Here is a 62,500-nt window from a genome sequence, read left to right as displayed (position 1 = left end):
AGTTTTGTTAGTGTCCTCCTCTCACACACCTCCTCTATGGAGTCCAGGGAGCAGTCCAGGACAGAAGCGGCCCTCCTGACCAGCCTGTTCAGTCTCTTTCTGTCCCTCTCCGTGCTCCCTCCTCCCCAGCAGACCACTGCATAGAGGACTGCAGACGCCACCACAGAGTCATAGAAAGTCCTGAGCAGAGTCCTGCACACTCCAAAGGACCTCAGTCTGCTCAGCAGGTGGAGACGACTTTGGCCCTTCTTGTACAGGACGTCTGTGTTGTGAGACCAGTCCAGTTTGTTGTTGAGGTGAACACCAGGTATCTGAGGGTCTCCACCCTCTCAGTGTCCAGTCCCTGGATGTTCACCGGTGCAGTCTGGGATGTCTTCCTGCAGAAGTCAATCACCATCTCCTTTGTCTTGCTGGTGTTGAGCTGAAGATGGTTTAGCTCACACCAGTAAACGAAGCTGGAGACGACCTCCCGGTGCTCCTGTTCGTCCCCCTCTGACACACACCCTACGATGGCTGTGTCATCGGAGAACTTCTGGAGGTGACGGCGCCCAGAGTTGTAGCTGAATCCGAGGTGTACAGGGTGAAGAGGAAGGGGGAGAGTACTGTCCCCTGTGGGGTCCCTGTGCTGCAGACCACCATGTCAGACACACAGTCCTGGAGCCTCACGTACTGCGGTCTGTTGGTGAGATAGTCTGTTGTCCATGCAGCCAGGTGACAGTCCACTCCCGCTCTTTCCAGCTTCACCCTGAGCAGTGACGGCTGGATGGTGTTGAAGGCACTGGAGAAGTCAAAGAACATGACCCTCACAGTGCTGCCGGTGTTCTCCAGGTGAGTCAGGGATCTGTGAAGCAGGTAGATGACTGCATCATCCACTCCAGTGCTCGGTTGGTAGGCAAACTGCAGTGGATCCAGATGTGGGCTCACCAGGGGGCGGAGGTTTTTGAGGATGATCCTCTCCATGGTCTTCATCAGGTAACCCTAAGCACCCTAAGCCCTAACCCTAAGCACAGCGCCTGCAGCTGATTGGACGATTATCTTTAAAGGAGCGATCAAACAGACGAGGTCTGGTGCTGAGACAATGAAGATTATGAAGATTATGATGCTGCTGAATGTGAGAAAAGTGTCATGGAGGCGATCAGGTCTGTGATCAGAGACACATGGTTGGATATTGATCAGCTGATCTGAAGGAGTCAATAATCAATTAATGAGTGGAGACAGACGAGTGTCAGACTGAAGGTAAGATGATCAATAAGAGCATTGATCCCCATCACAGGACAAAGGAGGAAGACTGCAGACTGATGAAAACAACAGACTACAGAATGATGAAGACTATAGACTGATTCAATTCAATTCAATTTATTTGTATAGCCCAATATCACAACAGAGTCTCACAGTGCTTTACAAAGTTCACTGAAATAAACAAGAAGTGTAAGCGAACAAACAATCCAGCAGTCCAGCAGTCGATGAGGCCAATGGATCGGTCCGATGGATCGGTCCGAGGCATCACCTGCCCTTTATGACCCTCCTTCTTCGGGAAGGAAAAACTCAAAAAACCCAGTGGGAAAAGAGAAACCTCCGGGAGCACCACAGTGAAGGAGAGATCCAGCTCCCAAGGACGGACAGGCTGTAGCCTTGGACAGACGCACATCCATTGGCTGATGGAGAACCACATCAGCGGGACCGGGACCAGGACCCACAGGAACCAGAGAACCACATCAGCAGGGCCAGGACCAGGATCCACAGGATCCACAGGATCCACAGGAACCTGAGAGATGAGAAAGCACAGAAAGGCTCCGGGGAAGATAGCAAGTTAGAGGCAGACATTTGGCTGACATGAGACATAACGATGGAGAGGAAGAGGAGGATAGAGAATAGAGGAGCTCAGTGCATCATGGGAGTCCCCCGGCAGTCTGAGCCTGTAGCAGCATAACTAGGGGCTGGTCCAAGACCTGATCCAGCCCTGAACTATAGGCTTTATCACTAAGGAAGGTTTTTAGTCTACTCTTAAATGTAGAGAGGGTGTCTGCCCCCCGAACCCAGACTGGAAGGAGGTTCCACAGGAGAGGAGCCTGATAGCTGAAAGCTCTGGCTCCATCACTACTTTAGAGGACTTTAGGAACCACCAGTAGGCCTGCAGTCTGGGAGCACAGTGCTCTAGTGGGGTAGTACGGTACTATGAGCTCTTTAAGATATGATGGAGCCTGAACATTAAGAGCTTTGCAGGTGAGGAGAAGGATTTTAAACTCTATTCTAGATTTTACTGGAAGCCAATGAAGAGAAGCCAGTACAGGAGAAAGATGGTCTCTTCTTTTAGTTCTCGTCAGAAGACGAGCAGCAGCGTTCTGGACCAACTGGAGAGTCTTTAAGGACTTATTGGGGCAGCCTGATAATAATGAGTTACAATAATCCAACCTAGAAGTGACAAATGCATGGACCAATTTTTCTGCATCATCAGTGGATATGATGGGCCTGATTTTGGCAATATTACGTAGATGGAAAAGGGCAGTTCTAGAAATCTGTTTAATGTGGGAGTTAAAGGACAGATCCTGATCAAATAAGACTCCCAGATTCCTCACAGTGGAGCTGGAGGCCAGATTAATGCCGTCCAGAGCAGTTATGGTAGTAGAAAAGCTGTCTCTGAGGTGTCTGGGGCCAAGCAAAATAACTTCAGTTTTATCTGAATTTAGCAGCAGAAAGTTGCTGCTCATCCAGGACTTTATGTCCTTAAGGCAGACTTGAAGTTTACTCAACTGATTGGATTCATCGGGCTTTATTGATAAGTATAAATGGGTATCAGCTGCACAACAGTGGAAATTAATGGAGTGCTTCCTGATAATATTACCCAGAGGAAGCATGTATAAGATAAATAGTATCGGTCCAAGCACTGAACCTTGTGGAACTCCATGTCTAACCTTAGTGTGGACAGAGGATTCATTGTTAACGTGTACAAACTGAAATCGATCTAATAAATAGGACTTAAACCAGCTTAATGCAGTTCCTTTTATACCAATGAACTGTTCCAGTCTCTGTAACAGGATGTGATGGTCGATGGTGTCGAAAGCAGCACTCAGGTCTAACAAGACCAGGACAGAGAGAAGTCCTCTGTCTGATGCACTCAGGTCTAACCAGACCAGGACAGAGAGAAGTCCTCTGTCTGATGCCATAAGGAGGTCGTTTGTAACCTTCACCAGTGTCTCTGTGCTGTGGTTCGCTCTAAAACCTGACTGAAAATCCTCTAATAGACTATTAGAGTTTAAAAAATTACACAGCTGATTAGCTACGACTTTCTCCAGGATCTTGGAGAGAAAGGGAAGGTTGGATATAGGTCTATAGTTAGCTAACACACCTGAATCAAGAGTAGGCTTTTTCAGGAGAGGTTTAATTACTGCTACTTTATAGGACTGAGGTACATAGCCTGTTAGTAAAGACTGATTGATCATATCCAGTAAGGACGTGTTGATTAGGGGCAGGACCTCTTTAAGGAGTCCAGTAGGAACGGGGTCTAGGAGACATGTTGATGGTCTAGATGAGGAAATTATTGAGGTCAATTCAGAAAGATCAATAGGAGAAAAACAGTCCAAGTACACATCAGGTGTAACAGCTGTTTCTATGGTTCCTAAGTTTGAAGTAGATGAAAACAACAGACTACAGACTGATGAAGACTACAGACTGATGCAGAGTACAGACTGATGAAGACCACAGAATGATGAAGATTACAGACTGATGAAGACTACAGACTGATGAAGACTACAGACTGATGCAGAGTACAGACTGATGAAGACTACAGACTGATGAAGACTATAGAATGATGAAGATTACAGACTTCAGACTGATGAAGACTACAGAGTGATGAAGACTACAGACTGATGAAGACTATAGAATGATGAAGATTACAGACTTCAGACTGATGAAGACTACAGAGTAATGAAGACTATAGAATGATGAAGATTACAGACTTCAGACTGATGAAGACTACAGAGTGATGAAGACTACAGAATGTGTGATTATAATGTGTGTGTGTGTGTGTGTGTGTGTGTGATTATACCAGCAGCAGCATGAATGAGGACAAAAGGACTTCTGCTGCCTCCTCTTCAAATGCTAATAACACACGACTCATTAACATGTGGACAAACACACGACTCACTGACGTGTGGACAAACACACGACTCATTAACATGTGGACAAACACACGGCTCATTAACGTGTGGACAAACACACGGCTCACTGACGTGTAGACAAACACACGACTCATTAACTTGTGGACAAACACACGACTCACTGACGTGTGGACAAACACACGACTCATTAACATGTGGACAAACACACGGCTCACTGACGTGTAGACAAACACACGACTCATTAACTTGTGGACAAACACACGACTCACTAACATGTGGACAAACACACGGCTCACTGACGTGTGGACAAACACACGACTCACTGACGTGTAGACAAACACACGACTCACTGACGTGTGGACAAACACACGACTCATTAACATGTGGACAAACACACGGCTCACTGACGTGTGGACAAACACACGACTCATTAACATGTGGACAAACACACGGCTCACTGACGTGTAGACAAACACACGACTCATTAACTTGTGGACAAACACACGACTCACTAACATGTGGACAAACACACGGCTCACTGACGTGTGGACAAACACACGACTCACTGACGTGTAGACAAACACACGACTCATTAACTTGTGGACAAACACACGGCTCACTGACGTGTAGACAAACACACGACTCATTAACTTGTGGACAAACACACGACTCACTAACATGTGGACAAACACACGACTCACTGACGTGTGGACAAACACACGACTCATTAACATGTGGACAAACACACGGCTCACTGACGTGTAGACAAACACACGACTCATTAACTTGTGGACAAACACACGACTCACTAACATGTGGACAAACACACGGCTCACTGACGTGTGGACAAACACACGACTCACTGACGTGTAGACAAACACACGACTCATTAACTTGTGGACAAACACACGGCTCACTGACGTGTGGACAAACACACGACTCACTAACGTGTGGACAAACACACGGCTCATTAACGTGTGGACAAACACACGACTCACTGACGTGTGGACAAACACACGACTCATTAACTTGTGGACAAACACACGACTCACTGACGTGTGGACAAACACACGACTCACTAACGTGTGGACAAACACACGACTCACTAACTTGTGGACAAACACACGACTCACTAACGTGTGGACAAACACACGGCTCACTAACGTGTGGACAAACACACGACTCATTAACGTGTGGACAAACACACGACTCATTAACGTGTGGACAAACACACGACTCACTAACGTGTGGACAAACACACGACTCACTAACGTGTGGACAAACACACGACTCACTAACGTGTGGACAAACACACGACTCACTAACGTGTGGACAAACACACGACTCATTAACGTGTGGACAAACACACGACTCATTAACGTGTGGACAAACACACGACTCACTAACGTGTGGACAAACACACGACTCACTAACGTGTGGACAAACACACGACTCACTAACGTGTGGACAAACACACGACTCATTAACGTGTGGACAAACACACGACTCACTAACGTGTGGACAAACACACGACTCACTAACGTGTGGACAAACACACGACTCATTAACGTGTGGACAAACACACGACTCACTAACGTGTGGACAAACACACGGCTCACTGACGTGTGAACAAACACACGACTCACTAACATGTGGACAAACACACGCCTCCATCATGTATTCATAAAACAGCTTCATGTGTTCATCACATGATCTTAGTATGATCTGGTCTGTTTACATGTTTACAGTGTGAAGAACAAAGAGATGAACAAAACAACCTGATGAGAGAGAGAGAGAGAGAGAGAGAGAGAGAGAGAGAGTTTCTACATCACTACTGTCAGCCAATCACAGAGCTGCTATATGGGGGGGGGGGGGGGGGGGGGGGGGGCTAATGGTGGTGTTTGGGGTGTTGAATCGTTTTATAGACGAGAAGAAAAAAGTTTCTGTCAGATCAGAGAAAAGAGACGAAGAAACAGACTGAAGAAGAGGAGGAGAAACACACCGAGGAAGAAGAGAAAGACCAAGGAAGAGGAGGAGAAACACACCGAGGAAGAAGAGAAAGACCAAGGAAGAGGAGGAGAAACAGACAGAGGAAGAGGAGAAAGACCAAGGAAGAGGAGGAGAAACACACCGAGGAAGAAGAGAAAGACCAAGGAAGAGGAGGAGAAACAGACAGAGGAAGAGGAGAAAGACCAAGGAAGAGGAGGAGAAACAGACAGAGGAAGAGGAGAAAGACCAAGGAAGAGGAGGAGAAACAGACAGAGGAAGAGGAGAAAGAAAGCTGGATCAGAGGAGAGAGGTGTGGATGTGATCAGTGACTTTGGATCAATACCAGTGAGGAAGAGGAGGTGAAGGACGACAGAAGATGTTATCGGCACTGATGATGATGAAGATGAAGAGTCTCTAAGCTGTGAGTGTGAATGTTTCACTCGTGATCATGTGACGATGAAGATCAGTCAGGAGACACACCTGTGACACACACATTACACACACTTTAAACACACGTTACACACCTGTTACATACGTCACACACCAGTTATACATCTGGTCAGTCTGTAAGCGTGTCTGTTAGCATATCTGTTAGCGTGTCTGTCTTTTAGCAAATCTGTAAGTGTGACTTTCTGTTAGCATCTCTGTCTGTTAGCATATCTGTTAACATCTCTGTCTGTTAGCATATCTGTTAGCGTGTCTGTCTGTTAGCAAATCTGTAAGTGTGACTTTCTGTTAGCATCTCTGTCTGTTAGCATATCTGTTAGCGTGTCTGTCTGTTAGCATATCTATTAGCGTGTCTGTTAGCATATCTGTTAGCATGTCTGTCTGTTAGCGTGTCTGTCTGTTAGCATGTCTGTCTGTTAGCGTGTCTGTCTGTTAGCATATCTGTAAGTGTGTCTTCCTGTTAGTGTGTCTGTTAGCATATCTGTTAGCATGTCTGTCTGTTAGCGTGTCTGTTAGCGATGTACGTGACTGATGATATTTCCTCATTTGTTGTTTAGAATCAGTAGAAGAACCGCCGCCATGACGACGATAAACACTATCTGCTGTCAGTGTGCTGACACTGAAGCCCAGAGCGGACTGAGCCGACACCTGGGACAGGTAACACCAAGGTGAGGCCAGCACGTATTATAAAGCCTCCATCCAAACACCTGCAGGGATCCAGATGTTGAGCGCAGCCCAGGAGCTGTGCTCAGGGACTCCATCATGGACCATGTGACACCTGGCGGCTCTCCAGATGAGGCGCACCTGAAGGACTACAACTACCTGGCCCTGGTCCTTGGCATCCCACTCATCCTGGTCACCATCCTGGGGAACATCCTGGTGTGTCTGAGCGTGCTCACGGAGCGCTCCCTGAAAACTGCTACCAACTACTTCATCATCAGCCTGGCGGTGGCCGACCTGCTGCTGGCCGTGCTGGTGCTGCCGCTCTACGTCTACTCTGAGGTCAGTGAGGATGGTGGGGGGGTTTATGGAGACCAGTATGACTTACGTGTACATCTACTCTGCGTTAATAAGGACTGACGTGACTTTCCACCTGCGCAGTACTTTGGAGATTTTGTCTGTCTGTGTTTAGTTTCTGGGAGGTATCTGGACGTTGAGCACCTACACCTGTGATGCTCTGATGGCCATGGATGTGATGCTGTGCACCGCCTCCATCCTCAACCTTTGTGCCATCAGCGTGGACAGGTGAGCGCACCTGTCCAACATATCTGTGTCTGTGGGGGTCGAACCCGGACTTCAGTGTAAATCAGGTTCAGGACGACAGCCACTGCAGATAAATTCACACATAATTAGAAGAAAGGCAGCATCAGATATCCTCCTCATATCTTTAACTTAATATTTGTACTGCATGATTAACCCTTGACTAACCCTAATTACAGCGTGATGACCAGATCCAGCAAACAAAATAACAGATTAATTGGCAGCAGAGCTACAACAGATCTGACATCAGTTTGATCTGAGACTCTTCCTGAACATGTGACAAGCATGTGTCTTTTTTACAATGAAAATTACTAATGAATACACTTCTTAATGAAGCTTTTCAAAATAAAGTACAGGCATTATAACTGGCTATTATTATTATTATTATTATCATCATTAATCGATTATTTATCGATTAATTAATTTAGCATAATGGTTCGTCTGACATGCGGTCTGTTGGTCTCTGAGGGTTTCACAATAGATGGTCTGTCCCCCTAATTCTGACCCTTTATGAAGGAAAGATTGTCTCAGGTCTCAGTCATATTTATAGAGTTGCAGTCTTGCTGTCAACATCTCTACAACCCCGACCCCCCAACCCAAACCCCCACGTCTCCAGTCTGATCAGCTGGTCACTATGGGGTTTGTTTCCATGGTGATATCAACAGAAGGACTCAGTGTGGACAGAGAGCGTCTGATGTTACACAGTGCTCGTTGTCAGGACATGGTATCACCCTGACCCCTGACCCCCATAACCTAAACCCCAAACCCCCAACCCTATAACAAGGGTTACCCCCACAAACCTAAGCATGACCACAGTAGTCCTGGTGTGTTGTCCATCAGCCAATGGATGTGCGTCTGTCCAAGGCTACAGCCTGTCCGTCCTTGGGAGCTGGATCTCTCCTTCACTGTGGTGCTCCCGGAGGTTTCTCTTTTCCCACTGGGTTTTTTGAGTTTTTCCTTCCCGAAGAAGGAGGGTCATAAAGGGCAGGTGATGCCTCGGACTGATCCACCGGACTGATCCATTGGCCTCATCGACTGCTGGACTCTTTATTAGATTGTTTGCTCACTTACACTTGTTTATTTCAGTGAACTTTGTAAAGCACTGTGAGACACTCTGTTGTGATATTGGGCTATACAAAATAAATTGAATTGAATTGAATTGAATTGAATTGAATTGAATTGGACGAGTACAGGGGTGGTGACTTTGATGACTTTTTGATGAGTTTGAAATAAGGTTCCAGAGAAGACCAGAGAGTGAAGCCTTCATCCAATCAGGTGAAGCAGGGTCAGGACAGGAAACCATGATCCAGAATGGTCTGAGTGATGCCCCCTCACCTGTCCTGTTGGATTTCAGGTACATCGCCGTGGTGGTCCCTCTGAAGTACAACAGGAACCAGTTCAGCATCCGCCAGCTGGCTTTCATTGCTGCCACCTGGCTGCTGTCTCTTGGCGTGGCGAGTCCGGTCATCTTCGGCCTGAACCAGGTGCCGGGTCGCAACCCAAGCATGTGCAGACTGGAGGATGATGGCTTTGTGGTGTACTCATCCATCTGCTCATTCTTTGTGCCCTGCCCTGTCATGCTGCTCTTGTACTATGGGATGTTTCGAGGCCTGCGGCGGTGGAGCAGTCACAGTCGGTCTCAGGCAGGTCGAGCTGGTCGCCGGGCGCTCTCTTTACGCTTTGGCTCAGCTCTACGGCGAGCTAAAACCACCACGGTAGGGAGTCGAGGGAAGGTCATGTACGCCGTGCCGGCCAGCCTCAGTCCCACCTCTCCATCCACAATCTCCATGACAACACCCTCTCCGACCCCGGTGACAGAGGAGCAGCCGGACGTGGCGATGGCGGAGAGCAACCCGGTGACGACGCAAATTGACAGCATGTCAGACGGCGAGGCCACAGAGAGGAGGGAGGAAGGACAGACGAAGAGTAGCACCCCAAAGAGACGAAGACGAACCAATCAGAGCTGCCGAGTCAGCGGGAGGGAGCGCAAGGCCATGAGGGTGCTGCCAGTGGTTGTCGGTGAGTCTTCACTCAAACTTTATTAATAACCAACAGTAACATTAACGCAAAAAACAGGAAGTGATCCAGGAACCGGGTCTGTTGAGGACCTGGGCCCGTTTCCACCAGCTGGTCCTGGTCCTGGCTGCTGAGTCGGTCTTTGTTCAGATCAGCCTGTCAGTAACACCAACCAGACTTAAGCCTGGTCTTAATTTTGGTCTGAGCAATGGCGTCCATGTGAATGTTGCAATGGCCGTTGCCTAGCAGCGAGCGTTGCTAGGATACATTGTTACCAATCTCCTGCTGTCTGGCTGATTTTGTTGCTGACAATTTCTCATTTGCAGCTCTTCCTGCTGGTCAGAGCAGACCAGCAGATTTTAACGTTCTGCTTCCTTTCTTGGTGGCAGTCGGCTGCCGGTGACGCGCTGCCGGCGCTGCGCTGTGGTCCGACACAAACTGAAACATCTGAATCTCTGCTGTAGAGTCTGAATGTCTCCATCAGCTCCTCGACACAGGAGACGTCTTGACGGGCTGATTCTGTCCCTGATCGCTCTCCGTCTGTCGCAGCATCCTGTAGGAGACGCAACGTCGTCTGTGCTATTACCGTAGACACAGCCTGGATTCTGACTTCATGTCAGATTTGCACCCGCACTACGATGGCTTCAGCCCCACTGGCGTAACTATGAGGTCGGACTCACAGCGCAAAGCTACAACCAACTGAGCTTCAGACCAGCGTGAGTCCTGTTGGTGCAGCCAGCCGCTCGTTCACTTTAACGCAAAAACATTACTCATCATTTAGTCTGAAGTCATTTTACAGCTACAGTTCATCGGACTGAAAGAGATGACTGAATAAATCTGAATAAGGCTGAATGTGTTTGTAGATCTGGCGGTTGTAGATCTGGTGTTTATGGATCTGGCGTTTGTAGATCTGGCGGTTGTAGATCTGGTGTTCGTGGATCTGGTGGTTGTAGATCCGGTGTTTGTATATGTGGTGTTTGTGGATCTGGTGGTTGTAGATCTGGCGTTCGTAGATCTGGTGGTTGTAGATCTGGTATTTGTAGATATGGCGTTTGTAGATCTGGTGGTTGTAGATGTGGTGTTTGTAGATATGGCGTTTGTAGATATGGCGTTTGTAGATCTGGTGGTTGTAGATAAGACGTTTGTAGATCTGGTGGTTGTAGATAAGGCGTTTGTAGATCTGGTGGTTGTAGATGTGGTGTTTGTAGATTTGGCGTTTGTAGATCTGGTGGTTGTAGATCTGGTATTTGTAGATATGGCGTTTGTAGATCTGGTGGTTGTAGATCTGGTGGTTGTAGATAAGGCGTTTGTAGATCTGGTGGTTGTAGATGTGGTGTTTGTAGATTGCGTTTGTAGATCTGGTGGTTGTAGATCTGGTATTTGTAGATAAGGCGTTTGTAGATCTGGTGGTTGTAGATCTCTTGATGTTGACTGAGAACAGACTCTCTGTGTTTATTTCTTCTCTCAGCTGGATGTTTGTTCTCCACAAACTGTTTCTCATGTTTTAATTATGGTAAAAATAGAAACTGCTTCAGTCTCCGTGGAAACCACTTGAGTGAGTGAGCAGCACACCCCCCGCCGTCTGTACAATGGGACCTAAAGGACTCAGTAAGAGCTCAGTGTCCTCCGAAGCAGTTAAAGGAGATTAAATATGTCCTGATAAACAGCAGAGAGAGAGGTGATGATTAGCCATGATTAATTGATCATGATTAATTGATGACATTGTTGTTATAATGAAGAAATCACCAGCATTGTAACATCAAATTGTGATTAAAGATGTGACTGATTCGTTAAGGTTTTCTGTGAAATTAACATGTCAGAAGGACGGTCAGAGTCTGGGAGAGTTTGCTCAAACACTTGATGAAGGTCACTTAAATCAAAATCAACATAAACAGTATTATTACTCCAACACAGACTTACATGTCTCCTAGACCCCATTCTTACTGGGCTACTTAAGGAGGTCCTGCCCTTAATTAACATGTCCTTACTGGATATGATCAATCAGTCTTTACTAACAGGCTACGTACCTCAGTCCTTCAAAGTAGCAGTAATTAAACCTCTCCTGAAAAAGCCCACTCTGGATTCAGGTGTATCAGCCAACTATAGACCTTCATCCAACCTTCTCTTTCTCTCCAAGATCCTGGAGAAAGCAGCAGCCAACCAGCTGTGTGACTTTCTAAACTCTAATAGTCTATTAGAGGATCTTCAGTCAGGTTTTAGAGCGAACCATAGCACAGAGACACTGGTGAAGGTTACAGACCTCCTCCTTATGGCATCAGACAGAGGACTTCTCTCTGTCCTGGTCTGGTTAGACCTGAGTGCTGCTTTTGACACCATTGACCCTCACATCCTGTTACAGAGACTGGAACAGTTCACTGGCATAAAAGGAACCACATTAAGCTGCTTTAAGTCCTATTGATCAGATCGATCTCAGTTTGTACACGTTAACAATGAATCCTCTGTCCACACTAAGGTTAGACATGGAGTTCCACAAGGTTCAGTGCTTGGACCGATACTATTTATCTTATACATGCTTCCTCTGGGTAATATTATCAGGAAGCACTCCATTAATTTCCACTGTTGTGCAGCTGATACCCATTTATACTTATCAATAAAGCCCGATGAATCCAATCAGTTGAGTAAACTTCAAGTCTGCCTTAAGGACATAAAGTCCTGGATGAGCAGCAACTTTCTGCTGCTAAACTCAGACTAAACTGCAGTTATTCTGCTCGGCCCCAAACACCTTAGAGACACCTTTTCTAACAACACAACTGCTCTGGATGGCATCACTGTGGCCTCCAGCTCCACTGGGAGGAATCTGGGAGTCTTATTTGATCAGGATTTGTCCTTTAACTCCCACATTAAACAGATTTCTAGAACTGCCTTCTTCCATCTACTAATATTGTTAAAACCAGGTCCATCCTGTCTGGAGATGATGCAGAAACACTAGTCCACACATTAGTCACTTCCAGGTTGGACTATTGTAACTCATTATTATCAGGCTGCCCCAATAAGTCCTTAAAGACTCTCCAGCTGGTCCAGAACGCTGCTGCTCCTGTTCTGACCAGAACTAAGAGAAGAGACCATCTTTCTCCTGTACTGGCTTCTCTTCACTGGCTTCCAGTAAAATCTAGAATAAAGTTTAAAATCCTTCTCCTCACCTCCAAAGCTCTTAATGTTCAGGCTCCATCATATCTTAAAGAGCTCATAGTACTGTACTACCCCACTAGAGCACTGTGCTCCCAGACTGCAGGCCTACTGGTGGTTCCTAAAGTCCTCTAAAGTAGTGATGGAGCCAGAGCTTTCAGCTATCAGGCTCCTCTCCTGTGGAACCTCCTTCCAGTCTGGGTTCAGGGGGCAGACACCCTCTCTACATTTAAGAGTAGACTAAAAACCTTCCTTAGTGATGAAGCCTATAGTTCAGGACTGGATCAGGCCTTGGACCAGCCCCTAGTTATGCTGCTATAGGCTCAGACTGCCAGGGGACTCCCATGATGCACTGGGCTCCTCTCTCCTCCTCTTCCTCTCCATCCTGATGCTTCATGTCTCTTTAATGTCTGTTACTAACTTGCTATCTTCCCCGGAGCCTTTCTGTGCTTTTCTCATCTCTCTGGTTCCTGTGGATCCTGGTCCTGGTTCTCCTGCTGTGGTTCTCTGGTTCCTGTGGATCCTGGTCCTGGTTTGCCTGCTGTGGTTCTCTGGTTCCTGTGGATCCTGGTCCTGGTTCTCCTGCTGTGGATCGACAGCCACCAACACTTTTTACTGATATTAGTCCCGTTATTATTATTCACATATGAACTATTGTCATGTTTTTCAATGTTACCATATTGATCAGTATCAGTCACATTACTATTACTATTGACAGAAAGCCCCCCCCGAGCCTGTTCTGTTCAAGGTTTCTTCGCGTTAAAGGGGAGTTCTCCCGTTAAAGGGGAGTTCTTCCTCCACTGGGTCCTAATCTAATCTCTGATGCTGCTCTGTGGGGATTCTTGAATCCTTCCTGTTGAATTCTTGAATCTTTGGGTCTCTGAATTAAACAGTCTGAGAGAACACTGTTATGAACTGGTGCTGTATAAATAAAGATTGATTGATTGATTGACTGTATCATCTGCGTACAGACATATATTAGACGTACATTATATCAGTGCCTGAGGCAGCCTCAATCAATCGGTCAAACTAAATGCTCAGTGAGGATTCTAAACATGTCTGTCCATCTAAGTGGATCTGTCCTCTGTCTCCAGGTGTGTTTCTGGCCTGTTGGACGCCTTTCTTTGTCGTCCATGTCACTAAGGTATTGTGCCAGTCATGTGACATCAGCCCCACCCTCATGTCTGTGGTAACGTGGCTTGGCTACGTCAACAGTGCCGTCAACCCGATCATCTACACCGCCTTCAACGCTGAGTTCAGGAATGTTTTTCACAAGCTACTCTGCTGTCGGACGTCAAACTAAAAGCGAATTTCAGACTGTCCAGGATTTCATGATTTTTGATTCTTTAAAAAAACCCAAACATTAAACAATCGCCCTGTATACTGTCTGTCAGCAACAGGAAGACGGCGTTTAGATCTGGACTGAAACACTCAGACTGTCTCTTATTTTGAAGATTTTCTCCAAGTGCCAGTCTCTTATTTTGAAGATTGTCTCCATGTGTCAGTCTCTTATTTTGAAGGGCATGGCATGGTTAAGCAGAGCCGTAATCAGATTACAGCCCAGAGTAATAACTATTGTTTATATTGGAGTGTTTTGTGGTTTAAAGGTGCAGTTTGTACAGATCAGAGTCGACTTTACGGAAAAGTGTTGATGAATGGAAAAGAAAAAATTGAATATTGTGGTGACGTTTCTTCCGGTGGAAATGTTTGTGTTTTTATCTGTGACATGAAGCTGAAGCTTCGTCATAAACAGACAAAATAAACAGAAAAGAGGTTTTATTTGATGGAGCCAGGTGAGAATTTGTTCTTATTAAACATGTGTTGCCTCTAGTTCAGAAAGAGACGTTTAACTTCTTACTGGACAACTTTTATTTATCGTTCCAGGTAACTGTGGTAACGGTCAAATATTGAACAGTTATTGCAGCAAATTAGAGTCACAGGAAAACGTGAGAAATGCCCCAATTTCATTTTGCTACTGAACAAGTGTTAGTTGCCGTTGTTTTTTCCTGCAGGATCGTCTGAATCCTGATTCAACAGTTTCTGGCAGTTTTTAGACTCTCAGCTTCTGCTTCAGGACCAATGGAGGTCTTCATGTTTTTCCTGATGCTGCTCAGATGTGGTATTCAGAGTTAAATTCATCACCACGGTCCTTTTCTGGATATCAAAGTGCTGCAGTTCAACGTTCTATCAAGAGTTTTAGGACAGCAACGTTAAACTCACGCTTTAAGCTCTCCTCATCGTCATGGAGACGCAGCCTCAGCAGGAAACCAGGTGATGCCATTTCATGATGACACGTGTCTCCGGCCCACCTGTCAATGACTCACCTGCAGGTGAGGAACATTCTGTGTTTTCAGCCTGTCTGGAAACACGAGCAGATTCACCATGGGATGTTTTAACCTCCTCCATCAGAGTGGGGGGTGCACACCCTCCTCTTTGTGTGCTCAAACTGCCATGGAAACCACAGGGTTACCACGGTGACAATGAGCCCATACATCCTCTAGCTGTGACATGTATTAAACATGTGTTCAGAACTCCATCCAGAAAAGAGGATTTTATTGTCTGTGTGTTTAGTGACTTTAAAAAGGTCAAACGAGCAAGGGCACAAAAAGACCCTTCACATACATTTTACAAATAGAATTAAAAATAAAAACTGGGTTTTTAAACATCTTCATCATCTTCTTCATCATCAGCTGGTGGGCTCATGCCTGCTCTTTCTCCTCCTGCATCCAGGATGAATGTGGATGTGTGAAGAGGTGTTTTCATTGTGTGTTTGTATGTGTGTGTGTGTGTGTGTGTGTGGGGGGGGGGGGGGGGGGGGGGGGGGGGGGGGGTGAAGATGAGGAAGAGGACAGAGAGTGTGTGAGGTGTGAGTATTATCAGAGGATTCACACCTGAGTGTTTCCAGCAGGTAGAGTTCCTATTCTGATGCTGCTGCTGCTGATGATGATGATGATGATATTCCACTTCACTGACTCACCTCTTTATGGAGGAGGAAGAGGAGGAGGAGGAGCAGCTCAGAGCAGCTCTTCCTCTAATCTCTGGGCTGGTGTTTTGATTCCTGTGGTTCACACGCCCTGGAGAACTGACATCATCACCATCATCTTCATCTTCATCCCTGTCAGAGGTGAGTAGAGCTCAGTTCGACTGAGTCACTTCAGGCCTTCAAAAACTCCTCAGTGTTCTGGATTCAGTGCAGATTATGGAGGGTAGTACAAAATGAGGGTGGGGGGGGGGTAGCACAGATTAGGGGGATTAGATTTCCTCCCATTAAATGTTCCCTCATGTTGGACTCAGAGAAACCTGAGTCACTGCAGGGAAACTGCAGATGCTGTAATCAGTCAGCTGATCAATCAGCGGACTCATCAGTCAGCTGATCAATCAGCAGACTCATCAGTCCGCTGATCAATCAGCGGACTCATCAGTCAGCTGATCAACAGGAAGTAAATCAGCCTTCTTCATCAGCTGTTTCTGCAGTTCATCCAATAGTTTAAAGGAGCAGTCTGTAGGATTTACTGCCATCTAGTGCCCCTCCCCAATGATATACCAGAGTATTTTCACAGTGTAGTATTAGTACTTCAGTAAATACTGGTACCAGAGTATTTTCACAGTGTAGTATTAGTACTTCAGTAAATACTTCCTCTAACTAATAACACAGAGGCCTCCTGTTGGTCCGAAGTCCTGCAGCCTGTTGGCCTACTTATCCTGCTCATTAATGCTCTGTAAGCCCTCTGCTAATGCTCACACACACACACACACACACACACTAACACAGCGACAGGCTGTCTCTGTTCTCTCGGAGGGAAAAAGGTGAACAACAGGAGACTCTGCTGCTGAAAAAATGAACGCATGAAAACATGAACAACATGAGACAGAGGGCGAGAGACACCGACGGCCTGTAGACAACAAGAGCGAGAGAGAGAGAGAGAGAGAGAGAGGTGAGTTACTGTTCACCTGGATGTGTTCATGTGACTTAACCTTAAGTCATCCAGGTCATAGTTATTCCTTAGGAGTTTAACAAAACTTAACCTTAACTTTGACCAGACCAACCCTTAATATCAGTCACACTCCTGTTAGTGCTGCAGCTGCTGTTAGTATGTTGGTTACTGTTTGTGTTGTCTCTCTCTCTCTCTCTCTCTGTCTCTCCCTCTCTCCCTCTCTGTCTCTGTCTCTGTCTCTCTGTCTCTCTCTCTCTGTCTCTCTGTCTCTCCCTCTCTCCCTCTCTGTCTCTCTGTCTCTGTCTCTCTGTCTCTCTCTGTCTCTGTCTCTGTCTCTCTCTCTCTCTCTCTGTCTCTCCCTCTCTCCCTCTCTGTCTCTCTGTCTCTCTCTCTCTCTGTCTCTCTGTCTCTGTCTCTCTGTCTCTCTCTCTCTGTCTCTCTGTCTCTGTCTCTCTGTCTCTCTCTCTCTCTGTCTCTCTGTCTCCCCCTCTCTCTCTCTGTCCAACCTCCACCCAATACCCGTTGGGTCTCTCTCTAATTAAACAGTTTGGTTTAGACCTGCTCTTTATCAATCAATCAATCAATCTTTATGTATAGAGCACCAATTCATAACAGCGTTATCTCAAGACGCTTTCCATAAAGAGCAGCTCAGACCAAACTGTTTAATAAGAGAGAGACCAAACCTTAACTCTAACCAGATAAAACTTTAACATTAACCGAGACCAAACCCAAAGTTCAACTTTAACCAGACTAAACCTCAACTAGGACTTTAAGCTTCCCATGAAGAACACACTCTCACATCATTTAATGACGGTTTTGTTTTTCTGGACTCATTCTCAGTTAGTCATTTACCTGTAATCTACTCTGAGGTCCTCCACCTGTCTGTCTGCTGCTTCTGCTGTGATTGATTTACTTATTAGTTTATTGAATGTCCGTCTCTCAGAGCAGATGGATTTTCAGCACAAACGCTAACCCACTTTTCCTCCATTGCACGCCTGAATATGTCAGCCAGCACATGAAAAGAGTCTGAATATTTCAATAAGTGCTTCACTCTCATCCAAACATGTGAAGAAGAGCTCAGAAGGAAGAACTCTGGAGGAAGAGCTCCGGAGAAAGAGCTCAGAAGGAAGAGTTCAGGAGAAAGAGCTTCGGAGGAAAAACTCTGGAGGAACAGCTCCGGAGGAACAGCTCAGAGGGAAGAGTTCTGGAGGAAAAACTCTAGAGGAAGAGCTCTGGAGGAAGAGCTCAGAAGGAAGAGTTCTGGAGGAAGAGCTCCAGAAGAAGAGCTCAGGAGGAAGAGCTCAGGAGAAAGAGCTTCGGAGGAAAAACTCTAGAGGAAGAGCTCCGGAGGAACAGCTCAGAGGGAAGAGTTCTGGAGGAAAAACTCTAGAGGAAGAGCTCTGGAGGAAGAGCTCCGGAGGAAGAGCTCAGAAGGAAGAGTTCTGGAGGAAGAGCTCCAGAAGAAGAGCTCAGGAGAAAGAGCTTCGGGGGAAAAACTCTAGAGGAACAGCTCTGGAGGAAGAGCTCAGAGGGAAGAGTTCTGGAGGAAAAACTCTAGAGGAAGAGCTCTGGAGGAAGAGCTCTGGAGGAAGAGCTCAGAAGGAAGAGTTCTGGAGGAAGAGCTCAGGAGGAAGAGCTCAGGAGAAAGAGCTTCGGAGGAAAAACTCTAGAGGAAGAGCTCCGGAGGAACAGCTCAGAGGGAAGAGTTCTGGAGGAAAAACTCTAGAGGAAGAGCTCTGGAGGAAGAGCTCCGGAGGAAGAGCTCAGAAGGAAGAGTTCTGGAGGAAGAGCTCCAGAAGAAGAGCTCAGGAGAAAGAGCTTCGGAGGAAAAACTCTAGAGGAACACCTCCGGAGGAAGAGCTCAGAGGGAAGAGTTCTGGAGGAAAAACTCTAGAGGAAGAGCTCAGAAGGAAGAGTTCTGGAGGAAGAGCTCCAGAAGAAGAGCTCAGGAGGAAGAGCTCAGGAGAAAGAGCTTCGGAGGAAAAACTCTAGAGGAAGAGCTCCGGAGGAACAGCTCAGAGGGAAGAGTTCTGGAGGAAAAACTCTAGAGGAAGAGCTCTGGAGGAAGAGCTCCGGAGGAAGAGCTCAGAAGGAAGAGTTCTGGAGGAAGAGCTCAGGAGAAAGAGCTTTGGAGGAAAAACTCTAGAGGAACAGCTCCGGAGGAAGAGCTCAGAGGGAAGAGTTCTGGAGGAAAAACTCTAGAGGAACAGCTCTGGAGGAACAGCTCCGGAGGAAGAGCTCTGAAGAAAGAGCTCGGAATGAAGGGTTCTGGAGGAAGAGCCCCAGAGAAAGAGCTCAGAACGAAGAGTTCTGGAGGAAGAGCCCCAGAGAAAGAGCTCAGAACGAAGAGTTCTGGAGGAAGAGCCCCAGAGGAAGAGCTCAGAGGGAAGAGTTTTGGAGGAAAAACTCTAGAGGAAGAGCTCAGAATGAAGAGTTCTGGAGGAAGAGCTCAGAAGAAAGAGCCCCAGAGGAAGAGCTCAGAATGAAGAGTTCTGGAGGAAGAGCTCCAGAGAAAGAGCTCAGAATGAAGAGTTCTGGAGGAAGAGCTCCGGAGGAAGAGCTCCAGAGAAAGAGCTCAGAATGAAGAGTTCTGGAGGAAGAGCTCAGGAGGAAGAGCTCCAGAGGAAGAGCTCCAGAGGAAGAACTCTAGAGGAAGAGCTCAGGAGGAAGAGCTCAGAATGAAGAGTTCTGGAGGAAGAGGGTGATGAGCGTTAGTGAAGACTGAGCGAGTCTCTGATGCTCAGCTGAACATCATGAAACAATCAAATCAGAGCTTCAATCACTCATCAAGAGCTTTGGTCTCAAAACAGTCAGAGGTCAGAGGTCAGACGGAATTCAGAGTTCAGATGAAGGTCTGGGACTTTGTAGACTGACGGAGGACTTTGCGGACTGACGGAGGACTTTGTGGACTGACAGAGGTCTTTGTAGACTGACGGAGGACTTTGTAGACTGACGGAGGAGTTTGAGGGCTGACGGAGGACTTCGTGGACTGACAGAGGTCTTTATAGACTGACGGAGGACTTTGTGGACTGACGGAGGTCTTTGTAGACTGATGGAGGACTTTGTGGACTGACGGAGGAGTTTGAGGGCTGACGGAGGACTTTGTGGACTGACGGAGGTCTTTGTAGACTGATGGAGGACTTCGTGGACTGATGGAGGACTTCGTGGACTGACGGAGAACTTTGTGGACTGATGGTATGACTGTTCTTCAGGTGCAGCTGTGAAGGTGGATGAAGTTGGGAGAAGATGCTGAGATCCTGTTGGCTGCTGCTCTGGCAGGTGGCTCTCAGGTTATCGTGTCATGTGGTCACAGGTGAGAACCAGAGGGGGGAGGGTGTAGTTTAAACCCCTGATTAAACTAGTTCACTGGTAGTTTAAACTCCTAATGGGGTTAGTTTTACTCTTCCTCACTTTGAGCAGTTGAACATTTTTCCACCGAGTTGTTTCAGCTGGACCCACGTCGGAGTCGTTTCAAGTCGTTAACCTGATGCTCTGCGGCTCCTCTCACGTTGCAGCCGGTCTCTGCCTGGGGGGGTCGGACATTTTTGCGTCCGTCAGAGAGAACAGTCCAATTGGTCAGCTGGTATCTGAGCTCAGCATTACGACAGAGCCGGGCGCCAACACCGTCCGCCTGTGTCTGACCGGGGACAACGCCGACTGGTTCTACCTGGAGGGCCGAACCATTCGTCTGAACACCTCTGCCTCCAGAGTCCTGGACCGGGAGGTACATCTATAAAACAGGCCTCACCTGAGTTTAGACCCAGCTCACCTGTAGTTTAGACTCAGCTCACCTGTAGTTTAGAGGTTTAGACTCGGCTCACCTTTGTTTTTGTCTCAGGTTCAGGGCTCAGTGCTGATAGCAGAGCTGACCTGTTACGAGGATGATGTCATACAGGTAGGTCACCTGTCTCAGGTGAACAGGTAAGCACAGTGTCCTTGTGTTAACACACCTGTCTGTGTCTGCAGAGCCAGTCCAGGATCCTCGTGGAAATTCTGAATGAAAACGACAACAGGCCGAACTTCCTGGAGGAGACGGTCGGCCCGTTCTACGTCAGCGAGGTGAAACATGTCACCAAACGCTACGTCCATATGACACGGCAAACACGCGTTTCATGTCTCCAAACAGATTAACTTGTTAGTCTAATGTAGCAGGAACAAAGCTAGTCTGTGGATGTTGGGTCCAAACTGGAGGCGACTCAGTGTAACAGTAGCAGAAACAAGTAACTGTAGTGGTAAAGATTACAATAGTTACATTAACCGTTACGTTAACTGCTACATTAAACATTACGTTAACCGCTACATTAACCGTTACGTTAACCGCTACATTAAAGGTTACGTTAACCGCTTCATTAACTGTTACGCTAACCGCTACATGAAACGTTACGTTAACCGCTACATTAACGTTACGTTAACCGCTACTTTAACGTTACATTAACCTTTATGTTAACTGCTACATTAACCTTTACATTAACCGTTACATTAACCGTTACATTAACCGCTACATTAAAAGTTACATTAACCGCTACATTAACCGCTACATTAACCGTTACATTAACCGTTACATTAACCGTTACATTAAACGTTACATTAAACGCTATGTTAAACGCTACATTAACCGCTACATTAACCGCTACATTAACCGTTACATTAAGCGTTACATTAAACGCTACATTAAACGTTACATTAACCGCTACATTAACCGTTACATTAACCGCTACATTAACCGCTACATTAAACGTTACATTAAGCGTTACATTAAACGTTACGTTAAACGCTACATTAACCTTTACATTAAGCGCTACATTAACCGGTACATTAAGCGTTAAATTAACCACTACATTATCCGCTACATTAAACATTACATCAACCTTAACATTAAACATTACATTAAACTTTACATTAACCGCTACATTAAACTTTGCATTAAACTTTACATTAACCGTTACATTAAACTTTACATTAAACGCTAAATTAACCGCTACATTAAACGTTACGTTAAACGCTACATTGACCTTTACATTAACCATTACATTAACCGTTACATTAAGCGCTACATTAAACTTTACATTAACCGCTACATTAACCTTTACATTAAGTGTTACATTAACCGTTACATTAACCGCTACATTAATTGCTACATTAAGCGTTACATTAACCGCTACATTAACCGTTACATTAACCGCTACATTAACCGCTACATTAAACGTTACATTAACCTTTACATTAACCGTTACATTAACCGCTACATTAACCGTTACATTAACCTTTACATTAACCGCTACATTAAACGTTACATTAACCGCTACATTAACCGTTACATTAAACGCTAAATTAACCGTTACATTAAACGTTACGTTAAACACTACATTGACCTTTACATTAACCTTTACATTAACCGTTACATTAAGCGCTACATTAAACTTTACATTAACCGCTACATTAACCTTTACATTAAGTGTTACATTAACCGTTACATTAACGCTACATTAAGCGTTACATTAACCGCTACATTAACCGTTACATTAACCGCTACATTAAACGTTACATTAACCTTTACATTAACCGTTACATTAACCGTTACATTAACCGCTACATTAACCGCTACATTAAGCGTTACATTAACCGCTACATTAACCGTTACATTAACCGCTACATTAAGCGTTACATTAACCGCTACATTAACCGTTACATTAACCGCTACATTAACCGCTACATTAACCGCTACATTAAACATTACATTAACCTTCACATTAAACGTTACATTAACCTTTATATTAACCGCTACATTAAACTTTACATTAACCGCTACATTAACCGTTACATTAACCTTTACATTAAACGTTACATTAACCTTTACATTAAACGTTACATTAACCGCTACATTAACCGTTACATTAACCTTTACATTAAACGTTACATTAACCTTTACATTAAACGTTACATTAACCGCTACATTAACCTTTATATTAACCGCTACATTAAACTTTACATTAACCGCTACATTAACCGTTACATTAACCTTTACATTAAACGTTACATTAACCGTTACATTAACCGCTACATTAAACGTTACATTAACCATCGTATTAACAATCGCATTACCGTCCGTGACATCAGACCTCCTGACCACAGAAACGTGAGCCTGTATTTCACTCTGTCGTGACGTTTCCATGGAAACCCGCTGGTGTGATGAGTGATGATGTGTTTGTTTGTGCAGCTGACCGCCGTGAACTCTGTGGTTTTCACTGTGAAGGCCGCAGACGCAGACAGAGACACCATCAGTTACATCATCGACCAATCATCAGTAAGATGGAGCCCAGGCCTGTCAATCTGTCTGTCTGTCCATCTGTCCTCCTGTCAGTTTGTCCTCCTGTCTGTCTGTCCTTTTGTCCGTCTGTGCCCCTGTCAGTCTTTCCTCCTGTCAGTTTGTCCTCCTGTCTTCCTGTCCGTCTGTCCTCCTGTCAGTCTGTCCATCTGTCCATGCCCTCTATTTATCTCCAGGAATTCACCTTTGACCTGTGATTTGTCTCCTGTGATCTGTGACCTTTGACCTGCAGCGTGATGCGTGGTTCTTCCGGATCGATCTACCCAACAGCGGGAACGTAGTTCTGGACAAACCTCTGGACTACGAGAGCAGACGCCACCTGCAGCTCACCATCTGGGCCCAGGTGGGGCTCAGTCACACCTTTACTCAGCGAGGTCAGAGGTTAAACCTCAACGTCAGGCTGATGGTTTCAGCTCCATCATCATAAAATGTGGAGAAGCCAAACCAGACATCAAATAAAACAGAAATTAAAACACTTCAAAAGACTCAAATTCAAAAACCAAACAAAAAACTTTGTAATGGAAGGCAGTCGCTCAGCGCCCCCATGTGGCTGTCAGAAGAATGCAAACTTCCATGTGAGAGTTCTGTCTTGCCGATGACATCATCAGAATCATCCTGTTTCCTACCTAACTATAATCCTATATAAACTAATTTAATTACCAATGAAATGGTCCAACGTGAAGATATTACTTTTCCAATAACTTCACTGGAAATATATAAAACACAATTAGTTTGTCTCCTCTGTGACAGTCACATTAACTAGGTAATTCTCTAAGTTCTCTAAGTTCAAACTCCTTCAAACACATTTGTCTCACAAAAGGGTAAATGTTGGTTCATATTTGATCATTATGCAGCTGTAACAAAGAAAAATATATCAGAAATTCCTAACTGAAGACTGAATGAACTGGACCTGCAGAAAAATGCACTGAGGTCCAAACACCCGACACAACCTGCTTCAGTCTGCAGAGCAGCTTTGACAGGAAAAGGGTTAGAATCAGACATGAATCAGGACAGGAAAACTAGCAGGACCCAACTATTACACAAACCCTAGCCCCCAAACCAGACCCCTCAAACCCTAGCCCCCAAACCATAACTCCCAAACCATAACCTTCAAACCCTAGCCCCCAAACCATAACCCTTAAACCTTAGCCCCCAAACCATAACCCCCAAACCAGAACCTTCTAACCATAACTCTCTAACCATAACCCTCTAACCATAACCCTCTAACTCTACCTCAAAGAAAAACGAATTCTCTCTTGACATTTTGTTTTTAATGATGGGACATAGGAGGCGAATACTGTGGACAAATTTAACACTTCTGCTGATCTGACGGTGAATATCGAGGACGGAGATGACCAGTATCCCCATTTCCTGCCCTGCACACCTGTAGCTCCAGGAGTTCCTGTCTGCGCGAACCCCACCTACACTGCCAACATCACCCACAAACAACAGGTAAACACCTGAAACAACAGATGAACAGGTGTTAAACAGGTGGTGGGTGAGCAGATGATGGTAGAAGCTTCTAGGAACTCGTTTTGTGTTTCAGTCAGCAGACAGGTGTGTTTTGTTTCAGGATGCTCTTCTGGAGTTTTCTCCTGGTCCAATCAGAGCAGAAGATGGAGACAAAGGAATCAACACTCCTCTGGTGTTCACCATCTTGTCAGGTCAGACTTTAACCTGACATCACCTGTACCTGTGCCTGCACCTTCCAACCTGAACCTTAACATCAGATCTACAAAGTGATTCATCAGATTCAACCAAACCTAAAACACCTGGAGGGTGTAGACACAGGTGACCCTGTAAATAAGCTTGTACTGATGTTAGAGAACATTCAGCGTGTGTACAGGTGTGTTTGTGTGTCAGCAGGTGGTGATCAGGGCAGGTTTGTGATCAACAACAGGACAGGTGAGATCAGGTTAACCAGACCTGTGAATGGCCAGCGGTTGGCGAACTTCACGCTCAGCATCATGGTAACACCATTTCGTATTTGCCGTCTAATTTCTGACTCCAGTTCTGAGCAGATTCTGACCTACCAGTCCCTACAGGTGTGTCAGGAGGATGATCGGCTAAAGTACAGCGTGGCATCGGTTTTGGTCAGAGTCCTCAGTGAGAACATTTTCCCCCCGGCATTCAACAGAACCACCTTCAAAGGTTTCATCATCCAGAGTTCTAGCCCCGCCTCCATCGTCTCCACCTATGGGAACCAGGTGTTGCAGGTCCAGGCATCAGACCGCGACTTCCGTGATGTAAGAACAGCTGCTGAAATACCTGTCTTATGACCTGTTTCACACTTGATGACTCATCTCTGCTGTCCAATCACAGGGACTGAATCCAAACATCCACTATTACCTCCATCCTCCATCTGGACTGTACCAAGTAACGCAGGGGGGGGTTCTGATCGCCAGGACGGACCAACTGCGCGCCTTCGACAGGCACATCCTGCAGGTGGGGCGTCAGGCTACAATAATGTTGTATAATCACACCACTGTACTACAATGAGCTGAATTATAGTGACACACACACACTCACACACTCACACACACACACACACACACACAACGAGGTGACGGACAGAATCTGATCGTTGTTTCTGAGGCTGCAGGTCGTCGCCAGAGACGATGAATCAGGAGAAGAAGTTTCAGCTTCTGTCGACATCGAGGTTCTTCAGAGAGGACAAACAGGTGAGGACAGCAGCTTTTACCTGGGACACCTGAGACCACCAGAGTCTACCTGAGTTCACCAAAGACACCAGAGAATATCTGAGACACCAGAGACTACCTAAGACTACCTGAGACTACCCGAGACACCAGAGACTACCTGAGACTACCTGAGACCACACTCATTAAGCGGCTGCCGATTGTCAGGATGGTGTGTATCCAAAGCCTGATTACAGTGTGGATTAATCCACCACAGGAATTAGTCCCTGGCACACAGGTCATGTCCTCCTGTTGGGAAGCTGTTTTAGTCTTTTTCCAAATTAAACCATGTTTGTGTTCCATGTTGTGTTCACTGGCTTTGCGCTAACGTGGTGTTTTTCTATTTTCAGTCCCTCGTGGTGCATTCACTGAGCAGCCGTTATTTGGAGATGTGGACAGCAGACTGGCAGGAGGAATCGCAGCTTTGGTCCTGCTCCTGTTTCTGTCGTCTGTGCTGGTCCTGCTGCTGCGTATGGTTCAGAGGAGACGGCACCAAAGAAATGGCGAGGAGCAGGAAGCCGCCACCCCCGGAGGGCTTCCCAGCGTGGTACGACCCGAATTTCTGAGTCTCAAACACACAAACGAGATGTCTGAAACATAAAAATAGTTGGTCTGGAACAGCGTCAGTGATGGATCATTTATTGGAGTTAGTGATGAAGAGTCAGCTCCTCCTCTGTCTCACAGCTTTGCAGTGACGTTCAGCTGAGCGTTTCTCCAAAAGGCCTCACACAGACTTAGAACGAAGACGGACATTTAGAGCCACAGAGCAGACATGGTCCCTCCTCTGAAGGAGGAGAAGACCAAAGCCAGAGCTAACAGAGACACCACGCCACACTGACGATGCATTCACTGACTGCTTCTGCTGAAAACTATTGGATAAGCAGCTCAGTTTTAACGGATCGTTTCAGTCTGACTGAACTCAGCACGAGTTCATGACGGAGACCAGAGGTGGACCCGTCTGTAGAAGTCAAGAAGGTTCCAGATGTTCTCTCCTGATTCTCTGTTTCTGTCACCATTGTTTGCTGATGTTTCACATGGTGTTTAAAGCTGCTCCGCACTGCTGTGACAGGTGGGGTGGACTTCCTGTCATGTGCTTCTGTTTATAACCTCCGTCACTGACGTCTGTTTGTGGCATCCTGTGGTGTCCCGTGGCATCCCATGGTGTCCTGTGGTGTCCCGTGGCATCCTGTGGTGTTCCATGGCATCCCATGGCGTCCTGTGGTGTCCCGTAGCATCCTGTGGTGTTCCGTGGCATCCCATGGTGTCCTGTGGTGTCCCGTGGCATCCCATGGCGTCCTGTGGTGTCCCGTGGCATCCCATGGCGTCCTGTGGTGTCCCGTGTCATCCTGCGGTGTCCTGTGGTGTCCCGTGGCATCCTGCGGTGTCCTGTGGTGTCCCGTGGCGTCCTGTGGTGTTCCATGGCATCCCATGGCGTCCTGTGGTGTCCCGTGTCATCCCGTGGTGTCCTGTGGTGTCCCGTGGCATCCTGTGGTGTTCCATGGCACCCCATGGCGTCCTGTGGTGTCCTGTGGCATCCCATGGCGTCCTGTGGTGTCCCGTAGCCTCCTGTGGTGTCCCGTGGCATCCCATGGCGTCCTGTGGTGTCCCGTGGCATCCCATGACGTCCTGTGGTGTCCCATAGCATCCTGTGGTGTCCCGTGGTGTCCTGCGGTGTCTTGTAGTGGCTTGTGGTCTCCCGTAGACTGGTAGATTTAAAGCTGTGTGATTGTCTGATGCTGTTTGGAATAAAAGACTTCTTGTGACAGTGGTGTGTTGACGTTTGTGTTAGAATGGGCTCCGCCCTGCAGGTAAACCCACCTGCTGTCCACACGAGTGTCATGTGACTACAGACTGACTCTCTGGAGGGTCCTGGCAGTTCTTGGATCTGAGTGGATCTGATTTGAGTCTGACCGGGTCCAGGTGAGTCCTACTGAGGTCGAGTGAGTCACCGTGTCTCTCTCCAGCAGGTGGACCACAGTCGCCCGCTGTTCTCTGTGGACGAGTCCTCGTTCAGAACTTTGTCAGAGAGTTTCCACGGCCGACAGGGCGTCTACACCAGGAAACACTCTCTACCGCCGCCTCCTCCTCCTCCTCCGCCTCCTCCTCCATCTTCTTCATCATCACTCATCTTCACCAGCGATCCTGGAGGAAGATCCTCCCGTCACCCTCACCTGTTTCCTGTCTCACAAAAAAGCCAACGGACTCCTCCAATCCCAGAGGACAGCGACACCCTTCGATCACCTGACGTCAGACAGGGACGGTCCACTGGTGCGTCTCCTGGTGTTTGCCGTGATGACATCACAGCAATGAACAGAGAGACTCTTCGGAGAAACGCTGACACCAAAACGGACCAATCAGAGGACCCGTACCGGAGGATGGCTTCTGTGATGTGTTTCTCTGAAGGCGAGGCCAGTTCAGAGGACAGCAGCCAATCACAGAACAAAAACAAGGACATGTGACATGTCTGTGTAGCAGCCAATCACAGACCAGAAACATCAACATCGACCTCTACAGAGTCCCTGTGATTGGTCTCTGTGAAGACGGTTAGGCGACCTGATCAGTCAGGACCAATGAGAGTTAACTTTACCCAGTGCGTGCACACACACACACACGCACACTTCTGGTTTTTAGTACATTCATGTGGATTTTATCTGATCAGATCAGTCAGATGATCGACCTGATCACAGCTCTGAATGATGAAGATCATCTACAAACAGCTTTGACTCATGATGATGATCATTATTTCAGACATGAGACATGAACGTGGGGGTCGGGTGGGTCTTTCAGATGGATTGTCATGGTGACAAAAATAAACAGAATCTTTATCCAATATCACATCTCTGATTCATGAACAACTCAAAACACACCTGGACAGGTGAGCGGTCTGCTAAAAAACAGCCAATAAGACCGTGAAACACATCAGCACCCTCACAGCTTCTTCATATATCAATCAATCAATTCATCTTTATTTATATAGCGCCAATTCATAATCATAATCATCAATATATGACCATCAACACACATGTAACATGAACAGCCATGATCTGACTCACCTGTATGAAGACATCAGGCAGCCGAGCATTCCCTCTGGATTGTCCCACAGTTCATAACTCATAGTCAGGTCATGTTAACATGTTCAGGTCACGTGAACATGTTCAGGTCATGTTAACATGTTCAGGTCACGTGAACATGTTCAGGTCATGTTAACATGTTCAGGTCACGTGAACATGTTCAGGTCACGTGAACATGTTCAGGTCATGTTAACATGTTCAGGTCACGTGAACATGTTCAGGTCATGTTAACATGTTCAGGTCATGTTAACATGTTCAGGTCACGTGAACATGTTCAGGTCACGTTAACATGTTCAGGTCACGCGAATATCACGTTAGCAGTCACGTGTGAGGTTGTTTTTGGCCCATAGCTGCTCACAGTCAGTCTTGTAAAGGTACTGCAGCAGCTGTTTGTTCCTCTTCTTAAGTTCTCATTTTTCTCTATTGGGTTCTGTGAGGCTCCTGTTTGAACTGGAAATCTCTTCAGATCACAACACTTAACTGAACACTGACTGACTCCCTGCTTTCAGCACATGAACTTCACAATCAGATTGATTTACAAAAACTCCCCTTTTAGAAGAAAAACTCCCCTTTAACAGGTGGCTGGAACAATCCTTCATGACCCTATCACAATAAAAGACCATTTGACCTGAAAGGGGGTGTGGCCCGTGTGATGTATGGGCGGCTATGATTAGTCGGCTGTGGACCTTTGGCCCACGTTAACATTTACGTTTAGAGTCCTGAAGCAGCAAAGAGACAAATGTGCAACCAAATTTTATTATTTCTAATTTGGAACAACTGTTTAACTGAGGCCACAGGCTCAGACTTCCCATGATGCACTGGGCTCCTCTTCCTTCCCCTTCCTCTCCACTTCTGCGCTTCATGTCTCTTTAACATCTGTTACTAATCAGAGAGCAGATTCACACATATTAAATAAAAAAATAGGATTTGATCATGATGAATATGAGTTTTTAATGTAAAAATCAAACTTTTTAACTATGTATCTGAAAAAGTAAGTAAGTAAGTAGTAAAATAAACAGTTTTCAAAAGATCATGAAATAATTTACTGATGAACTCGTTCTCATCCAATTCCTGGGCTTTTATTTTGTCTCTCACAGGAAGTAGTTGTCTCGTTTCTCGGATCTGATCTGAGTTCCGCCTCAAAGCGTCTCTGAACTTTCTGAGAGCAGCTCGGCGGATCTCCGCCTCAGTTCTCCTCCTCTTTCCTCTCTTTACCTCTGTTTTTACTCTGTTTTCATCCGTTTTCATCTTTTTTTCTGTTTTTCTGTTTTTGAGTTTCGGGTTTTCGGGTTTGTTGACGTCATCGTGACGCTGCGGACAAAACGCCGCTGATAAACGATTCAAGACCGGAACCGGAACCGGAACCAGGTGAGTCCATCATTGAAATCACTAAACACACTCCTGGTAGTCCCCAGTACACACACACACACCACACACACACACACACACTCACTCACACACACTCACTCACTCACACACACACACTCACTCACACACACACACACACACACACACACACACACACACACTCACACTCATTCACTCACACACACTCACACACACTCACACACACACACACACTCACTCACACACACTCACTCACTCACACACACTCACACACACACACACACACACACACACACACACTCACACACACACACACACTCACTCACACACACTCACTCACTCACACACTCACACACACTCACACACACACACACACTCACTCACACACACTCACTCACTCACACACACTCACACACACACACACACTCACTCACACACACTCACTCACTCACACACACACACACACACACACACACACACACACACACACACTCACTCTCACACTCACACTTCCTCCTCTTCCTCTTCCTCCTCTAATGAATGAACCCCCTTGGTGATAAATCCAGGACCAGGTCCTTCTGGACCGTGACTCTGTTAACATGTATGTTATGAGAACTGGACGACACGCTGAACATGTGAACTACATGTGTCCATGTGATACCGAGAGCAGGGGCACCCCCAGAAACTTTTCACGGGGGGCCAGATAGGGCCAGCGAAAATCCTGGGGTGGCACACCAAAACCAAAAACAATAACGGAATTTCAAGAAGAAAAGCTGTTGTAAGTATTGAGGCTAGTCAAAATCAATGAGAGTTGAGGAATCATGTACTCATATACTTTCTAATTTTACAGTTAATGTTACTTAGATGTACATGGACTAATACAGTACAAGCCTGTTTTATTAAGCGTTGGTTTATTTATGAGTTAGGAAATTCATTGTTCTAATAGGGTAGTTGTATTATACAGCTTTACTATTAGGGAGTACATTCATGTAATGAACTAAACAGTTACAGGGAACAAGTCTACTCAAGTTTAAAAGCACCACACAGAGGCCTTTGATTGTTTTCAGTACAGCTTTATTCTGCTGTAAACATGTAAACAAAGCATTGTCTTTGACAGCAGACATTTGACCACAGCTCTGAGAGGATTCTAGCCATGTGAGCACTGTACCACTGTAAGACTGTAGTCTTTCTTGAAGCCTCGTCTTCTGCCCCCTTGAAGAGTACGAGGGAAAAACTTGAGATGCTGCTGATGTTGACTGGGAAATATCTGTGATGAAACATGAGGACAATAAGTTACTCTGAATTTAAAATAGCAGCAGCAAAACCAACAGTAATAACATGAGTAGCTGTCCATAGTAATCCCAGATTACAGGTGTATTATGGACCCACAGTCAGTTCTGTTCTGACTGTTCAAACTCTTCTACCAGTAAACATGAACAAGAAGCTTTCTGTTGTTGCACCAGGATTCATAACTCAGTGTTGACACCTTGTTACCACACGTTTATCCAGGTGAAGTTACTCTCTTGCCATTCATTTCCTCATGAGGGACCCTGTTCTCAGCTCACCTGTTGGTCCATCAGTAGGATGAACAGCTGTGTCCTGTCTGACCTGCTGCCTTACTTCTTCATGTTCTCAGCTCACCTGTTGGTCCAGCAGTAGGATGAACAGCTGTGTCCTGTCTGACCTGCTGTCTTACTTCATGTTCTCAGCTCACCTGTTGGTCCATCAGTAGGATGAACAGCTGTGTCCTGTCTGACCTGCTGCCTTACTTCTTCCCTGTTCTCAGCTCACCTGTTGGTCCAGCAGTAGGATGAACAGTCTGTCCCTGTCTGGTCATGGGTTTGCTCGGTGGTCTTATCTTGGCCTGCATCATCACACATATGGAAGAGATGTCCGTAGACTTTCTCTTCATTGTCTGAACATTGCCGCAGCATCACGGCACAGGTGCTGGTGATCCGACGCTAGCGGCCCTTAACACAAGCTAATGAGATGCTCAGTAACGGAGAGCAGCCAGCAGGAGGTTCAGCACAGACACAGTTTACCAAACACACACTATTTGTTCTAAAAGTAAGTACTGTTTGACGGACTTACCTGTTGGTAGTCTGGTTGTCTCAACAGCTGCCGTTGAAAATGACTTCCACTGACCGTCTCTGAGTTTGGGCAGCAGCTGCTGCAGTGCTGCCTTCACTTGCACTCGGACAACGTAGTTACAATTTCCGAAATTTTCAAATGTGAACTTGACCTATCAGAACTGGGGGGGGCCACTGGGGATTTTTCAGCCCCCCCTTGACGGCGCCCCTGACCGAGAGTGGACAGCAGGAATGACAGACAGCAGGATGAAACATGTAACATGTATGAGTGCTGTGAATAGCAGCGTCTTCCATGTGAACATGGGTTGAGATTTAGTGTCCTGGTGTGAGGTCTGATCATGTGATCATGTGATCATGTGACCATGACTCTGACTTCCACAAATGTTCAGGGAACCAAAACATGTTGAACCGACTTCTTCATGTTGGCGTCAAAGCACAGAGCTTCATCACAATGGCAGAGCTGCACGCACAGCAAACTGACTAAGCTACTAACCTACTGACTAACTAATCTACTAACTGACTAATCTACTAACGACTGACTAACCCACTAACTGACTAACTAACCTACTGACAAAACTAGAACTAACCATGTGTAACCCTCTCCCTGCCCCACAGCCCCCCCACCATGAGTGCCCCCCCCCGGCGGGTCCGGCTGAGGCCCTGGTTGGTGGCTCAGGTGAACAGCAGCAGGTATCCCGGCCTCCGCTGGCTCGGCCCGGACCGCCGACTCTTCCAGATCCCCTGGAAACACGCAACACGCCACACGCCAGCGTCGGACGACGACAACACCATCTTCAAGGTAAGACTGACCCTCCGCGACCTCTGACCTCAGCGACCTCCGACCTCTGAATTCTGACTCAGTGTATTTGTAGCCTCAGAAACACACCTGTGAGCCTGTCGGCCAATCACAGACCGGCTCTAACTGTCACCGTGGGGACAGGACAGGACCGTGGAGGGATGATTAATGTGTTCACATCAGCAGCCGTCTGATCTCACACCTGGATGCCACAGGGGGAAACGGCTCAGACCTCACCTGTGGAACCTGTCGGTTACATTCAGACTGACGCATCAAACCAGAGAAGAAGAAGCCGTGACTTTCTGTTCTCAGAGTTTCAGTTTCTGGATCACGACTCCAGATGAGCTGATTGGCTGCTGCTGATGTCACTTCCTCCTTGAGCATTTGTGAAACTTTAAACCACTGACAGAAAAGTTTTTTTCACTGTGACACTTCCTGTCACATGAGCATCAGGGTGATACTTAAAGGAACAGTACAGCATTTAGTGAAATCCTATTTTTCTGATCACATTGTTTCCATTCGACTCTCATGTCTTTACGACAGACTCAGAACTACAGCCAGTTAACTTGGCATACAAACCGGAAACGGGGGTGGCGCTATCTTAGATTAGTACATAAACTGAAATGGGGGGGCAGCTAGCTTAGCTCCCAGCTCCGTTAAAGCTTCCTGGCGAACATGTTGTGTTTGAGGTGTGAAGTGTAAAAACAAGACGTTGTAGTTTTAACGGGTTACAGGGTGTTTATTGTGTTTGGTTATGTTACATTACATTCATTTATCAGGAAAAACTCCCCTTTTACAGGTGGCTTGGACTGATCAGCCAATCACAGGGCCGACACACAGAGACAGACAACCACTCACACTCACATCTACAGGCAGTTTTGAGTTGCCAATTAACCTGCATGTGTTTGAACTGTGGGAGGAAGCTGGAGAACCAGAGAGAACCCACACAAACACGAGGAAAACACGAGAATCTACACAGGAAGGTTCCAGGTTCAAATCCAGATTTGACCACCGCACCACCGTTCTGCCCAGTGAGACACTGACTTGTTCTTTTTCTCCTGAAAGTGAAACAGAGTTCAGCTTCCTGTTTTTTGGGGGCGGGGGTACCGGAAACCATCCTTCCTGACACCCTATCACAATAAAAGACTTTTGGCCCACGTTATAAAACCGGCTGACATTTACGTTGGCGCCATGTGAAGTCAGTCAGTTCAAACATAAGTAACCCAACAAAAGAAGCTGATTGGTACGACTGGTATAACGTGTGAACGCGGTCAGAGTTCTTCCCCCTGATCGCAGCGGGAGTTTGAGCGGGAAAGAAAAGAAGTGACACTATAGAGAATTTGAAACTGTTCCTTTAAATGTGCAGCGAGTGTGTGTGTGTGTGTGTGTTGCAGGCGTGGGCTCTGGAGACAGGTAAATATCAGGAAGGTGTGGATGAACCCGACCCCGCCAAGTGGAAAGCAAACCTTCGCTGTGCTCTGAATAAAAGCAGAGAGTTCCAGCTGAAGTACGACGGCACCAAAGAGACGCCGGTCCAGCCGTACAAAATCTACGAAGTGTGCGAGCAACCCGGGAGCACAGGTGAGGCTCACCTGGTGCCATGTGACCAGGTGTGACGTGTGGACGGGCAGAGGTCACGTGACCTTTAGAGGTGGTGTCAGACATGGTTTAGAACAGTGTGGTGAAAGCGTGACCTTTGACCTGGACGTCCAGGTTTGATGGTTGACTGTTTCTGTTTCAGACGGTGCTGAGGAGGAGGAGGAGGACGAGGAGGTGAGGAAGAACATTCACACGTAGAACGTGTTCCCGTGTTGATCTGCTGACTGACACGACATCATGTGTTTTCTTCTCAGATGCCGAATCTGATGGATCTGAGCATCAGTGAGTAGGACGGGGGTCAATCAATCAATCAATCTTTATTTATAGAGCACCAACAGCATTATCTCCAGACGCTTTCCATAAAGAGCAGCTCAGACCAAACTGTTTAATAAGAGAGAGACCAAAGATTCAGGAATTCAACATGAAGGATTCAAGAATCCCCACAGAGCAGCTCAGAGGTTAGATTAGGACCCAGTGGAGGAAGAACTCCCCTTTAATGGGAAGAAACCTGGAACAGAACCAGGATCAGAGGGTGGGGTTAGGGTTGGGGGGGGGGGTTCTGTCAGGGTCCATGTTGGGTGGAGGTTGGACAGAGAGAGTGAAACACAGAGAGAGGGAGACAGAGAGAGAGAGAGAGAGAGAGAGAGAGAGAGAGACAGACAGAGAGAGACAGAGAGACAGAGAGAGAGAGAGAGAGAGAGAGAGACAGACAGAGAGAGACAGAGAGAGACAGAGAGAGAGACAACACAAACAGTAACCACCATACTAACAGTGACTACAGCACTAACAACAGGAGTGTGACTAAAAGATTAACAATGTGGTGATATGATAATAATGAACGGTGTGTGAATGAGTGATTGAGGACGTAAAAGTGCTTTGAGTAGTCAAAGTGACAAGAAAGGAGACATACAGACCACATACAGACCATACAGACCATACAGACCACATACAGACCACATACAGACCATACAGACCACATACAGACCATACAGACCACATACAGACCACATACAGACTAGATACAGACCATACAGACCATACAGACCACATACAGACCACATACAGACCATACAGACCACATACAGACCACATACAGACCACATACAGACCATACAGACCATACAGACCACATACAGACCATACAGACCAGATACAGACCATACAGACCATACAGACCACATACAGACTAGATACAGACCATACAGACCACATACAGACCATACAGACCATACAGACCAGATACAGATCATACAGACCAGATACAGACCATACAGACCACATGCAGACCATACAGACCACATACAGACCACATACAGACCATACAGACCACATACAGACCACATACAGACCATACAGACCATACAGACTAGATACAGACCATACAGACCACATACAGACCATACAGACCTTTCATCAGTCTTCATCAGCTCAGTGATGAAGACGTTGGTCTGTCTGGACACAAGCAGCAGGAGTAAAACATGGAGCTCTGGTCACATGATCAGCAGCATGTATGATAATCCACGTCATCATGTCATGTGATGATGTCACTTCTCATCAGACCCCAGGATCAGTGACCCCCCCTCCTTCAGCACTTTCCCGGCTCATTCAGAGGTGAATCGGTTCAGTTTGTCCACCAGTGGGACGTTTGGACATCCACATGTGATCCCGATACCTCTGCTGGCAGAAAGAGTCCTCCCCGTGACCTCGGACCTTCCTGTGACCTCGGACCTCCAGGCTCAGACGGCAATGGCAGATGGTGGGAGCTTCGTCCATCCTGCCGGACTCTCTGAAGGACTCCAGGACCTGAATTCTCTGCCACCCCCATCTGCCTCTGCCCCCCCAGGGGCAGCCCCAATGGAGACCAGCTGCTTGGGGGGCGTCCAGAGCCAGGGGGACCCTCAGAACCATCAACCCAGCGAATACGACCTGCTGAGCAGCGTCCCATGTGAGTACGAGCTGGGAGCTGCTGGCTGAACGTGTTTCTGCGTTTCAGATGACAAGAGGTCTGCAAGGGTCCACGAGATCCGAATATCAGGACTAACATCAGGACTAACAATCAATCAATCGGGGGGGGGGGGGTAGGTTGCAGTTCACCAGCAGCATTGATCCTGAAGGAGTTCTTGTGTGATTAACACAGTTTGATAAGAACCATATTGATCATTATATGGTTGCCGTAGGAACAGATAGCTGTCCTCTCTGCGTTTCCATAGCAACACATTTAATATGTTTGTCCCCTCCATGTTGCCACAGTAACAGATCTGGACCTGAAGTTCCAGTACCGGGGCCGGAAAAAGGGCTCTCTGACCGTCAGTAACCCTCAAGGCTGCCGGTTGTACTACGGACACCTGGAGCCAACCCCGGAGCAGGTGGACCTGTTTGGACCCGTTACCCTGCAGCAGGTTCTGTTCCCGGGGACGTCCGAGATCCAGAACCAAAAGCAGCGATTCTACACCGATGCCCTGCTGGACGTGATGGACCGCGGACTGATCCTGGAGATTTGGGAGCAGGATATCTACGCCATTCGCCTCTGTCAGTGCAAGGTGTTCTGGTCCGGACCGGGCATGCCCGAACAGGGTCCACCAAACCCCATGGAGAGGGAGAAGAAGATCAAAGTGTTCAGCCTCAACGACTTCCTCCAAGGTGACGACCGGCTGAGCTGTTGGAGAACTCTGAAGGCTTCTTTTCACACTTCTGATCCATGTTGAAATCACCATGTGTCCACAGGCCTGATCCTGTTCCAGAGGGGTGAAGCTCAGAACCCGCCCCCCTTTGAGATCTGCTTCTGCTTTGGGGAGGACTGGCCCGACACAAAACCCAAAGAGAAGAAGCTCATCATCGTCCAGGTCTGTTACGATGATATGATTTCACCTCAGCATCTCAGGCCAAAACAAACATGTTCTTCGCTCCCCCGTCCTCATCCTCTGTGGTTCTGACTGACAGCCTCTCTGAGTTTTGTGTGTCTGTGTTAGATTTACAGATTCAGAGATGATCATTATTATTTATGTCGTTTTTATGTGAAGGAGCAAAAATGTTCGTCAAGTTTGAGCTTTTTGTGGAAAAATAAAAAAGACCCCCCCATTCAACCAACAAGTCCCTGTTAGGTTAATGTTAAAACAGCTTGTTGTGGTTCTGTTTGGTTGGTTCTAACCTGAATTTCCGTTGTCCTCAGGTGGTTCCGGTGGTGGCCCGGATCCTGACAGAGATGTTTTCTGGAGAACTCAGTTGGTCCACAGACAGCATCCGCCTGCAGATCTCAAATCCGGACGTGAAGGACCAGACAGTGGAGCAGTTCAAAGAGCTGCAGAGGCTCCTGCAGAGCCACCACATCCAGGGCCCCTGGACCCCCAGCGGCCCCTGAACACTGGGGGGGTTCTAGGCGTTCAAAGGATACGTCACTGTTTTTCTGATGACTTTCAATAATTGCCGCTGCAGTATTCCGTCATGCCGCGGTTGTTGTTTTACGTCTTTCCTCTAACGTCTTTGTTCCTCTGCTGCCAACATTTTACTGGTGTTTCTGATCCAAAAGGTGAAATCAGACAATTCTGGTCCCGACAGTTATGGAATTTGTCCACTTTGAGATCCGACGTCTGTGATCTGAAGAGGCTGCAGCTCGTCTCAGTGTCCCCAGAATTTGAGCCAAGCAAGATGAAGCAGATCTTAGTGTCTATGCTCCCCACCTGTGGAACAGCTGAGGTCTGCTAGGACTGTCAGTGCATTTAAATCAGGTCTTAAAACGTTACTGTTTACCGTGGCTTTTCAATAATTGAGCTCCATAACTTTCTTTTCATTTGTAACTATTCATCCACATGCACCTAGTCTTTTAATGCATCTTCTCTTAAGCTTTAACTATTCATTTGCTTGTGCTTTTATTTCTTTAACATTCAATTTTAATGTTTGTTTTCTTTTTATTGTTTCATGTCCATGTAAAGCACTTTGAATTGTCTTGTGTCTGAATGGTGCTTTATAAATAAATTTGCTTTCGCCGCCTTCACCTCTCTGAGACACCAAACCTGAAGGACTCATCACTGCCCTCTGTGACAGAACCAGGAGAACCTCCAGTGTGACTGGAGCTGGTGGAAACCAATCAATCAATGAAACTGTAGTTTCTTCAGCCACTGGGGGCAGCGACGAGTTTGTTGCACACACAAAAACACTAGTTTACACTAATTGTACTGTACACTTACCAGTCAGCCAATCAAAGGTGTGATTTCTGCTTCACCTGAAATGTTTTCAATCCATCTGTTTCAGTTATACAAGAGACCACATGATACATGTGTGGTTAATTTCACACCTGCAGGTGCACGTTTGTCCAGGTAGGTTTATGATGGGACATGTTCAGGCTCTGTGGGTCAAATTTGTTACACAAGTCAGGCGTGAGGATTTTAACACTAAATGAGACTTCGCTGTTGGTTCAGTTGTTTTTTTATTGTTAACAACAAGGCTACATCACCGATGATGTCATGGTGTCAGTCTCTCCGTCTCATTACCCAGAGTTCACTCTGTCTCACTTTGTGGAAAAACAACTAAAATTCAACCAAAGTTAAAAAGGTCAAAGGTGACGCCAAATCCTCCAGCATTACGCCTCCTCAGGCAGCCGCTCAGCCAAGAGCATCGTGGGAAATCTTTTGGCTCTTTGTATGGCACGGACAAAAAACATCACGACCAAAGTCCCAAAAATAAATCTCTTAAAAACCGTTGACCAGGCACATCCTTCGATTGATTACTGATGAAGATCCAACCGGACTGATCACATCGTTCACTCAGTGAACTCCTCCTCGTCCTGACCCGACCACGCCCACCTGACACCTGCTGCAGGTGAGGTCAGGTGACGTCAGGGGTCGGGGCGGAGGCCTCAGTCTGTCCAATCAGTCCTCACTCCGTCCGGCCTTCAGAGTGATTCATCCTGTTTCACATTCAAAGTCCGTCCTCCATCTTCATCATCATCATCCTCATCTCGTCCCTTTGGATCCACGTCTGCAGTCGCAGCTTTTTGCCGTCACCTCTGAATGTTGGTCAACAAAAGATTTAACCTGGAGAACAAAAACACCACGAATTAGTGAGAGCTTTGGTTTTATGTTGAGAATGTAAAAGTAACAATAACCTGGTTTATGAATGATGTGAAAGAAAGAAAACAGACAGTTAATTAGAAACATTTCACCAAACTCACAACATCAAACTACAAAAATGTTTTCACTGGTGCTACAATTTCAATAAAAGTCTCGTCTTTTGATCAGTATCAGAGGAACACGTGTGAGCGGTTACCTGGTGTTGTGTGGGGGCTGCAGCTATCGGAACAGTCTGGTGAACTCTCTGATGGCCCAACACACCTGTTTACACTCCTCAGCGCTGCGGAGCAGAACAAAGACCAGCATGAATACAAACAGCTATTACCATGGTTACAGATATAGTTCAATGTCAGTTTCTCAATCAAACATTAAACTTGTTGAACTCCAGCAGGTGTCAGAGTTCAAACCTGTTTACTCATCCATGCTGAATTAGCTACAGATACTGTGAGAAATATTCCCCCCGTTGTAGTTTACTGTTCAGGTAAACTCAGGTGAGCTCAGGCGTCGTTTGATTCCAGAACAGACCTGAACTCGTTTTGATGACTCCAGTGTTTCTGTGTTCCACATTTCGAATGACATGTCTCAACCAAAATCTGTCAGTTGCTTCAGACAGCTATAAATGTCCCTGAATGCCTCATTTCATTCAACGCCTTGCTGGTGGCTCCACGTGCTCCTCAACGCCTTGCTGGTGGCTCCACGTGCTCCTCAACACCTGTGTGTCTGAGCTGGTCTCTGTGTTCTACTCACAGTCTAGAACGATCAGAGTGGAGTGCAGGTGTAGTGCGTGTTGCTGTAGCTGCAGGTGTAGTGCGTGTCGCTGTAGGTGCAGGTATAGTTGCAGGTATAGTTGCAGGTGTAGTGCGTGTCGCTGTAGGTGCAGGTATAGTTGCAGGTGTAGTGCGTGTCGCTGTAGGTGCAGGTATAGTGGCAGGTGTAGTGCGTGTCCCTGTAGGTGCAGGTATAGTTGCAGGTGTAGTGCGTGTCCCTGTAGGTGCAGGTATAGTTGCAGGTGTAGTGCGTGTCCCTGTAGGTGCAGGTATAGTTGCAGGTGTAGTGCGTGTCCCTGTAGGTGCAGGTATAGTGGCAGGTGTAGTGCGTGTCCCTGTAGGTGCAGGTATAGTTGCAGGTGTAGTGCGTGTCCCTGTAGGTGCAGGTATAGTTGCAGGTGTAGTGCGTGTGGCTGTAGTTGCAGGTGTAGTGCGTGTCCCTGTAGGTGCAGGTATAGTGGCAGGTGTAGTGCGTGTGGCTGTAGTTGGAGGTGTAGTGCGTGTGGCTGTAGGTGCAGGTATAGTTGCAGGTGTAGTGCGTGTGGCTGTAGGTGCAGGTATAGTTGCAGGTGTAGTGCGTGTGGCTGTAGTTGCAGGTGTAGTGCGTGTCGCTGTAGGTGCAGGTATAGTTGCAGGTGTAGTGCGTGTGGCTGTAGGTGCAGGTATAGTTGCAGGTGTAGTGCGTGTGGCTGTAGTTGCAGGTGTAGTGCGTGTCCCTGTAGGTGCAGGTATAGTTGCTGGTGTAGTGCGTGTGGCTGTAGGTGCAGGTATAGTTGCAGGTGTAGTGCGTGTGGCTGTAGTTGCAGGTGTAGTGCGTGTCGCTGTAGGTGCAGGTATAGTGCGTGTCGCTGTAGGTGCAGGCGTCTCACCGGGTGACCTGTTTGTGGAAGTCAGTCAGCTGTTTGTGAGTGACAGTCACGGCTCCTCCTGACGTCTCCTTCGGTAAGCCTTTCAGAGCGTTTTCTAACCAGCGACAGAACGTCTGAAGCAGAAGACAGAGTTTGACCATCAGCACCTGAGGGACGGGGTGTGACACACCTGACCGGCTGTTAGTGGTTCTACTCACAGGTCTGTCAAACACCATGACTTCCCACAGCACCTCGGCCACGTCCGGCAGCGTGTACGGGGGCAGGCAGAAACAACACGAGTGCATCAGCTGAGTGACGAGCTGCTGACCGTGCTGCTCCATGGCCTGACCAATCAGCTGCTTCCTCACCTCAAAGTCCTCCTCGTGCTGGAGAGACAGAGGACAGACATCATGTTCCTGATACACAGACAGAGGACAGACATGTTCCTGATACACAGACAGAGGACAGACATCATGTTCCTGATACACAGACAGAGGACAGACATGTTCCTGATACACAGACAGAGGACAGACATCATGCTCCTGATACACAGACAGAGGACAGACATGTTCCTGATACACAGACAGAGGACAGACATCATGTTCCTGATACACAGACAGAGGACAGACATCATGTTCCTGATACACAGACAGAGGACAGACATCATGTTCCTGATTCACAGACAGAGGACAGACATCATGTTCCTGATACACAGACAGAGGACAGACATCATGTTCCTGATACACAGACAGAGGACAGACATCATGCTCCTGATACACAGACAGAGGACAGACATGTTCCTGATACACAGACAGAGGACAGACATCATGTTCCTGATACAGACAGAGGACAGACATCATGCTCCTGATACACAGACAGAGGACAGACATCATGTTCCTGATACAGACAGAGGACAGACATCATGCTCCTGATACACAGACAGAGGACAGACATGTTCCTGATACACAGACAGAGGACAGACATCATGCTCCTGATACACAGACAGAGGACAGACATGTTCCTGATTCACAGACAGAGGACAGACATCATGTTCCTGATACACAGACAGAGGACAGACATCATGTTCCTGATACACAGACAGAGGACAGACATGTTCCTGATACACAGACAGAGGACAGACATCATGTTCCTGATACAGACAGAGGACAGACATCATGTTCCTGATACACAGACAGAGGACAGACAACATGTTCCTGATACACAGACAGAGGACAGACATCATGTTCCTGATACAGACAGAGGACAGACATCATGCTCCTGATACACAGACAGAGGACAGACAACATGTTCCTGATTCACAGACAGAGGACAGACATGTTCCTGATTCACAGACAGAGGACAGACATCATGCTCCTGATACACAGACAGAGGACAGACATCATGCTCCTGATACACAGACAGAGGACAGACATCATGTTCCTGATACACAGACAGAGGACAGACATCATGTTCCTGATACACAGACAGAGGACAGACATGTTCCTGATTCACAGACAGAGGACAGACATCATGCTCCTGATACACAGACAGAGGACAGACATGTTCCTGATTCACAGACAGAGGACAGACATCATGTTCCTGATACACAGACAGAGGACAGACATGTTCCTGATACACAGACAGAGGACAGACATCATGTTCCTGATACACAGACAGAGGACAGACATCATGTTCCTGATACAGACAGAGGACAGACATGCTCCTGATACACAGACAGAGGACAGACATGTTCCTGATACACAGACAGAGGACAGACATCATGTTCCTGATACACAGACAGAGGACAGACATCATGTTCCTGATACAGACAGAGGACAGACAACATGTTCCTGATACACAGACAGAGGACAGACATGTTCCTGATTCACAGACAGAGGACAGACATGTTCCTGATTCACAGACAGAGGACAGACATGTTCCTGATTCACAGACAGAGGACAGACATCATGTTCCTGATTCACAGACAGAGGACAGACATCATGTTCCTGATTCACAGACAGAGGACAGACATCATGTTCCTGATTCACAGACAGAGGACAGACATCATGTTCCTGATACACAGACAGAGGACAGACATCATGTTCCTGATACACAGACAGAGGACAGACATCATGTTCCTGATACACAGACAGAGGACAGACATCATGTTCCTGATACACAGACAGAGGACAGACATCATGTTCCTGATACACAGACAGAGGACAGACATCATGTTCCTGATACACAGACAGAGGACAGACATCATGTTCCTGATACACAGACAGAGGACAGACATCATGTTCCTGATACACAGAGGACAGACATCATGTTCCTGATACACAGACAGAGGACAGACATGTTCCTGATACACAGACAGAGGACAGACATCATGTTCCTGATACACAGACAGAGGACAGACATGTTCCTGATACACAGACAGAGGACAGACAACATGTTCCTGATACACAGACAGAGGACAGACATCATGTTCCTGATACACAGACAGAGACTCACATCATTGGCGACTCCGGTGTGGATGAGGTCTCGAACAAACTTCATTACGCTGCAGTTGGCGTCTCGGTGGTCCAATGAGGTGGCAGCGATGGCGCACTGGATGATGTGGACAATGATGCTGCTGCTCAGTAAAGTGACGGGACTCCTCTGGACAAACCTGAGGAGACAGAGAGACGCTTTGTGGAAGGGATAATGTCCAACCGGGTGTCCATCATCAGGATGTAATGGATGATGGGGGGCCAGACTGTTAATTCCTGATAATGGACGCCTGGAAGGCGGTCGTCCCTCTGACACCAGGATCACCTGCCACAGATAAACTACGACCGTTCTCTGTATTTTCATGTTTTCAACCAAAACACTCCGTTTCCCTGACAACTCCTGAGGGTGTAACCAATATCTGGAACAGTCATCACAATCCCATAATCCCGTCATCTTCCAGTAAATAGGACGAGCCTCAGACAGGACTCAGTAGCAGATGTTTCTAGTCCGCTCAGCTCCGCTGTTAGCCACAAAGCTAACGTCACAGCAGCCACAAAGCTAATGTTACAGTTTTATACGGTAGTCATGTGACCTGTCACAACGAAATGGATAGTCATGTCATCTGTTGGCTGCACTCTGAAGTAGCGACCTTAACAGCCAATCTGAAAACTAGTTCTAGTTATTATTTAGAATTCAGGTAGTTCAGTAGATGTACTCCGTCTGTTTAGGATATGAACCTGCAGACTCACCTGGTGGCCAGTCTGAACAGGTCGTCTACGGTGTCGGGATGGTTTCTCAGACCATTCTGTTGCTCCAGCAGCTGGAAGGTGGGCATACATAGAGCCTGTAGAAGGGAGGAAGGAGGACATCATCATCACCGCCATGTTGACAGGTTTACCTGGTCTACAGGTGTGCGTTTACCTGTAACATGTCAAGAAGTCCCTGTCTGCAGCCTTCCTCCATGCCGTACTCGTCCACCAAGATGCTGCCCAGGTACAGGAAGCAGGAGTGTGGATACACCTGGTACACACTCACCATCTGATGACGACACGCACCCAATCAGAAAATCAATGAACAGGTGTGTTAACATGACAACAGGTAGATGAAGTACTCATTCTTATTTCAGCACACCTGCTGGGTGTATGTTTGTGCTTTTAACACCTGAACTGTCAGAGGAGATGAGACCGATCAACTGATCAATAGGACTGATCACTCATCAATCAATACACATCTGAAAAATAAATTGTCAGTCCAGGTGTGTCTCACCTGAGTGACAAGTGGCTGCAGCAGGGAGGCGGAGCCTTTCCCGACACATCGTACAGCAAACCTGAGACAGCGACAGCATCGCTCCACGATCCTGTTATCAGCCTGATGAGTGTTCAGAGTCTCAGACAGCACCGGCCAGATCTACAGGGGAGTCACATGACACAGTTAAGACATATCAATACTTCAAACTGACCCACAGGTGGAATCATACAGGTAAAATATGTTAATAAAACATATTTCCTGAATTGCATCACACGATGCTGGTAAGATAAGACAATAGGACATCATATCAGCTAAAACTGAACATGACCTGATCTACAGGTAGAGCACATGATTAAGGGTATTTATCAATAAAATACTTTTTATGTGTAACTATTCCAATGAGTCTTCCAGGTAAATCTCAGGTGACACGAGGTGAGTTCAGGTGTGTTACCTCTTGGATAACTTTCTGACAGGGGTGAGTCTGTCCGTTCTCTACGATGGGGTTTGTGTGTCTGAAGGAAAAACAAAATGTATGAATGTGTCTGTCCAGACTTCCGACTTTAAATAAAGTTTGAATAATATTTGACAACAGGTAAGGCAACAGGGAGACTCACCTGAATATAACAGCCAGTCTGTCCAGCCACACGGTGGGATCAGCTGATTTACCGTTTGTAGATTCTTCAGCCAGAAGCTAAAAAAAACCAAACTGGTTTTAGTTTGAACATTTTTATTGAATTCCTGTCAAGTTTCCACAAACATTAAAAAACACAGACTCACCTTTTTTAGAGCCACGACCTGAACAGCACAGAGGTCACTGAGACACTCGGCGATCTTCTCCAGAGGAAGACGAGCCAGCACCAGAGCTGTACCTGTACAGGTAAACAGAACAGGTAAATAAACAGACTTCTGGATTAGAGCTGTACCTGTACAGGTAAATAAACAGACTTCTGGATCAGAACTGTACCTGCACAGGTAAATAAACAGACCTCTGGATCAGAACTGTCCCTGTACAGGTAAATAAACAGACCTCTGGATCAGAACTGTACCTGTACAGGTAAATAAACAGACCTCTGGATCAGAACTGTACCTGTACAGGTAAATAAACAGACCTCTGGATCAGAACTGTCCCTGTACAGGTAAATAAAATGACCTCACAGGTGGTGGCAGTGTGTGAGGCCACTGAGCTCTCAGAGTTGAACTGACTGAGCTGCTGACAAGCTGAATGAATGAAATCCAGGTGTACTGACTGATGATGTAACCCATAGGTGTCAAACTCTGGCCCGCGGGCCAAATATGGCCCGCAGAGTAATTATATTTGGCCCGCGAGGCAATACCAAATGACTACTAGAGCTGGCCCGCCGGTATTATACAGCGCATGTACCGCTAATATCCCAGAATGCTCTGCTCGTGTTTTGGCGCGTCAATCAATACAGGACCCATAAACACCCTCTCCTCTGTTGACAGTAGTCATAGCGACCTCATGCTGCTACTGGCACCGTGCTACCCATCCCAAAAATGTGTAGCTGGCGAGATAATTTCATGTGACTATTAACAAAGGCCCGTCGGTAAGCAGCACAATGCCACAATGCACTGAACAGCTGGCATGCTAGTTCAGACCCGTGCAGCAGCCCCTCCTCCCGTAGGTATAATGACACACCGATCAGCGGATCAATGCATCATCGTCAGCGCTGTTATAGCGACACTTCAACTTTTAGACTCTTCACTAAATGTTGAGCCTGTTTGGCCCGCGACTTAGACTGTGTTTTAAATTTTGGCCCTTTCTTTGATTGAGTTTGACACCCCTGATGTAACCCCACAGGTGCAGAGGTAGCCTACCTTTGAGCAGGCCGACGGCGGCCTCGGTGGACAGGGCGAAGGAGTCGAGGGAGCGGGCGATGTCCAGCAGACCCTGGAAGTGCTGGGCCATGTGGTCTCTGCACACTGAGCAGATGTTGTGGATCGCCTTCGCTGCTGCAGACGCCAGAGGTTTCTCTCTGAGACCTTTCATCAGGTAGTTCAACACCGGGTCTGACCGACAGGAAGGGCAGAGTCAGGCTTTTCAAAATGAGAGTCAGAGTGCTGATAGTAGACAGGTGACTGACACACACACACGCACACACACACACACACACACACAGACACACAGACACACACACACACACACACACAGACACAGACACAGACACAGACACAGACACAGACACAGACACAGACACAGACACACACACACACACACACACAGACACACAGACACACACACACACACACACAGACACACAGACACACAGACACACACACACACACACACACACACACACACACACACACACACACAGACACAGACACAGACACAGACACAGACACAGACACAGACACAGACACAGACACAGACACAGACACACACACACACACACACACAGACACAGACACAGACACAGACACAGACACAGACACAGACACACACACACACACACACACACACACACACACACACACACACACACACACACACACACAGAGACACACAGACACACACACACACACACCTGGGAACCATTAAAATGATGTTTTTAGTCAGTGAAAGCTGGAAGAAACACACAGGTCTGATTCACACCATTAAAGCCCCAGTGTGGACCAATCACGGTATCATACCGAGGAATCTTGGGTTTCTGTCCACGACCTCGCTCATCTCTCCGACCAGCTCAATGCTCGTGTAACGGACCGCCATGTGGACGCTCTCTGGAAGTAAAACTACCTGCTGCAGCACCTCCGACAGTGTCGGGTTGTTCTCTCTGAAAGACAATGCAGACCGAGGTTTCCCTGACATGATTTCATGAATGATTTTGTCGTGTCTAAGGAGAAGAACATATCAGAATGATAACTGATGACACGTCTCATGTTTGTGTTTCCTCACAGCTTCCCGATCAAGTGACTCTTCAGATACTCACGGATCGACACTTTTAGCGATCGCAGCCATGATGAAGAGAACGGCCTCCGTCACCTCCCAGGAGGGGTTCCCTTCTTTTAACGTAGAATATAACTGAGAACAAACAGAATGTCGTTAATGTAGAATATAGCAGAGCAAACAGGAGAACACTTCAGAAGAGAACCCGTTGACAGGTTCTCCAAACAGAAAAAGATCCTTCTGCTGTCACCTGAGAGAAACACTCCATGGATCCGACGAGAAAAATGACGTCTTTAACGAGGTCAGAGACTCTCATCCTGAACTCCCCAAAGTCGTCGGTGTCCTCTGGGATTCCCTCCTGTCGGGTAAAAACAACGTCAAACTGGTGCCAGTTGTTTCTGCCTCGTTTACACTGATGACTGTCAGTGGGTTTACATTCGAACCGGAAGTTAAACAAGCTGATGGTCCCTGAACATCGTTAAGCAGCATCTGATGAACCCACCAAGTTTCCATGGTTTCAGATCAAAGTATCCACCTAAAACCACACCAAGTCCTGCTTCAGGATTCATCAGCTGCGGTTCTTTGCAGACCAGATCAGGTGACTTACGTGGTCTGGATCGAGCTGACAGTGTCGGGCCAAACAGTGCAGAAGTCTCTGGATGTATGGTCTGAAGATGGCGTGAAGCGCTGCATCGTTCATTTTATACAGATGTTCTCCAAGACGGTACCAGAAGTTAAAGGAGATCTCCACCACCTGGATCAAAACCGAGACCAGAACACAGAGACACAGTGTTTTCATATTGTGTTCTGCAGTTACTGTTGGTAATAATGTACTGAGGGTGTTGTGTTATTGTTGTACCTCGTACTGAGGGTGACATGCTTATTGTTGTACCTCGTACTGAGGGTGTCATGCTTATTGTTGTACCTCGTACTGAGGGTGTTGTGTTATTGTTGTACCTCGTACTGAGGGTGTTGTGTTATTGTTGTACCTCGTACTGAGGGTGACATGCTTATTGTTGTTCCTCGTACTGAGGGTGTCATGCTTATTGTTGTACCTCGTACTGAGGGTGTTGTGTTATTGTTGTACCTCGTACTGAGGGTGTTGTGTTATTGTTGTTCCTCGTACTGAGGGTGTCATGCTTATTGTTGTACCTCGTACTGAGGGTGTTGTGTTATTGTTGTACCTCGTACTGAGGGTGTTGTGTTATTGTTGTACCTCGTACTGAGGGTGTTGTGTTATTGTTGTACCTCGTACTGAGGGTGTTGTGTTATTGTTGTACCTCGTACTGAGGGTGTCCTGCACAGATCAGCAGAAGCTCCAGTGTCCTCAGGTCTCCCATACCCTGACCTGGATTCCTGACTGTTGACTCTAAAAATGTCTCGCAGAGTTCGGTGAAGATCCTGCAGTAGTTCAGCACTCTGAGAACAAAAGTCAAACAGAGATGAGACTGATGACTCCGCTTCTACACTGAACACCCCAATCAGAGTCAGTTTCCTGTGGGTCCTCACTCACTTGTCAAGGTCTTCTCGGGCCACAGCCATGTGATAGGCCGTCTCCAGCGTCAGGACACCCTGGAAAAGCTGCAGAGCCAATGCCATATTGGTGTCCACGTTCTCTATGGCATAGAGAGCAGAACAGACGCAGTCTGACGCCGCCTCGTGTAGGTTGGTTGAGGTTTCATCCCTCTGCTGTGGAGGCAGGAGAACGTGATGGGGAACATCAGGAAACACCAGAACATTATGTATTTGTTATTTATGTCAGTCTGTTGTCATACTGAGGATCTTTCAGTGATTTCCATTTGAAATGATGCTGCAGCAGACGCCCCTGTAAACCTGTTAAACAAGTGTAAACCGTAAAATGTGACTCTTACCAGGACTTGGAAGAGGACCATGAGCAGCTGGTTACTGGCCATAAAGTTACTGTCGAGGACTCCCAAGTTGAACCAGCTGCCCAAACAGCGAAACACCTTGATGAACATCTTTTCATCGTTGCCTGTTTTCTCCACACACGTCGTCTAAAATCAAATCAGATCAAAACAGCATGACGCCACGTCATCTACAGAGAGGCACGATCAGAAACAGTCAGGATGGTGATCGAGAAATCGGACACCCAAAATAATCACATAAAACACAACAGCAGTTTTCACTAACTGGGGAATAAATACGGCCTTTTTAACTGTAATGTTCAGCGCAAATATAAATGTGATCAAACTTGTAACCTTTGTTCAGCAGCTATCGAGGAGAGCCAAAGGTCAGACTCGTGAGTGAGAGTTTAAAACATGTAGAAAAAGAGAAATACTAAAGATGAAAATAGCAAAGTCCTGCTGGATCAATTCTCTACATCAGCATTTCCAAAACCAGGTCCGGAGCTCCACTGCCCTGCAGGTTTTAGACGTTTCCTGCTCCAACACACCCACATCATCAGCTTGTCATCCATCTCTGCTGAAGCCTGACAGCGATCCACTCATTTGAACCGGGTGTTGGAGCTGGAAACATTTCAAACCTGCAGGGCAGTGAAGCTCCGGACCAGGACCAGGACCAGGACCAGGACCAGGAAACACTGATCTACACAAATCTGAATTTCGTTACATGAAAGGAGTCACAGAGATGTCACACTGTCCAACTAACAGTCCTCAGACTGTCCAGACTGAGCAGCACTGACAGAAGGGTTAGGGTTAGGGTGTGAGGGCAGCGAGAATAAGGAGCATCGATGTTTATACAGAAAATATATTTAAAGCTTTATATTCAAATATATAGAAAACATATCTAAATGTATATATAAGATATGTGTTTGAGTGTTACTGTTTCCTTACTGTGTATTTACATTATTTATGCTGTCTAATCCATCTATTCGTCCATCTATCTGTCCATCCATGCATCTGTCCATCTATCTATCTATCTATCTATCTATCTATCTGTCCATCTATCTATCCATCCGTCCATCTATCCGTCCATCCATCCGTCCATCTATCATCTGTCCATCCAGCCACCCACAGCTTTACATTTGAACACAGAGGTAACAGAGGCACAGCACAGACCAGCAGAGTGACCACAGTGCTGGAGTAATAAGCCAGGTCCTCGATGATTTCTGTCCTACGATTTGCTCCGATTCGTAGAGATCGACTGTGAACTTCCTCCGGCAGCACAGTGAGGATCTCTATGAGGAAGGGCATGGAGCTGATGTCATTGTTGTACCTGGGAGGCGGCGGAGACATGGACAGGTGAGTCAGAGCATCAGAGGAGAAGATAACCCTAACCTGGCTGTTAAAGACACGTCTGTCTGTCAAGTGAACTGAAATATTTGTGGAACCAAACAAAAATAGAACTGTTATCTGCCGACTGGTCTGGCAGCCATATTTGTAGTTTGTAGTCGTAGCATAGTCTGTCTACAGTCAACACGTCCAGTGTGTAAAATGGTTCTGATGTTTGTGTGAATTCTTACTTTTCTATGAGCGTGTGAACACATCCTTTCCACGAGGCCATCTGAAGAGCAAGATCTGCGATGGCTAAAGCCAGCTGGGACAGAAAAGACCAAAAATATTAGCACAGGATTCAGAATGAGGCCAATAGAGTGATTTAAGTTCTCTGTCAGCTGTCCGTGAAGAAACAACACACTTAATCTACTGCATACATAAAAACTACAGCAGCTGGAAACCTCCTTCCTGAAAAGTCACAGCTTAAAACTTTCTGTGTCTGTTGCAAACCTCAGCCATATTAAACCCGAGAGTTTCTTTACACTAATGACAGACGTTCAGAGATCACACAAGATCAACAGTAGAAGGTTTTAACTCCAACTCTGAATGACTGGAGACAGATGGTTTAACTGGGATTTCAGATTCTTTAACTTCAGACTGATCAGACACAACGAGAGTCTGAAGTTTGTTCAGTTCACATGAGGAACTGCTGCGAGTGTCGACACTCTTCAGGCTGTCAAACACGAGTCTGCTGTTACGACACAAAGAACAGTTACAGACTGACGGAGCCAAACACCAGTCTGCCAATCTAACACTGTTACAGTTACGTTACAGTTACATCAGCATGGCCCAGCTGATGCCTTCACTTGTATCTGGACCTTTTGGTTCTTCTAACAGATGAACGGGTTCTTTGACACTCGGCTGGATCAGGACCAGGAGGTTTTAGGGTGACCCCACCCATACGTGGTTAACCCCACCCCTCAGTGACAGAGTGTAGATGTGAACGTGCCCTCAGACATTAACGTGATCTGGTGGTTACACCTTCATGACAGAGAGCGCCTCGTATGTAGAACCGAGAGATCCAGACTGAGGTGAAGCCATCAGCCTCTGATCCAGATAACTCAGTTCTCCTCACCCGGTCTCAGACCTGGACTCAGGGTGGACCTGGTTCTGGCTTACAGGTGGTCGGGTTCAGACATGTTACCTGTGTGACGATGATGGGTGACAGGTCTTTGAGGTTCTGGATGTGGGTCAGCAGCGAGTCTCGCAGTGCATTGTGGGTCTCAGGTGGAAGCTCGTAGAACGACGTTTGGATCTTCATCTTCATCGTCTGAGCAGCAAAGTAGCACGACTCCACGTCCTGTTTGAGCTGCAGCAGCTGGTCGGAGATCTCCCACGCATACATCTGCAGGACAGGAAGTGATGTCATGACACGCCTGCTTACACCTGAGCAGCCCCTCAATCGCCGCAGGAAACCACGTGACCAACCAGCTTCATCCTGTCATGCAGCGCTTCCTCTTCAATCAATCGATCGTTATCTGAACAGCACCGATTCATAACAAACGGCATCCATCTATCTGACCTCAGACACCTGGCCCCGCCCACAACAGGTTCACCTGTTCACAGGTAGATGCTGTTTCTAACAGCAGCTCAGCCTGCAGGGGACCAGCCATCTGTGGTTTAGTTCAGACCTGGTGATCAGGGGGTCCAGGTCTGACCAGGAGTCCTGATCTACAGCTGATCACATAGAAACACACGGCAGTGTGAACGGGCCGGTCCCGGTCCCGGTCCGGGCTTATGCCACACTACGAAATGCAGGACTCAGCTCGCTCCGTCCACCACAGTGTCAACGTGAGGACGCCTGTCTGAATATTCTTCATCAATGTCGCCATCACCATCATCTTCATCACAATAACAGTGGTAACGTGAGTCACGCTTCAAACATCTCTTCTCCCTCTGATGTGGTCTGAGCCGGCCCAGTCCGGTCCAGGCTAAACCTGCCCGTTAACCACAGGACACTAACTTTACCTCTGGGACTAGTTCAAGTTGGGCAGGGACCAAAGTTGACTACAGCAGCTCCCCGACCCACGATGCTAACATGCTAACAGAGCTAGCTATGCAGCAGTCCGGGCCTACGGAAATCCTCTGAGACCGAAACCCCGGATCTCCGTCTGAATCGGACCGTTTCAGCCAACAAGGAGAAAAACGCCGCGCCTGAGCCGGAGTTCGGAGCTGCCGGCGGGCCGCTGCTGAAGTTAAACTACAGCTAACGCTTCGTGTTTATATCCATTCATTTAGCTAGCTTAGCTATGATGCTAACGGCTTCCTGAAGCTGCTCTGAGACTGCGCACTTCCCCTCACCTGTCCGAACTGAACCAGTCCAACCTGAACCCGGTCCAAACAGACCACATGGAGACCACCTCAGATCCCTCCGTCCTCCGCACCGCCGCTCCCGCTCCGGTCCCCGGCCTCTCCCATTTTCTTACCGATCTTTGGAGCTCTCCGAGCCACACCGAGGCTCGCTCCTTCCCGGCCGGGTCCGGGTCGTGGTACAGGGCCTGGACGGCCTGGTAAACCAGGGCCAGGTTCGGTTTGCCCCCCTCCATAGCTCGGATCAGACGTAGGGATGCGTTAAGGCAGAAAGTCGACCAACACGGCGGATCTGAAAGAGTCCTAAACGGTCTGTGTGTCGACCGCCATCTCGCACTGGCTTCCCGCGTGCAACCACGATCCTCACCCGGCAGGAAACTCGGGCAGGAACATTAGTTCCGCCCTGCAACGATGGTGGGACTACAGACAAATTCCATTCAAAAATTCCAAAACTTTATCCTATTATTTATAGTCAAATACGAGAACTCTATTAAAAAACCTTGAAGTTTATCCTACTGTTTATGGACAAATACACAGACCTCCATATAAAAGTGTCACTTCTCTGAATGGGATCTGGCAGGTTTCTTTCAGAGCACTGGAGGGATAACTGACTAAAATCTTTGTGTGTGACAGTGTAGAGGACAAATAAATGAACAACAAGCAGTCAGTATCATGACACAGGTTATATCATAAAATACAGTATTTTATGAACTTTTATTGTGCGTACACTTCTTACGTTGTCTTGCAGTTTATTGAACATTGTTTAACAGTTGATCTGACAGGTGCATGCTGGTCCTTTACCTGTCCACATGTAGACACATAATGTGTCTGTAACTCTGCCTAAAAACTATAAGAAAAATGCACTGAAAACATGACTCATTATTCTGCACCTGCTAGTTTTAGAAGTCAAATCAGCTACATGTAAAGAGAAACAGAGACTATGAAAGGTCTTCGAGCTCCAAGCTGCAGTGAATCACCTCCAAACTGAGGCCGTATCATACCCATGCTCCACGAAACCACAGCCTGGTTATGATACAGCCCCAGCTCTGAAGATGGAATCAGTTATTGTTGGTTTTCTATCAAAACTTCATCCAGCTGCTTCAGCATCAGTGCTGTCTCTTCTCAGAGTTCCCGTTGAAAGCAAACACAAACACAAAGACTGTTTCCAGTCGAGGAATTCTGCTGACGAGATGATTGGAAATTAATTCACAAACACACCTTTCTATTTGTTGCTGTGACTCCTCCTTCAGCTCTGCTTCCCTGAAGATGAAGTGACGGACGGACAGAGGAGAGGAGGGTTTTTAAAAAAGCAGCAGAGATTTACGTCTTGATCCTAGTCCTCAGATTAGGGTAATCCTTCGTCATTTCAGACCACTTTAGACCAGTTTAGTGGGAGTTGTGGTCTCTAATCTGATTTTGTGACAATGTTGAGGATTTGGAGGATTGAGGATGACGACCTGCGCAAGTAAAACTGAAATATCTGGATTAGAAGTCGCACGCACTGAAAACTCAAAGGTTCTTATTGGATTTTTATGTGCAGACCAGCTGCTGCTGAGTTTCATCGCCAACAGACCGTTCACATGGAACCAGGAATGCTAAATATTGCCGTGTTAAACTCTTGTTCAAGGTGAACCGGTCCTTTACAGTCGATCACACAAACATCAGATTTGAGGAGTGAATCTGAAACAGACTGAAGTCACAATCACACGTCTCTGCATCTTCACATGTATTTATTCTGTTTCTGTTACAGACTGTGGTCAGTCTTCTTTTAAAGTTAATCTCAACATAAATGTGTTAAATATGATTAACCAGTCAGTTGTGGTTTCATTGGTTAATTAAAGGTTTCCCTCTGTAGTTTCATTGGTTAATGACATGGTGGTTAAAGGGTTAAAGGGTTAATAGTTTAACTGTATTATGAAGACTGGATTAATGAGAGATAATTAACCAGCAGCTGATTACTGAATCATTTGAACTGTTTGCATGAGACAAATGAACAGATCCAGTTAATGAAACATCAACAGCAGATTTCTACTCGTCTGCTGCTTCCTTTCATTTTTCATTTTCAACCACACAAAACGTATTCTGGGTGAAACACAGTAGAAAAAGAAGTCACGTATAAAAAGGATGATTGACTTCTTTACTGTTCTCAGACAGAGAAGCTTCATAAGGTGGAATCACTTTATTACTTTACACCTTTACTAGTAATGACTGTATGTTAGTGCTTGTTAACAGAGATGAACTGTTTTATTCTCTGTCAGGTTCCCATAGTCGAAGACAAACAGGCTCAAATACAAGCTGTGATTATTAACCGCCTGCGATTATTAACCCTGACTGTGATTATTAACCGACTGCGATTATTAACCCTGACTGTGATTATTAACCCTGACTGTGATCATTAACCCTGACTGTGATTATTAACCCTGACTGTGATTATTAACCCTGACTGTGATCATTAACCGCCTGCGATTATTAACCCTGACTGTGATTATTAACCCTGACTGTGATTATTAACCGACTGCGATTATTAACCCTGACTGTGATTATTAACCCTGACTGTGATTATTAACCCTGACTGTGATTATTAACCCTGACTGTGATCATTAACCGCCTGCGATTATTAACCCTGACTGTGATTATTAACCCTGACTGTGATTATTAACCGACTGCGATTATTAACCCTGACTGTGATTATTAACCCTGACTGTGATTATTAACCCTGACTGTGATTATTAACCCTGACTGTGATTATTAACCGCCTGCGATTATTAACCCTGACTGTGATCATTAACCCTGACTGTGATCATTAACCGCCTGCGATTATTAACCCTTACTGTGATTATTAACCCTGACTGTGATTATTAACCCTGACTGTGATCATTAACCGCCTGCGATTATTAACCCTTACTGTGATTATTAACCCTGACTGATTATTAACCCTGACTGTGATTATTAACCCTGACTGTGATTATTAACCGTCTGCGATTATTAACCCTGACTGTGATTATTAACCCTGACTGTGATTATTAACTCTGACTGTGATTATTAACCGACTGTGATTATTAACCCTGACTGTGATTATTAACCCTGACTGCGATTATTAACCCTGACTGTGATTATTAACCCTGACTGTGATTATTAACTCTGACTGTGATTATTAACCGACTGTGATTATTAACCCTGACTGTGATTATTAACCGCCTGCGATTATTAACCCTGACTGTGATTATTAACCGACTGTGATTATTAACTCTGACTGTGATTATTAACCGACTGTGATTATTAACCCTGCCTGTGATTATTAACCAACTGTGATTATTAACCCTGACTGTGATTCTTAACCCCGACTGTGTTTTTTGACCCTAACTGTGTGTTTTTTTTAAACTAACTGTGTGTTTTTGACCCGAACATGTTTTTAGACTCAAACAGCATAAACTCCGTGTTATCAGGGCTCCAGTCAATCGAAGCCTGATTGGACGCTGATTCTTCCTGTAAGCAGATTAAAGTGTTGTGTGCAGAAACATCTTCAGACTGAAGGTAAATGTGGTGATCTTAATCCTAAAATGAGACTTTAGAAACAGCAAAGCAGCTGTTCAGAGGAAATCTTTGGTGTAATAGGTTTAGGAGAGTATATAAAGAGGCTGAAGTCATCAGGTGTGGTAGAGAGCTCAGGGTCACCATGGGGAAACACTTCCACCTATATGAAAACATCTCTAAGGTGAGTCCCTTTGAGGGGCCCCAGTACTACCTGGCCCCCCACTGGGCTTTTCACCTGCAGACCGTCTTCATGGGCTTCGTCCTGTTCGCCGGGACTCCTTTAAACCTTCTTGTTCTCCTCGTGACGCTCAAGTACAAGAAGCTCCGCGTCCCACTCAACTACATCCTGGTCAACATTTCCTTAGCAGGATTCATCTTCGTCACCTTCTCTGTCAGCCAAGTGTTCGTCGCCACCATGAAGGGTTACTTCTTCCTGGGTCACACCATGTGTGCCCTGGAATCTGCCATGGGATCTATAGCAGGTAGAGATTTATTCCCGACAGGTTGATATCACCTGATTTATTCAACCAACAGCTAGACATCGTCATATCTGATTTCACAGGTAGATTATTACTATCGCTGGGGAAACTACCGACTGTCTCATGTTTCTTTGCCGTCTGTTGTTTTTAGGACTGGTGACATCCTGGTCGTTGGCGGTCTTGTCTTTCGAGAGATACCTGGTCATCTGTAAACCATTTGGAGCCTTCAAGTTTGGCAGTAACCACGCTCTGGCTGCCGTCGCCTTCACCTGGTTCATGGGGATCAGCTGTGCCATCCCACCTTTCTTTGGCTGGAGCAGGTAGGTAACGCACCCATGGGTCATCATAATCTGTTTCAAACATCAGCAGGAGAACATGTCGTCATTGGTTTCCAGGTACATCCCTGAAGGTCTGGGCTGCTCCTGTGGACCCGACTGGTACACTCACAGCGAGGAGTTCAACTGCAGCAGCTACACCAACTTCCTGATGGTGACCTGCTTCATCGCTCCACTCAGCATCATCATCTTCTCCTACTCTCAGCTACTGGGTGCTCTGAGAGCTGTGAGTGTAACACCTGATCAATCCACCATACAATCAATCAATCAATCAATCAGTCAATCAATCAATCAATCAATCAACCAATCAATCAATCAGCCAAACAATCAACCAACCAACAATTGATTCAATTCATGAATCAATCATATGGGCCGTTCTTAGTACAGCTTTCATGGCTCTCTCCCCATAAAAAACCATCAGCGTAGAGCATGATACCATGGATCAAGTTAGGGTTAGAGGTTAGAATTAGGGGTTAGGGTTAGAGGTTAGAGGTTAGGGTTAGGGGTTTAGGATTAGAGGTTAGGGGGTTAGGATTATAATAATAATTAAAGATTGAGTGATTAATGTTGATGCTTTTAATGATGATGTTCTAGTTTGAGGTTCTGGTTTGAAGCTCTGGTTCAGTGTTCTGGTCTGGTTGAAGTTGTCCCTCTTGTTCTTGTTTCTTTTGTGTTCAGGTTGCAGCCCAGCAGACGGAGTCGATCTCCACCCAGAAGGCGGAGAAGGAAGTATCGAGGATGATCATCGTCATGGTGGGATCCTTCGTCACCTGCTACGGCCCGTACGCTCTGGCAGCGCTTTACTTCGCCTACTCCTCAGATGAAAACAAAGATTATCGGCTTGTCACAATCCCTGCATTTTTCTCCAAGAGCTCGTGTGTTTACAACCCACTCATTTACGCCTTTATGAACAAACAGGTGAGCAAAACCGGAAAACTAAAAACTAGCACAAGACTTTTCATTTGCGACAATGTTTTCATAATGGAAAAGATAATAAAACCAAATAAAAAGTAACCTGTGAAAATAAGACATTTTTAAAAAATGTCATTGATGTGTAAAAATGAAACAATGTGAAGACAGACGAGCAGACAAATGAACTGGTGAGTACAGTGTTACTGTGATCTCCTGTTTTTCTGTATCTGTTGACCGGGAGCTGAGGGATGTGTTTGAGTGCTGCCGTTAATAATAATAATCTTAACTGAACTCATCTACAGTCCACATTCGATAATCGGCAATTTTCCATGTTGCCATCAGGAGCAACGAATCAGTTCAGGATTCATGTCGACGAAAGATACTTCTCCACGTTTTCCTGCGGTTAGCTTCTCCTCTGAAGATAAAGCCAGACAGTGAACAGAGAACAGGTAGCTGTTCTGATAATGAGAACTGGATGAACTGAGGACAGTCATTCATCTGTTGTATGGACACTGTGTCCTTTCCACTGACCATATGATGACCATATGATAGATGACAGCTGTAACCACGGCGACAGCTGAAGCCACAGAATGCTTAAAGGACATAAAAATGAACAATGATTGAGACTGAAAATTCAGTGACTGACTAAAACTAAAGAACATTTGACTTACAATAACATTTTCATCAAAGAACTTAATCAGAACGGTGCCAAAACGTGTGAGAGGCTCCAAGCTCTGCTTCTGGTCCATCACTAAGTACAAGCTACGCACACAGTATCACGATAGAACTCCTTATGGTACTGAAACTGTCCGTCTTCTAAAATCAGCACTGAAGCTAAAGCTGCTTTTGATATCAGAAAGAAGGATGTTATTTAGTCAGCCACCAGGCCTGTGCTTCACCGTGAACAACAACAGCTTCATTCACTTCACCAGTGTTTCATCCCTGTGATCTGTATGAACAGTTTGCTGCCTCAGCACACCACTTTAACTCGAGTTATCGATGCGGTAAAACCTGAATCTCCCGCCTCTCTGCACCTCTACTCAAAATGGACATGAAGGATTTGAACACATAAATGTCTCATCCTGTCAGATGAACTTCAGCTTTGAGTTTCAAAGATGTTTAGAGGTTTGTCAGAAACAATGAAATCAGACCTGATTACTGTTGTTTGTCTCCTCAGTTTAATGCCTGCATCATGGAGACGGTCTTTGGCAGGAAAATGGAAGAATCGTCTGAAGTTTCTTCAAAGACAGAGGTGTCTTCAGTGTCCACAGCTTCTTAACGTAAAAATCAAGGCATTTGACTCCTTTACAGTGTGCAGCTCAGTTTGGAGGCTAAATGTTCTCTGTGGTGTGAAACACACTGATGATTTATAACAAATATGTAAACACAGCAAACTAATGCTTACTTCCTGTAGACCATCTTTGTTTAGACAAAAGGCAACTAAATGTAATAAAAAATGAAATAATTTGTTTTCAGTGACTGTGAAGAAATTCTGAGTAATGATCCTGCTCTCATGTTGACGCTGAATAAAGTTTAACAGTGTAAACTTAAAGGAGCAGTCTGTGGGATTTAGTGCCACCTAGAGGTGAGGCTGTCCACCTGTCTCAGCACACCGTGGTCTTCCTCTTTGTTCCATCACACCACCAAATTCCAGCTGCCACCTCACCGTGAAAACAGCGAAGGTCCAGTCTGTCCACTCTGGGCTCCCGTAGAAACGACATGGACGACTCTGTGAGGATCCTTCACAGCGACACAGTGCTGAGGAACGTGTTCTATCTCTGCCAACAGGTCCTCTAATGGATCAGTTCACTTACACAAAGAGTTAAACTTCAAGTTTTTATTGATAAACAGGCTATAAACAGTATTTAGTCCAAAATGTGTGCAAAGTCAAGACAAACTGGTATTTATTGGTTTTACAGTAATATGAAATGTAGAGTAGTAAATATCTGTTTATGACATTTCCTGATGTTGGATGTTCTCCCATTAAATCAAAGCTGTGAAGTGTTGTGATCAGAAGTCAGTCAATGAAAAAAATAAAACATCCAGTCCTTCAAATGGAATTCAAAGAGGTGACATAGAGGAAAAACTGACCAGATGAAGTTCATGTGAACGACACAGAGTTCAAAACAAAGTTTCCAAGAACACTTTTCTCTTCTGTAGCATTAAAAAATAAATTATTCTTTAACAATAAGAGTCAAATCTTGTTTTGTATATAAAAAGCCGACGGGTGCCTAGAACTCGTCGTGCCGTAGTAAAGCTTCGCCGAAGTCTGTCACCTGACTTCCAACAAACACGTCATATTTGTCCAGGATTTCCTTTTTGGTGAGTTTTCCATCCTGAACAAAGACATTAAAAACAGGAGTTAAAAATGTGAAGCCGTGAGATTTAAACATGTGAACAGTTACAGAGCGAGCGACCACATCAGCACCTGGTTGGCGTCGGACTCGTGCAGAAGGTGTTTGGCCTCAGCTTCAGTGTGGTCATAATCCGATGGAAGAATCCAGTCCAGAGTTTCCTCTTTGTCCATCTTCCCATCCTTGTTTTTGTCTCTGAACTCGGCGAACTGCTGACGCTCGGTGGCTACCCACTCTGGATCCTCCTCCTCATCCTCCGACGTGTACATGTCACCTGCAGACCATGAAGAAGTCTTCACCAACCATCAGAAACTCAGACTGTCACCCAACAACAAGCTGAACTCCAGCTGAACTCCAGTTTAACTCCAGCTGAACTCCAGTTTAACTCCAGCTGAACTCCAGTTTAACACCTCCTGAGCTCTGATCTGCAGACCTTACCGATGTACTCCTTCAGGTCGATGAAACCGTCCCCGTTCTTGTCGATGTCTTCCATCGTTTCCTGAGACAGTGAACAAAAACAGAGACTTCACACGACACCAGCGAAGTCACGCGATTTCACTTAACTTCTGTGACATCATGTCAGTGACATCATATGCCTTCAGTGACATCACACTCACCTGCACCACGATGTCCTTCATGTGTTCGTAGTCTTCGGGATGCAGGAACGCCGTGAACTCCTGTTTGTCGGCGCTCAGATCTCCGTTTGTGTCGGCGACTCTGAAACGTCTCTCGTCCCTCCACATTATGTGAGTGTAGTTATACTCTGCCTCCGCCTGAGGGTCGTCTGGGGTAATCAATCACATCAGACGACCGATCAGAGGATCAATCACGTAATCAATCAATCAATCAATCTTTATTTATATAGCACCAATTCACAACAGCGTTATCTCAAGACGCTTTACATGAAGAGCAGGTCTAGACCAAACTCTTTAATTAGAGAGAGACCAACGATTCAGGACTTCAAAATTAAAGATTCAAGAATTCCCACATGAGCAGCATCAGATGTTATATTGAGCAACAGTGGAGGAAGAACTCCCCTTTAACAGGAAGAAACCTGGAACAGACCCAGGATCAGTGTGGGCAGCTTCTGTAGGGGTCCGCGTTGGGTGGACGTTCGACACAGAGAGAGAGACAGAGAGAGACAGAGAGAGACAGAGAG

General features: G+C 46.4%; 6 protein-coding genes across 6 annotated transcripts in view; 4 read left to right on the top strand and 2 right to left on the bottom strand.

The window, feature by feature from the left end:
* The first annotated feature begins 7,316 nt into the window (after positions 1-7,316).
* Positions 7,317-14,280, top strand: drd4-rs (dopamine receptor D4 related sequence). The gene is made up of 4 exons (XM_070854199.1): positions 7,317-7,556; positions 7,687-7,799; positions 9,169-9,833; positions 14,072-14,280. The coding sequence occupies exons 1-4, from the start codon at positions 7,317-7,319 to the stop codon at positions 14,278-14,280; spliced, it is 1,227 nt and encodes a 408-aa protein (XP_070710300.1).
* A 5,878-nt stretch (positions 14,281-20,158) lies between these two features.
* Positions 20,159-28,392, top strand: cdhr5-rs (cadherin-related family member 5, related sequence). The gene is made up of 16 exons (XM_070854198.1): positions 20,159-20,225; positions 20,428-20,636; positions 20,751-20,807; positions 20,879-20,971; positions 23,130-23,216; positions 23,470-23,580; positions 24,525-24,689; positions 24,811-24,901; positions 25,104-25,207; positions 25,283-25,483; positions 25,560-25,682; positions 25,840-25,918; positions 26,284-26,480; positions 27,166-27,314; positions 27,723-27,741; positions 27,901-28,392. Exons 1-16 carry the CDS (start codon positions 20,159-20,161, stop codon positions 28,390-28,392), a joined length of 2,244 nt encoding a protein of 747 aa, XP_070710299.1.
* A 1,877-nt stretch (positions 28,393-30,269) lies between these two features.
* Positions 30,270-38,784, top strand: irf5 (interferon regulatory factor 5). The gene is made up of 9 exons (XM_070853808.1): positions 30,270-30,372; positions 33,057-33,240; positions 34,632-34,818; positions 34,979-35,010; positions 35,091-35,118; positions 36,395-36,781; positions 37,087-37,476; positions 37,561-37,679; positions 38,006-38,784. Exons 2-9 carry the CDS (start codon positions 33,067-33,069, stop codon positions 38,192-38,194), a joined length of 1,506 nt encoding a protein of 501 aa, XP_070709909.1. The 5' UTR covers positions 30,270-30,372; positions 33,057-33,066; the 3' UTR covers positions 38,195-38,784.
* Positions 38,785-39,240: 456 nt separating this feature from the next.
* tnpo3 (transportin 3) lies at positions 39,241-54,069 on the bottom strand. The gene is made up of 23 exons (XM_070853825.1): positions 53,844-54,069; positions 52,562-52,762; positions 51,606-51,679; positions 51,202-51,358; positions 50,035-50,178; positions 49,677-49,852; positions 49,444-49,582; positions 48,771-48,917; positions 48,414-48,521; positions 48,207-48,298; positions 47,911-48,050; positions 47,095-47,286; positions 46,036-46,127; positions 45,873-45,949; positions 45,710-45,770; positions 45,277-45,417; positions 44,932-45,048; positions 44,760-44,854; positions 44,032-44,188; positions 41,736-41,903; positions 41,539-41,651; positions 40,099-40,182; positions 39,241-39,866 (listed from the first exon to the last, which is right to left on the bottom strand). The coding sequence occupies exons 1-22, from the start codon at positions 53,961-53,963 to the stop codon at positions 40,122-40,124; spliced, it is 2,772 nt and encodes a 923-aa protein (XP_070709926.1). The 5' UTR covers positions 53,964-54,069; the 3' UTR covers positions 39,241-39,866; positions 40,099-40,121.
* Positions 54,070-57,403: 3,334 nt separating this feature from the next.
* Positions 57,404-60,266, top strand: opn1sw1 (opsin 1 (cone pigments), short-wave-sensitive 1). Its single transcript, XM_070854125.1, has 5 exons — positions 57,404-57,743; positions 57,892-58,060; positions 58,136-58,301; positions 58,754-58,993; positions 60,165-60,266. Exons 1-5 carry the CDS (start codon positions 57,404-57,406, stop codon positions 60,264-60,266), a joined length of 1,017 nt encoding a protein of 338 aa, XP_070710226.1.
* A 580-nt stretch (positions 60,267-60,846) lies between these two features.
* calua (calumenin a) overlaps positions 60,847-62,500 on the bottom strand; it is a 4,654-nt gene continuing 3,000 nt past the window's right edge. Inside the window, exons 4-7 of the mRNA XM_070854126.1 lie at positions 61,959-62,125; positions 61,780-61,840; positions 61,416-61,615; positions 60,847-61,323 (exon numbers count right to left, since the gene is read on the bottom strand). Of these exons, the coding sequence (XP_070710227.1) occupies positions 61,219-61,323; positions 61,416-61,615; positions 61,780-61,840; positions 61,959-62,125 (533 nt within the window). The 3' untranslated portion in view covers positions 60,847-61,218. The remainder of the gene's footprint in view (positions 61,324-61,415; positions 61,616-61,779; positions 61,841-61,958; positions 62,126-62,500) is intronic.

Source organism: Pempheris klunzingeri, chromosome 22 (assembly GCF_042242105.1).
Source record: "Pempheris klunzingeri isolate RE-2024b chromosome 22, fPemKlu1.hap1, whole genome shotgun sequence".
NCBI classification, from domain to species: domain Eukaryota; kingdom Metazoa; phylum Chordata; class Actinopteri; order Acropomatiformes; family Pempheridae; genus Pempheris; species Pempheris klunzingeri.
The sequence above is the reverse complement of the archived record's forward strand: the minus strand, read 5'-3'. Positions and strand labels throughout refer to the sequence as shown.

Coding starts and splice junctions, on each gene's coding strand:
- drd4-rs (XM_070854199.1), top strand. CDS start 7,317: ATGGACCATGTGACACCTGGCGGCTCTCCAGATGAGGCGCACCTGAAG. Junction 7,557..7,686: donor CGCTCTACGTCTACTCTGAG/GTCAGTGAGGAT, acceptor GTCTGTGTTTAG/TTTCTGGGAGGTATCTGGAC. Junction 7,800..9,168: donor TGTGCCATCAGCGTGGACAG/GTGAGCGCACCT, acceptor GTTGGATTTCAG/GTACATCGCCGTGGTGGTCC.
- tnpo3 (XM_070853825.1), bottom strand. CDS start 53,963: ATGGAGGGGGGCAAACCGAACCTGGCCCTGGTTTACCAGGCCGTCCAG. Junction 49,853..50,034: donor TGGTCCTCTTCCAAGTCCTG/GTAAGAGTCACA, acceptor CTGCCTCCACAG/CAGAGGGATGAAACCTCAAC. Junction 48,299..48,413: donor CCATGGAGTGTTTCTCTCAG/GTGACAGCAGAA, acceptor GTTTGTTCTCAG/TTATATTCTACGTTAAAAGA.
- irf5 (XM_070853808.1), top strand. CDS start 33,067: ATGAGTGCCCCCCCCCGGCGGGTCCGGCTGAGGCCCTGGTTGGTGGCT. Junction 34,819..34,978: donor CGAGCAACCCGGGAGCACAG/GTGAGGCTCACC, acceptor TTTCTGTTTCAG/ACGGTGCTGAGGAGGAGGAG. Junction 35,119..36,394: donor TCTGATGGATCTGAGCATCA/GTGAGTAGGACG, acceptor ACTTCTCATCAG/ACCCCAGGATCAGTGACCCC.
- opn1sw1 (XM_070854125.1), top strand. CDS start 57,404: ATGGGGAAACACTTCCACCTATATGAAAACATCTCTAAGGTGAGTCCC. Junction 57,744..57,891: donor TGCCATGGGATCTATAGCAG/GTAGAGATTTAT, acceptor TGTTGTTTTTAG/GACTGGTGACATCCTGGTCG. Junction 58,994..60,164: donor ACGCCTTTATGAACAAACAG/GTGAGCAAAACC, acceptor TTGTCTCCTCAG/TTTAATGCCTGCATCATGGA.
- cdhr5-rs (XM_070854198.1), top strand. CDS start 20,159: ATGCTGAGATCCTGTTGGCTGCTGCTCTGGCAGGTGGCTCTCAGGTTA. Junction 24,690..24,810: donor ACATCACCCACAAACAACAG/GTAAACACCTGA, acceptor GTTTTGTTTCAG/GATGCTCTTCTGGAGTTTTC. Junction 24,902..25,103: donor GGTGTTCACCATCTTGTCAG/GTCAGACTTTAA, acceptor GTGTGTCAGCAG/GTGGTGATCAGGGCAGGTTT.